The sequence below is a fragment of the Carlito syrichta genome, unplaced genomic scaffold (genome assembly GCF_000164805.1).
Source record: "Carlito syrichta isolate Samal-C Ts95f unplaced genomic scaffold, Tarsius_syrichta-2.0.1 Scaffold314799, whole genome shotgun sequence".
In the NCBI taxonomy this organism is placed as follows: domain Eukaryota; kingdom Metazoa; phylum Chordata; class Mammalia; order Primates; family Tarsiidae; genus Carlito; species Carlito syrichta.
In genome coordinates, this window is record NW_007258895.1 from 896,793 (window position 1) to 968,881 (window position 72,089).

The window sequence follows — 72,089 nt, forward strand, 5'->3', positions numbered from 1 at the left end:
CGGGAGGATTGCTTGAGCCTAGGAGTTTGAGATAAGCCTGGGTAACATAGCGAGATCATGTCTCTACAAAAAAATTAAAAAATTGGCTGGGTGTGGTGGCGCATGCCTGTAGTCTCAGCTATTTGGGAGGCTCGGGTGGAGGAAGAATCACCTGAGCCCAGAAGGTCGAGGCTGTGGTGAGCTGTGATTGTGCCACTGCACTCCAGCCTGGGCAACAGAGTGAGACCGCGACTCAAAAAAATAAAGAAAATTTTTAAAAAGAAAAAACAATCTTGCTAATTTCAGCCTACCTGGAACATGTGAATACCAGTGGAAAAAACTTTGGATCAGGTGTCAGACTTTTGTATCTGTCCTACTTCTGCTAATTACTAATGGTGAGACTTTGGGTAAGTCCCCTAATGGTCTCTATTTTAGTTCTCAAATTGGCATAATGACACCAAAAATGTAAATTATTGTGCAGAATGAGAGTTGGAAGTGTGACATGAGTGAGCATAGGAAGTTAGTCATTTGGGTATTTTGGACAACCTTGCAGTTCTCTTAGGAAAAATATCTAGCTTTCCCTGATCTTCACTTTTCCTGGGTTCTACCTTTCTTCCCTTTCTTGTTTTCTGTCCTTCCTGTGTTCTTCAAAATTAATTGTCATTGCTAAGTCAGTCGAGGTGGAGTCCATGTGACGCCAGCCACCTGCCATTGCGATATGGGACCCTTTCCTTCCTGCTGTCTTTATTGCAACATGCTGTTCAACGCATGTTGTGATGAAGGTGCAACCGTAAGACATCTGCAGTTTACTGCAATTCCTGGCTCCCGTTGTGGATGTTGTGAAGTCAAATTATGAGTATCTTCATGGTTTCTGTTTGACATGTGATAGTTTTAGAATCTGTTAGTCTCCTTTGGGGATGTGAATCTTTGCTGAAGATCAAAGCATGAAGGGAAGTGGAGCCTGAGAAAGAAGGAAAGGGTTTCTGGGGAACCGTTTCCCCCACATAGCTCACATTCTGTGGTTCAAGATTTATTTGTTCTCTACTTGCTTGCATTCATTTATTGCTGGGCATACTTCATGAGAGATCATAAAATTGGTAAACATGAATTTTACCTTTCACCCTAGACTCTTGTTTGTGATGTCTATTCTCTAATATCCTTTACTCTAAGGAAATTGTTGGTGAACGTTTTAGGTCTTGTTATCTAATTCTGCAAGAGGGACATCCATTCTTGACTTCCTTTCTTTTGTAACAGAAATAACCAACATAACCATACTTAGACACTGTCTGTTAGCTTGTTCATTCTTTCATAAGCTCAGTGAATATGTTTGTTGAGCACCTATTATTGCCAGTGTTCTGGGATCTGGGGACAAAGCAGTGTCCAAAATAAATTCTTTTAAAAAGTTGACCTCATAGATTTTATGTGCTTATGGGCACTAGTCATTGAAGTGAAATAAAATGGAGATTCATGCTAAGGAAAGAAAGAAAACTTGGAAGGAGGATAGGAACTGGGGAGGGGCAGTTGCTTTTTTTGAGTCAAGGTCTCACTCTGTCACTCAGACTGGAGAATAGCTCACAATAGCCTGGACCTCCTGGACTCAGGTGATCCCTCCAACTCAGCACCCCAACCACAGGCACATGTCACTACACCCAGTTAATTTTTAAAAATTTTTTTTGTGGAGGCAAGGTTTTGCTATGTTGCCCAGGCTGGCAGTTGCCTTTTAAAAATAGGGTTACCAGAAAGGCCTCACTGAGAAGGTAACATTTAAGATGAGTCTTTACTCCAGTGTCCCCAATTATGTACTCAATGAGTAGTTATTGCTGGGGCAGAGAAAAATCCTAAATCCTATATCTGATGTGCTTGTGCCTATTCATGGAGTGACTTTAAGATTGTGACAGGTATTGGGAGCTAAATCTGTACTGCCCTTAAAGTGCTGGCTGCTTATGGTCTGAAAGACTTTTGTGAGGTCACTATAGAGGTCATGGTGGCTCATGCCCAGCCATGTCTCTCTTGCACAAGATAATATCTTTGCAGTCTGTCCTGGGTCTCTACAGTATCTCTAGTGATGCAATCACTCTGAATTGGGCCACTGACTCTGATGTCAGGATGACTTGGCTGGGGGCATTTCTGGAGTCTCTTCTTTGTCCAGGGCCTTTGCTGCTGCTTATATGTTAACTAGTAATCTGAGTGGTGCTTACCCTTTGATCCCAGTTTGAAAATCTCAGTAGGAATGACGGTAAGCTTTGAAACCTTTCTTTTTTTTTTTTTTTTTTGAGTTGGAGTCTCACTCTGTCACCCAGACTGGAGTGCAGTGGCCGCTCCCGGCCACCGCAGTCTCGACCTGCTGGGCTCCAGCGATCCTTCCGCCTCAGCCTTCCGAGTAGCTGGAATTACAGGCATGCGCTACCACGCCCACCTGATTTTTTGATTTATTGTAGAGATGAGGTCTCAAACATTTTTGGAAGATGGTTTTACCTCTGTTGTTCAAGCATCTTTGAGTCAAACCACCTCATTTATGACAGTGGGAAATATGTTGAGAGGATTCAAAGTGTTGCTTCGACCCATGTTACCTTCTGCCTCTCAGCCCCTGAAGTGTGCGAATGTACATCTATTCACTGTCTCCCCTTCACAAGGACATAAGCTACGGGAGGGCAGGAAGCTTATCTTAGGCACTACATGTTATGTTATATTATGTTATGTTATGTTATATTATGTTATCCCAGTGCGACCAAAACAAACACAATGCCAGCTTGTAGTAAATGCTCAATAAATATTGCTTAATTGAATAACTAACAGACTACAAGCAATATGACAATAAGCAACACACCCAGCAACTTGTGATGGTACCTTGTGACTTACCTGTTGCCTTAAAGGTTAAAAAAAAAAAAAAAGAGAGATACTGACTCCTGTCACTAGGGCCTAGACATTGATAGTTTCCAATCATTGCTCTTTTCTCTGTGTCACTCTGGTCTCAGAGAAACTCATGCTCCCTGATGGTATCCAGCCCAGTTTTTTGTCCTCTCACCGCCACTGCCCAATTCTGACTTTCACTATGGTTTTGAATATATGTGGCCTATTCCAGTTCTAGAAGTTTTGATTTCATAATCTGGCAAAGCCAGTACCTGCTAACTATTTGTATGAAACAAAAATACCTTTCTAAAAGGAAGTAGAACCAAGCACCTACTTCTAACAGACTTCCTTTTATAAGGAAGTCTGTTTTTGCTCAGTGCATTTAGGTCAAGTCCATATATAGAGACTTGTAAATAAAGTCATTCTCTTTGAATAATTGACTTTAATATGTTTATAAAAAACAGATTACTGCTGGGATCACTGCTACCTATCATTTGAGATTGTATATTTTTCATGTGGTTTCACATCTAGACTCATCTCCTCCCACACATATACAATGTGTAGAAATTTGAGAGAAGGCCGGGCTTGGTGGCTCAGCCTATAATCCCAGCACTTTGGGAGGCCGGGGTGAGTGGATTGCCTGAGCCTGCAGGTTCAAAACCAACCCGGGCAACTTGGCGAGGCCTTGTCTTTACAGTAAATCAGAAATTAACTGGGTATGGTAGCACATGCCTGTAGTGTCAGTTACTTGGAAGGCTGAGGTAGAAGGATTACTTGAACCCAGCAGGTTGTTGCTGGGGTGGCCCTGAGCGTGCCACTGCACTCCAGCCTGGGCAACAGAGCGAGACTCCAACTCAAAAAAAAGGAAAGGACATTTGAGAGTAAACTGATTACTTATATAGCTTTATTCTCTCGGAAGTAATGAGGTTATCATGAACTATGGACACAGACTAAGATTGGAAATAGTAAGAGAAAGGCACTAGTAAAAGAAAGTCAACAAAAAATGACATGAACAAAGATGTTCCAAACAAACAAACAAAAAATGGCTGGGCTCCATGGCTCAGCCTGTAATCCCAGCACTTTGGGAGGCCGAGGTGAGAGGATTGCCTGAGCCTGTGGGTTCAAGGCCAGCCTGGGCAACTTGGTGAGACCTTGTCTCTACAATAAATCACAAAAACTATCTGGATGTGGTGGCATGTGTCTATAGTTCCAGCCACTTGGAAGGCTGAGGCGGAAGGATTGCCGAAGTCCAGCAGGTGGTGGCTGCAGTGTCCATGAGCATGCCGCTGCACTCCAGCCTGGGTGACAAGAGTGAGACTCCAACTCAAAAAAACAAAACAAAACCAAAGATGTTCATTGATGTATACTTTATAACAGTGAAAAACTAAAAATCTATCAATGTTCTCTGACTAATTGCAGTATAGTACATTTATAATAGTGAAAAACTAATAATCTATCAATGGTCTCTGACTGATTACAGTATAGTACATTTGTAATATAGAAAGTGTTAAGATGGCTTAAGGAAATTGAATACACCCTCAAGACATACTGTTGAGAGGAAAAGAAGGTAAGTTATGAAGTATGTTTAGTATGATCCCATGTGTGTATAAAAAAAAAGCACATCTTCTGATCTGAAATATGTATATTCATAGATAAAGTTCTGGAAGGAATAAAGTGGTTAAGTGTTATTTCTGAGAATGAAGTATTGGTAGGGTTTAGAGCAATGAGAATGCTTCATTTTTTACTCTGGGCGTCTGTGTTTTGGACAATTTATAAAAACACAGTCATGTTTCCCTTCTGTGATTATAAAATCTAAAATTATTGGAGAAGAAAAGATAAGTGACAGAGAGAAACTGGTGTCCAAGGTGGGGTTTGAGGTCAGGAGAAGGAAGATGAAGCACTTTGAATGAGTGAGTTTTGGCAGTTAACACAGGCTGCTGTGTCCTCTGATGTTTTGTGAATGGTGATTTGGGGCCTTTGCAATGTTTTCAGGATGCATTTATATATATCTAATACATATCTATATATAATGTACAAAAGATACATATATGAGTGTATCCTGAAAACATCTGTTACGTACAAAAAATGTGTGTGTGTGTGTGTGTGTGCACGTATATACACAGTTAACCCTTGAACAACATGGGGATTAGGAGCACTGACCCCCTGCACAATAGAAAATCCATGTATTACTTTTGACTCCTCCAAAAGTTAACACTACTAATAGCCTTCTGTTAACCACAAGCCTCACCAATAACATAAAGTCAGTTAACACACATTTTGTATATGTATTATATACTATATTCTTACAATAACATAAGCTAGATAAAATAAAATGTTATTAAGAGAATCATTAGATAAAATATATTTGCTATTCAGTAAGTGGAATTGGGCCATCACAAAGGTCTTCATTCTTGTCAGTTTCATGTTGAGTAGACTGAGAGGAGGAGGAAGAAGAGGAGGGGTGGTCTTGCTGTCTCAGGTTAGTAGAGGCAGAATAAAATCAGCATGTGAGTGGACCTATGTGTTGTTCAAGATCAACTGTGTGTGTGTGTATGTGTGTGTGTGTGTGTGTATTACTCCAAAAGGTATGACCTAGAATACAGGGTCTCAAAATTAAGCCAACTCAAGGACTTTTAAGAACAATTTTCATATGTATCTTCTCTTGGTCTATTTGAACGTATATTACTGTAAGCACTGGGTGAAAAAAAATATGATAGTTTAAGGAAACATGACCTTACGTCTATCCCTGCATGGATAATTCTGCCCCAGTAATAGATGCCCCAGTTTTATATCTACCATGGAAGTCTTTTCTCTAGCTCTTGGCTTTATTTCCACTCTACCAGATTTGTTCATTCAGTCTGTAAACATTTATTGAGCCCCAGATGCAACTCTAGGTATGGGGATTGCAATCTGGCAGAGAATCCACAAGGCCCCTGCTCTCAGGGAGTGAACAGTCATGTGAGGGTGGGGGCAGAAAGGAGAATGACAGTAAGGAGTTGAAACATACAAGGAAGTGAGCACTACTGTGATGAAAACTACACATTTAGGGTGATGTGATAGGAAGTGATTGGGGAACCACCTTAAGAAAGGTGTTTAGGAAAGATGTCATTGGTTTAATTTATAAACCAAGGCATGAGTGGCAGGAAAGAGCCATATGTGTGACCACTTGGGGGAGGAGCATTTCAGAAAGAGGAAACCCAGAGTAGCACTGCCCCTAGGGTAGAAAAGAGCTGATAGGGCTCAAGAGCTTGCTGTGTGGTTGGGACTGATGCGGGTCTGTACGGGACAGGATCATGACAGGTCTCGAGTCAAGGTAAGAAGTTTGGATTTTATTCCAGATTTGATGGGAAGCCTTTGGGGGATTTTGATGAGGGGAATGATATGATCTGATTTAGGTTTATAAAAGATCTCTCTGAAGACCAGTTGATTTGAAATAGGCAAGAGCAACCATGAGGAAACCCAGTGGGAAGCTATGACTGGACATCCAGGGGGAGAAGATGGTGACTCAGACTCGGGTGGCAGCTATCACTATAAACTTCTGATGAGCTGAAGGTGGCAAGCCAGGAACAGACAGGAGCAGAAATGACTCCTAAGTTAGACTTGAGTAACTGGGAGATGTATTTCCTGAGATGAGGAAAAGCAGGGGAGTAGCAGGTTTGTGGTCAATAAGTGTCTATTTTGGATGTATCAGGCTGCAATGCCTGCTGGGGAAATATCAGATAGATATGCTTGCCAGGTGACCAGGAATAGAGAGATGCATGTGGGAGTTGTCTACATACATAGCGATGGTATTTACAACCAGACCTGTAATTGGCTGCACAGTTCCAAGTTCAAGGTTTGCACATGCTACACCACCCTTCACTAAGGCTAAAGTTGCCTAAACACAGGGCTTCTATATCTTGGCTTTCTCCTTATAGTTTTTACTTTTGCTTTTGAAGGTTGTTTTTAGTTTCACAGTGCAAAGGGCAGTGGGAGAAGAATAAAAAGAAACATCCTGAACCTATAATCATAGGGACTAGTGCTTCTCATTTGCGTAGCTTTTAACATTTTAATCATCAATTCTAATGCTGAAATCTGAGTTTAAAAGTGATTGAATGGATAGTTTTTTTGTTTTTTGTTTTGAATTGGAGTCTCACTCTGTCGCTCAGGTTGGAGTGCAGTGGCACGCTCACAGTTCCCGCAGCCTTGACCTGCTGGGCTCAGGGGATCTTCCCACCTCAGCCTTCCAAGTAGCTGGAACTATAGGTACACGCTACCATTCTCAGGTAATTTTTTGATTTATTGTAGAGATGAAGTCTCACCAAGTTTCCCAGGCTAGTCTCGAATCCGTGGGCTAAGGCAATCCTCTCATCTTCACCTCCCAAAGTGCTAGGATTAGAGGCGTGAGCCATTGTGCCTGACTGAGTGGATAGTTTTAAAGATGGATTCTTGGCCGGGCACAGTGGCTCACGCCTGTAATCCCAACACTTGGGGAGGCCAAGATGAGAGGATTGCTTGAACCCAGGAGTTTGAGACCAGACTGGGCAACATAATGAGACCTTATCTATACAAAAAAATAAAAAAATTAGCCAGGTGCATGCCTGTAGTCCTAGCTACCTGGGAGACTGAGGCAGCAGAATTTCTTTTTCTTTTCTTTCTTTTTTTTTTTTTTCAGTTGGAGTCTTACTCTGTTGCCTTTTCTTTTCTTTCTTTTTTCTTTTTTCAGTTGGAGTCTTACTGGCATGTTCCCAGTCACCACAGCCTCAACCTGCTGGGCTCAGGTGATCCTTCCGCCTCAGTCTTCCAAGTAGCAGGAACTACAGGCTTGCGCTACCACACCCAGCTGATTTTTTGATTTATTGTAGAGACAAGGTCTCACCATGTTGTCCAGGCTGGTCTCAAACCCGCGGGCTCAGGCAATCTTCTTGCCTCGGCCACCCAAAGTACTCGGATTATAGGCTTGAGTCACTGTGCCCAGCCTACAGGAAGGTTTCTTGAGCCCAAGAGGTCAAGGCTGTGGTGATTGTGTTACTGCACTCTAACCTGGGCAACAGAGACCCGACTCAGGAAAAAAAAGAGATTCTAGGTTCACAGTATGTTCCTTAAATATTATAAACTAACAATGCATTTATAATGATATTATGATATAAATATTAGGAGTAATATAAGTTACACAAGATTTTAGTGGTTTGATCTTCCCCATTTTATATACCACTTTTCCTACTTTGTTGAAACATAAGAGCATGCTAATTGAAAATATAAAAATATGTCTTTACTTCCCATTTTGGATTTGACCTTTGATTTTATTGGAATAACATTGATGCGTGGATGTTTTACATTTGTATGTGATTGATCAGTTGATCTTTTGTGGCTTTTTCAATTATTTTCATGCTTTGGGAAATGCCTCCTTTTCCAAGTCAAGTCTGCTAGGTTTTCTGCTAGTTTTTTGGCTGACTTAGTTATTTATTTATTTGGATTTGTAAATCCAAGTGGAATTTGCTGTGTAGGTTAGAGCCAAGTACAAATTTAAAAAAAAAATCTTTTTTTGTTATTTACCTCTTCAAAAAATTTGTATTCAAATTATGACTAAACTCTTAATTTATTTTGAATGATTCTTGCTTATTGCAGGGGAGCCCTCCAGATGCCCAGCTGGCCATGTGGTAAATTCAAGGCCCCCATAGAGTAGTATAACAGCCACCAGAGAACTCCTGTCTGTTTTGAACAAATTCACATCAGCCTCCAGCCGGAAGAGATGGTGTCACAGTCTACAGTCCGGCAGGATTTGCCTGTTGTCCCCTGGAAAGGGATCAGCGACCACTCTGGCAACAATGATGGTTCACCCACCCTCCTGGACACTGATCACCCCCCTTGCCAATTCAGTGTCAGGCTCTCGAGGCACAAAGCTGCCTGGATTAACCCACAGGGTACACAGCAACAGCTGCAGGAATCACCCCCCTGGGTGTCAAAAGAGGGGAGCAGTGGAAACCGCTCTGTGGCGGATGGTGCCTCTCTCTTGGGCCCTTCACTTTTGTCCCCTGGGTGCTCCCTGATAGAGACACCATTGACTAAGGATACCGTAGGCTCCATCGGCAGTGCCTCTGCCCGTGGCTCAGGTGGAAAGAGCAGCAGTTTCTCCTGGACCTCACCAGAAGCACGAGTGGTGCTCCCAGGACACTGTCATCAGGTGTCTCTACTCAATGACTCTAAGACTTTCGCCACTTCATGTCCTGAGGTTGACAGTGCTTTTGTCCCAGCTTCCTACCTGACAGCTTCTGCTCATAAAGGTAACTTTAGTCAGTGACTTCCCTCATTCCTATCTGTTCACACACTTGCTGTGTCTTGTTCTAAAACCTGCCTTAGTGTCTTCCCCATGAGAGAAAATTGCATGGGTTTCCACTTTGAAAGAAGCCAGTGCATTGGCTCATTTAATATTGTCAATCAGCCCAGTGACCTGAGTAGTCACAAAGGTGAAATCAAACATTTGCTTTCTCTTTAGACTGTAGGGAAATGTCATGTTTTAGGGTGAAGGGGAACTTATTTTCCCACTCACCCTAAAATATAGGGCTTATTTCTGAATCTATTGGCAACATTTGCGAAATCAAAGATGATGCCAATTTTTAACTTTTTTTAAATTCATAGCTTAAGAATAGCAGATTTTGGACAATCTTTTAATGACTGATTTTTAAATAAGAATCAAATTTGAGCAAACGGACAAATCTGATTACAAACCTTTTTTTCTGTTTTTTTTTTTGCTCATCTGTTTGGAAAGCTCTCAGGATAGAGAATGGCTTGCAAATTTATGGTGACTCAGTAAGAGACTAATCTCCTATGAGGTCGTCTCCTAGAGGAAAGCCCTCTTCCCCACAGACCACCACCACAGTGGCAAGTTATAAACTGAAGATGCTCTTTGGGACCTACAATACCCCTGCCTGAAATATTTTGTTTTATCACTGCACATGAAGTAGTTCTATAATTTGAAACTGTCCTGTAGCTTTCCTTTTTTCCCCAGGAGGAAAACAGGTACCCCAGCCCCTTTTGTTTAAAAACAAGGATTTCCAACAGTTCTTATCAGTGCCTTAAAAACCACTCAGAGAATGTCTGAGAATATCTCTTAAACTTGGTAAAGGGATTTATTCCTTGGGATCAAGAAAAAGAAGTCCTGAGTGATCTGGTTCTTTCTTTTTTAGGTGGGGTGCAGCACTGAGAACAGGCATTGGCTACGAAGACATGGGTTTTCCTATGACTGTGGCATCTCAAATGGCAACAAAACAGTTTTCCTTTTCTAGAAAATATGCAAGGAAAGATATCTCATTCTGTACACATTTTTTAAGACTATAGGAAACAATTCCATAGTTCTTTACAAAGTACATTTACAAAGTACATTCACATTCCTTATCTCCTTAATGTCCGAATAGATAATTTGCCCAACGGACTGAGAAAATACTGATGCAGAGGATGAGTGGAGAGCCAGAACTGGAATCCACTCTGATTGTTCTCTGTGCTCATTTCTTTGACCTGAGGGCCAGATTCTGCCCGCTTCCTGTTTTCATAAATAAAGTTCTATTTTGTCTATAGCTGCTTTCTTGCTACAATGGCAGAATGGAGTAATTGCAACAGATACTATATGGCCCTCAAATCCTCTAATACTTATTACCTAGTTCTTTACAGAAAAAAAAATTGCCAAACCAGATGGTTTCTGAAGCTAAGAGATACAAAATTTTCCACACAACCACTGCTTTCATGAACATCAAGTAAAGGACTTGAGTGACCCTGCTTGCATATGATGCTGTCACCCTGAGAGCTGTGTAACCACCAGGACATTTGCAACATTTTGTTCTAATTTAGTAGTTTGGGACAACTGAGTGCTTATGGCACTCACAGACATTTTTGCTTTAAATGCTGCAATAAGCAATCACATGGTAGAAATCACGTTTGTTTTGATGGTGGTCATTGCCAGGAATAGAGTGGCTCAGGGTGCAGGAATGGATGAGTCAGCAGAATATTCCTTCTGCAGTTCTTCTTGGTTTTGGCTGCAGGAGGACTATTTTAGAGAAGCAATGTGGACTTTTTTCAGATGTCTTTTGTATCCGTAGACAGGAAGTTTTGGGCCATCTGCAATGAGTTGGAGACTTGATCTCATAATTCTTATGACCCTGCTTCTGGACTGTTCCTTCTCACTCTTGCCTATCTCCTGTGGGTATTTCCCATGACTTCTTCTCTTTCTACCCTCTTTGGCTTACTGTTTCCTACTCCAGTTGTTCTCCCATTCCTTCTCTGAGGCTATTTCCCAGTCACTACAACAGCCTCTCCTAGAAATGGTCATCTTAAGGCAATATCTGCAAGTCCTACTATCAGATAGATAATCTAGTACAATTATTCTACAACTGTGCTAGATTTGGGGTTTTTTGTTTTATTTTGTTTTGTCTTTTGCAGCATTTAAAAGCTGATCCCTAGAATCGTTTTGTTTTCTTTAAATTTCCTTTTCTTCATTTTTAATAATTTGCTATATTGGCAGGTACTGTTCAAGTCAGTAGAAGAACCATTTCTTTGAATTCCTTCTCACCAGAGACATGTGTGCTGCCTGTCGATGTAGAAAAGGTGAATGTTGTTTTTGTTCCTCCTTTCCTTTCCTTTCCTTTCCTTTCCTTTCCTTTCCTCTCCTCTCCTCCCCTTCCCTTCCCTTCCCTTCCCTTCCCACTTTCCCTTCCCCTTCCCCTTCCCCTCCCTCCCCTTCCCTGCCCTCCCCTCCCTCCCTCCTTCCTTCCTTCTTTCTTTCTTCCTCCTCTTACTCCTCCTCCTCTTCCTCTTTCTCCTCTTCCTCCTCCTTCTCCTTCTTCTTTTTAACCAGAGTCTTAATCCTCTAGATAATGCTCTTCTGCTTTAAATTTGGAAACTTCACCCTGATGAGGCATGGCAAATAGATTTCATTTCAGCATTTGATTGATAGAGGCTGCCAGGAGCACTGAGCTGAGAAGGATTCCCAGGCAGTCTCTGTGCTCCACCGAAAAGCTTTCCATGATTGATGAATGATGTCTGCCATTGGGCCACTACCAACAGACAACTCGAGTTGTCTGTTGGTCATAGTGAGCTAAATCTCTATCTCTGGACAGTATGGTTTATAAGTCATACAGTAACCTATAATAACTCCGTTAAATAAACATTTATATTTATATGCATTAACTCCACTTAAATAGAGCGCCTTGATTTTTCAAATCTAATACACCCTCCATGAAAAAAAGTTGATTATGCCTCTGAGTATTTTAATTGATTTTTTTTTTCCTGCAGGAAAATGCTCACTTTTACGTTGCAGATATGATAATATCAGCGATGGAGAAAATGAAGTATAACATCCTGAGTCAACAGCAGACAGAGAGCTGGAGTAAAGATAAAGCCAGTGAGTCACTTGGGAATGGTCAAGCTGACTCTGAAGTGACCTTGGATACCAACATAAAGCAAGAATCTGGGTTTTCCAGTTCTTCAGACAGTGGCTATGAAGGCAAGTTGGGCATGTTGTATATTTTACATACACTTCCTCTCTTCTTTCAAATCCTGAAGCACACCAGTCCCCCTTTATCCACATGGCATATGTTCCAAGATCCCCAGTGGATGCCTGAAACCTCCGATGGTACCAAACCTACATATACTATGTTTTATCATTCTGATAACCCAGAGGGCTACTAACTGACTGATGGGCAAGCAGTATATGCAGTGTGGATATGCTGCACAAGGAATGATTTGTATCCCAGCTGGGATGAGCAGTTTAGTATGGGATTTCATCATGCTACTCAGAATGGTGCACTGTTTCGCTGGCTCAGCCTGTAATCCTGGCACTTTGGGCGAGTGAGGCGAGTGGATTGCCTGAGCCTGTGGGTTCAAGACCAGCCCAGGCAACTTGGCGAAAACTCGCCTCTACAGACAAAACTCCAAGTAGTTCCAGCTACTTGGAAGGCTGAGATGGAAGGATCGCCAGAGCCCAGCAGGTCGATGCTGGGGTGGCCATGAGCATGCCACTGCACTGCGACAGAGTGAGACTCCAACTCAACAAAACAAAACAAAACAAAAAAACCCCAAAACTTACCAATTGTTTATTTCTGTAATTTTCTATTTAATATTTTTGGACCACAAACTACAGGTAAATAAAACCATGGAAAGTAAAGCCATAGATAAAGGGAATATTGTATGTCTTTAAATCCTTTGCCTAAAACTTCTTGATTAAATTACATACTTCTCACCATTTCAGTCCTCTTAGGTTAGATTTGGTTGTCATGCTCCATCTGGTTGTCACATCCTTTGTTTTGTTTTGTTTTCCTTGGACTTTATCCTACTTTCCTTTTTTGCTAAAAAACTTGATGTCTCCCCTCTTCCTTTGTTTTCAGTCATACAACATTCTCCTAGCTCTTTTCACACATTTTTTCCTCAAGTGGTCCTCTTTTATTCATTTCACAAACAATGAGCTTATGATGTGCTAGGTGTTGGGAATCAACAGGGCACAGGGTGGTGCTCCTGCCCTCAGGGAGCTTATGTGCTGGAGCAGAAACCCAGGAAGCCTTGTAGGGTAACTCGTAGAACAGGAACAAGGACCCAGTGCAGTGGATTACTGAGTAAGAGCATCTCACCTCATTCTGGGACCCAGGGTCTTCTTCTCAGAAGGAAGGGTGCCTAAGCAGACAACTGTTGTTAATTTCTTGGTTGCCTTAAGTACTTCATTTTATCGCTGATATGATCAGTCTGGAGCATAACGGTGGACATAGTGAACTTCTAACTTAACATGTCTAAACTAATCATCTCTCTATTATTCTTTCATACTCCCTCATAGTTTTCTTCCTTTTCAAAAATCCCACCAAACTTGCTTTTTCTTTTAACTTCTTTACCTTGCATTTTAATCAGGAGTGTTTAAGAACAAGGGAAGAACTCATTCCATATGGTGCATATGTTGTCCAATGTCTGGTGTAAAATCGATAGGTGATAAAATACTTATTGAATGGACCAACTGGCTCAAATTTAAGGGGTGTGTGTGTGTGTGTGTGTGTGTGTGTGTGTGTTTAAGGATATAGAACATTCTCACTGAACCCAGTGGTAGGAAATACATCTGGGTAACATTAATCACCAGTACAGACTTAGCTCTGGTGTCTTTCTTTTCTGGGATTTGGACCTCTCAGCTCTTCCTCTTGTGCCATTGCTTCATTCCTTTTCTGTAGCCTAACTACTTTTACCTACCCCTAGCCTCTGGTTTCAGTTCTGCAGTCTCCCTGACCACTAAGCCAGGTCTTCTCAGCTCAACAACTCATCTTGCAGGACCCCTGATCCGGATTTCCAGGGAAGAGCACCTGATTTGGCCCTGCTCTCGTTGGGTGTCCATAACTGGTCAATCACCTGTGACCAGAGGAGTGAGGGAATGTCATGTGGATGATCATTCCTTCTGAGGCTACCAGTAAGAAGAAAAGGAATGTGGGTAGAAAAGAAGTGATTTGTATTTTACTATACAGCTTTATCTTTTACTCTGTCTTCTTTGTTCCTGTGCCCTTGGTTCCTGTTTCTAGTTAGTGAACAACTCAGTCCTGACTTCTCAGTCATAATAACCCCTCTTCCATCCATTCTGCATTTCCTTTTACCTGACCCACTGCAGTGGTCTTCTGGCCAATCATTTTGTAAGAACTGCATTTAGTTCCTCAATATCGATTTGCTGCCTTCAATTTTCTCTTTTTGCTTTCAGCCTCCTTCCCCTAAGAAAGGGATTACACATATCTGTCTTCCTAGAACTTCTTGTGTTCTATAATAGCCTGCCAAGCTTGTTCCACATTTTATTCTAGAATTTCTAGCATTGTGGGATTCAGCTTCTCCCTGCCTTTCCAACGGGCATCTCCTGCCATTATCCTTGACTGGACCATGGGCTTCAGTTGACCTAGACTGTGTGTAGTTCCTGGCAGACATTTCTCACAAGCTCCTACCTCCACCCCTCTGCTTTGGGACGGTTCTCCTGGCATGTGGGTTCCCTCCAGTGATTGCACGTTAGGTCCTTCATTCTGCCCATCCTTTGAAAGCAGTCTGCTGCTGTTGGCACTGTGGCACACTCCCTGATTTGTATTCCAGAACAGGAGCACCATCCATGTGGAATGAAACATAAGTTGTGCTCCAGAATGCTCCATGGTTGTCCATGTGTGTGGCTCTCCCTGGAGCTATATGGTGCAGAGTCCTGCCTTAGAACTTCTTAAGGCCCATGGCATGCAACTGTGTTTTCTTGTGGTTCATTGTATTGTTATCTCAGCTCCCTCATGAGACTTTTAAGCCCTTGGGTGGATGAGAAATTGTCTGTGTGTGCATTTAGCAAAGTTCTTTGTCTGGAACAGGTATTTTACAAACATTTATTAAATGGTTGGGTGGAAACTGATGTTTACCTGAATGTTTAAGAAACATGAATATGTTGAATGAAATTTAAGATTATTTCTACCTGCCAAGTAAAAATATTTATCTTTTATTAAGTATCTCCCTTGTGACATTTGTGGTGATAGACACTCATCCATGGGGTAGTCTGGTGTTCTTCAAACTGCAGCTTGGTCCTGAGAGCATTAAAAGAAATAAAAGAAGAAATAGGATGGAAAGTATCAGAGTACACCTTCCTTAGAGTGAGAAATGTTTTCTAAAAGTTTTTTTTAATCAGTTAAATATATTTTGGGCCAGGCACAGTAGCTCACACCTGTAATCCAGCACTTTGAGGGCCAAGGCAGGAAGATTACTTGAGCCCAAGAGTTTGAGACCAACCTAGGCAACATAGCAAGACCTCGTCTCCTCCAAAAATAAAAAAATTAGCCAAATATGGTGGCCCATGCCTATAGTCCCAGGCTGAGGCAGAAGGATTACTTGAGCCAAAGAGGTTGAGTCTACAGTAAGCCATGATTGTGCCACTGTACTCCAGCCTGGATGACAGAGTGAGACCTCAATTCAAAAACAAAGCAAAACAAAGTATTTTTGTATTTGCACTAAGACATAATGTAAATTTTATGTTACTGTGGATCATGGTCAAAGGAGAGTGAGTAACACAAACATACGTAATATTACCCCCACTTTTACCCATGAGAAAGCTGAAGATGTGAGTTGTGATTGTCCATGGTTACCTCCCTAGATTGGGGCAAGGTTGCTTTAAAGTCAGGCCAATCTACTACGAAGTCATTCAAATAGCTTCCATGTCATCTGTGAGCTAGACTATTTCCCCAAACAACTGTATTCATTTTTCTATGTTTCTTTCCTATGTTTATTCAAGTGAATACAGTTTTACAAAATTATATTCATAATTGCATTAATAATAATATTAAATTTCGTGATTAATGGTGTTTCATTTCATGTTGCTACAGTTTTGATGAATCAATGAATTAATTAATATTTTATTAGAGACAAGGTGTTGCTATGTTTCCCAGGAGTTTCAAACTCCTCATCTCAAGTTATTCTTCTGTCTCAGCCTCCTGAGTAGCTGGAATTACAGGTGCACACCACTGTACCTAGCAGTTTTCACATTTTGTAAAGATAGTATTGAATAGCGTGATTTGAAAAATCTTATCTCCTATTATTCAGCATTTAGGTAGCTTTACCTTATTTTAATGTCTTAAGTGGACTGCAGATAGCTTCTTTGTGATCAAAGGCTTCCTCTTTCAATTCCTTATTTCTTTTTTAATGATATGCTTGGGATAATCCCCCAGAATGGAGTTAGGCATTGAAAGCCTAATTGTATATGTTTTCTAGGGCTGCTATAATAAAATCCCAACAATGGGGTGGCTTAAAACAACAGATATTTATCTTTTCACAGTGGTGGAGGCCAGAAGTTAGAAATGAGGTTGTCAGAAGGGTTGGTTTCGTCCGGAGGTTCTGAGGAAGAATCAGCTCCCTGTCTCTTCCCTGCCTTCTAGTGGTTGTGGGCAGTCATTAGCGTTTCTTGACTGGTAGACATCACTCTAAATCTGTCTTCATGTGGCATTCTCTTTGTGTGTTTGTGCATGTGTCTATATTTTCCTCTTATGACACCAGTATTACTGTATTTAGGGCTCACCTTAATCCAGTATGACCTTATCTTAACTTGATATGTATCTGCAAAGACTTCATTTCCTAAGAAGGTCACAATCACAGGTTCTGAGCGGACATGAATTTGTGTGAATGAGGGAGACACACAATTCAACCCAGTACAATGTTGATGTCTCCTCTATTTTTTGCCTCATTGTGAAGCTGAGGTGGTTTTTCCCCTTTCATCTTTCTAAACTTCATATTATGGAAATTTTCAAGCATACCTAAAGTAGACTGATATTATTATAAACCCCCATATACTCATCAATCTGTTCACTTAATCATAGTGAATGCAAGAAGAACACAAAAATAATTCTCTACTTTTTTTTTTTGATTTGGAGTCTCACTCCGTTACCTAGGCTGGAGTACAGTGGCATGCTCACGGCCACCCCAGCATCAACCTGCTGTGCTCAGGCGATCCTTCCCCCTCAGCCTTCCAAGTAGCTTGGACCCACAGCTGTGTGCTATTACACCTGGCTGATTTTTTATTTATTATAGAGATGAGGTCTTCCCAATTTGCCCAGGTTGTTCTCGAACCTGTGGCCTCTGGTGATCCTCCTACCTCAGCCTCCCAAAGTGCTGGGATTACAGGCTTGAGCCACCACGCCTGGCCTTCTTCTGATTTTTTTTAGTTCTTTTGTTTTGAATCAGGAGACCCACTCTGTTGCCCAGTGGCATGATCACAGGTCACTGTAGCCTCAACCTCCTGGGCTCAGGTAGTCCTATAGCTAGAACTATAGTAAGTGCCACCATGCCTGGCTAATTTTTTTTTATTTTTTGTCCAGTCAGAGTCTCACTGTGTTGCCCAGGCTGGTCTTAAACTCCTGGGCTCAAACAGTTCTCCTGTTGTGGCCTCCCAAAGTGCCAGGATTATAGGTGTGAGCCACTGCTCCTGGCCCTTTTTAAATTCATGAAACTGAAATGTTTAATTATCTTACAGCTAATATTTAGCCCTTTTCATTCTCCAATTTCTGCTTAGTTGAGTGTTGCAGATTGTATAGTTTTTCTATATTGTTGGTGAAAACCTCCTTCCCTTCTGTTTTTAGGTTGTGCTGTGCTACCTGTCAGCCCAATGACTGACACACCTGCTGACCATCATGTGGTGAGAGATGCCTGCAAATGTGACCTCGATGAGTTTATTTTAGGTAAGATTTGGAAACGATTTAGATGTGACTGGCTGTCTCCCCTATCTCCCCTGTACACACACACTAACATACATCACACACAATCCCAAATTACAGCAGCATTCAAGGAAATTCTCCCAAGATCAGATTATGTTCCTGATGCTTTTTAAAAAATGTTCTTCTTGTTTCAAATGTCTATTTTTTGTCTTTTAAAGACAGTGTGGGTCTTACTCTGTCACCCAGGCTGGAGTGCAGTGGTGTGAACATAGCTCACTGCAGTCCAGAACTTCTGGATTCACGTAGTCTTCTAACCTAAGCCTCCCAAGTAGCTGGGACTATAGGCGTGTGCCATCATGCCTGGAAAATTTTGTTGTTTTTTTGTAGAGACAGGATCTTGATATTTTGCCCAGGCTGGTCTCAAACTCCTGGCTTCAAGTCATCCTCCCTGCCTCAGCGTCTCCAAATGTCTTGATAGCTAATCTTTCATCTCACTTATAGAATTGAATGAAAAAGCAGATATTCATTATGATCTAATATCTACTTGGCTTCTTAATTATACTTTGGTGAAATTTCAGATGAATTCTAATTTTTTTGGTCATTATTGATATTCTCATAATAGAAGCTCAACCTGAAGCATGAAGATGCTTGGTTATTTCTGAGATGTGGAGAACTGGGTTTGTGTTCTTCTTATAAAATTGACTATGATTAAACAAAACAGACTGAAAGACCTTACTGCTCTTTCTTTTATTTTCCTGCAGAACTTGGAGAGTGTAATGACATCACAGAAACCTGTTCACGTTCCTGTAGTTCCTCTAAAAGGTATCTGTCTTCTGCATACACCTGCGCAGAGACCCCTGGGCTGTGGCCTCTAAGGCGTTGTGAACACTAGTCCTCTGACATTTTGGGACCACAATCATCTGGTTCCAACAATATGTTCCCATGAATCTACGGGATGACCACCTAGAAATGATACATTTATCCCCAAGGTGTCTACAGTGTTTTATAGCATATAAGTAACTTTTATATACATTGTCATGGATAGGCTGGGAAAGTTTTATGTATATATACATGTCCTATCTTTTAACTCCTATCTTATGGACATAGAAACAGACTCTTATAAGATGTGCTTCAGGACACAATGCTGTTAAACAGAAGTGAGGCTTGCACACAGGTCTTCTGATTCTAAATCAGTGCTCTTTGCACCATACCTCCAACTCTTAGTTCCCTCCATTAACAGAAGATGCACTATTTTTTGAGCATGGAGGAACTGTGTGGCATAAGATATCTAGTGAGTGATTAATGCACAGTGTCAAACGAGGGCTTCCTTGGGTAAGAAGAACAGTTGAAAATCCTGAATGTATTCCTCTTGTGTGTAGATTTCCAGTTTTTGCATCTCTTATATTTCAGTGTCACTTATGAGCCAAACTTCAATTCTGCCGAGCTACTAGCCAAAGAGTTGTATCGAGTATTCCGAAAGTGCTGGATTCTGTCAGTAGTTGATTATCAGCTGGCAGGTTCCCTGAATGCAGCTGGCTCAGTAGTAAGTATCAGAATAAATTGACCTTGGATGGAAATTTCCTAAATTTTGTTTGCCCTGTCACTTCAAACATTCATGTTTCCTTGTATGGCTTCAAGGTGTTAAAGAAGACTCAAAATGAGAAAACTGTTACGTGTTGAGTACTTATTATGTACCAGGCACTGTCCACATTTTATTTCACATTAGGTAGATGCTATTGTTATCTTTTTTTGAGTTGGGCTCTCACTCTTTGCCTAGGCTGGAGTGCAGTGGCACCATCACAGCTCACTGCAGCCTCAACCTATGGGGCTCAAGTGATCCTCTCAGCCACTCTGGTAGCTAGGACTGTAGGCATACACCATCATGCTGGGATAATTTTATTTTTATTTTCTGTAGAGACGAGATCTCACTATGTTGTCCAGGCTGGTCTCAAACTCCTGGATTGCTCAAGCAATCCTCTCACCTCGACTTCTCAAAGTGTTGGGATTGCAGGCTTGAGCCATCATGCCCAGACTGCTATTGTTGTTTTGAAAGTGTTGGGCCGTCTATGGCCATACCAGCCTGCAGACAGCTGCTCTGGCCTGATCTCAGAAACTAGACAGGGCCTGACCTGGTTGGTACTTGGATGGGAAAGTGGGCTGGGTCAGTGGTAAAGCAGGAGTCATGCCCAGGTTGCCTAATTTGAAAGTGCAGGCTGCTTCCCTTATGGAACACACTTCCTCTGAGAGTGTCCAGCCCACCCGGGGGTAGAGAAGGCTACCCCCTTGTGACAAAGGTTGAAATAGTGGTAGGGAAAAAACACTCTAAGTGCAGGGGAGGGAGTGTTTAATGTTATCAGGGGAACTAGAGGTTGACCCAAAAGAAAGAGGCCTAGGTACAAAATATAATTGAAAGAGTTTACTTAAGTCAAAGTGAGGACAACTGCCTAGAAGACTGAGACCCCAGTCACCTGGGTTATGAGTTCTGTTTGGCCTTTATTACAGGCAAACAAGCGGGGGCATGGAGTGCACTGATACAGCATTGTCTGTCAGAAATTCTCATCGGTTTACGGAAATACCATTGATTAATGACTAACTATACATTGTTAAGCTGTAGGGTTTGGGTTATAGTGGCCAGTGTGTCATTATTAGGCAAATTTATTGCTACTTATGTCAATAGTGAGCAATTTCAAAAGATGGATACTGAGCTCAAAGCGGGGAAGTAGGATGTGATGGTTGTCTCATTTAATACCTCTCTGGGCCAGATCATTAAAAACATTTCTTAGATAAAAGTTATTTTCTTTTCTCATTGGGAAGGCTGATTGGACATCACAGAACTGGAACTAAATATTAGGCTGACCAGAACCACGGCAGGTTGAAATGTGGGAGAGAGCATCCTTGGCAAAAGTGGAGAGGCATGGTGTGCTGTTGTATAGAGTGACTTGGTGCGGTTGAATGAATAACTCCTGTTTGTGTGTATTTGTGTGCGGGAGATTGATCTTTATGGAAATAAACCTTGAATGATAGTGATGAAATTGTGGAGCCTATAGAACACCAATTTGAGAAGTTTGGAGTTCAAGTGACAATACAAAAATGTAGTGGTTCAATGGGGAGCCACTGAGCACTTACTAGCAGCGCACGTGGTCTTAATGGAACTGTTTTGGGGGAAAACTAAAGGCCCAGGCGCTCTGATTGGAAGCATCTGTTCGTCTGTTGCCCAAGAGGGGTGAGGCTTCTGCTATTTATAAATGTATGCCAGGTCAAAATGACCTACTTACCACAAAGTTGAAGTCTGGGGGGGAGAAAAAGGAACTAAAAAGACTAATATAAGTGATCTCAGCTGGGTGGTGTTTAAAGCAATTTTTCTGCAGATGACTTTAGAGACATGGAGAGCTCTTGTCATGTCCTTTAGTTCACTTGAAAGGAATTTTAATTCCTCATGGTAAATATTAATGTTGGAAACACACCTGAATGTTTTCATTTAAATTCTTGAAATATGCTTGTTTATATTTTTCCTAAGTCTTCTTATGCATTACACAGGTTGTAAATGAAGAGCGTGTCCGAAAAGACTTTGAATCCAGTATGCACGTAGTACAGGAAATTAAATTTAAGTCTAGGATCAGAGGGACTGAAGACTGGGCCCCTCCTAGATTTCAAATAATATTTAATATCCATCCACCACTCAAGTAAGTATGGGCGGCTGCTTGAGCCTCCAATCCACTTAAACCAGGTTGTAACAGACCCCACCTAACTCTTTTTGGAAATAGGTGAAGGGAAAAAATAGTATGTCGAGGGACACAGGAGAATTTGTTTTAGGAAAGCAAATGTGGGTATATAGAACGGCTTAGTTTTCTTGGCACCTTGTTTGTCATAAACTTTTGGGGGCTCTGTAAGTTTTAATAAGATGAGAATGTAGCTATGCAATCCTAATTAAGAATATTACCTAACAACTGAAAAATTTTTTTTTTGAGTCAGGGTCTCACTCTGTTCAATGGTTCACCATAGCCTTGACCTCTTGAACTCAGGCGGTCCTTCTGTTTCAGCCTTCTGAGTAGCTAGTAGCTGGGACTACAGGCACATACCACCGTGCCCAGCTAATTTTAAAAATTTTTTATAGAGACAAGGTCTCACTATCTTGCCCAGGCTGGCCTCAAACTCCTGGGCTCAAGCAATCCTCTTGTCTCAGTCTCCCAAAATGCTGGGATTACAGGCATGAACCACTGCGCCTGGCCACAACTGAAAATTAAACAGGCTTAAAGAGGATTTTTAAAGTGGCTAATAGCGAAACTCAAAAATCATATACAATTTTATTATTTTTAAATTAATTAATTAATTAATTTTTTTGAGTAGGAGTCTCACTCTGTCACCCAGAGTGGATGGAGTGCAGTGGCATGCTCACGGCTGTCGCAGCCTTGACCTGCTGGGCTCTGGTGATTCTTCCACCTCAGCCTTCCAAGTAGCTGGAACTACAGGAATGCGCCACCATGCCCAGCTAATTTTTTGATTTATTGTAGAAATTAGATCTCACCAAGTTGCCCAGGCTGGTCTCGAACCCGTAGGCTCAGGCAATCATCTCACCTTGGCCTTTCAAAGAGCTGGGATTATAGCCATAAGCCACCACGCCTGGCCATATACAATAATTTAAAAAGATTGGACCACTCTGTTTTCTAGTCACACAGCCACAGACAGTGTGAAATAGAAATGAATGAACTCATTTTTTTAATGGAAAATTTAATCTTGAGGTGTGCTCCTAATTTAGAAATTTAACAGAGAATAAATAAAAATGCTTGTTCTGTAAGAAGTAACAAAATCTAAAAGGCAAAGCTAAAATGATGCAAAAAAAAAAAAGGAAATAAGCCCCTACATATATTTCAAGTAATAGTTGAGTTGTAATTTATTCTGAGAGTATATGACAGATTATGGAGAAAAAATTTTAACCAAGCACAATTTTTCCATTCCTCTTGATATGTATGTATGTATGTGTGTGTATATTTATTTTTTGAGTTGGAGTCTCACTTTGTCACTCAGGATGGAGTACAGTGACACCACATGGTCACTGCAGCCTCAACCTCCTGGGTTCAGATGATCCTTCCACCTCAGCCTTCCAAGTAGTTGGGACTACAGGCATACGCCACCAATCAATTTTTTGACTGATTGTAGGGATGAGGTCTTGTCATGTTGCCCAGGCTGGTCTCGAACTCCTGGGCTCAAGCAATCCTCATGCCTCCACCTCCCAAAGTGTTGGGATCATAGGCATGAGCCAACTATGGCCAGCCCTTGGCTTGTCTTTAACTCAACATGCAAACTGCAGAGAGGAATTGTGGAAGGTTGTTTACTATACTTCCTTAGAGACTGTATCTTTCTTTTGTGCTTTTCTCTTGAGGTAATGCCAAGAAAGTCTTGGGGCTGCTTTAGCAGAAGAGTTCCCCCTCTCAGCATTGTGAGGGTCACTTTCCTCAGCATGGGGTATCATCTTTTCTCTAGGGTTTCCCCAGGTCCTCTCTAAGGCATGTGGGTAGAGATTAAGCATATTTTTACCTTGGCCATTTTTGCTGACTCTGAATGCTAATAAAATTAAGCCCCCCCCCTTTTTTTTTTGCATATTTCCAAATCACATGTAAAACTATGGCACAACTGTTCAGTAGAAAATGTTTCAGTGGAACAACCCCTTCAGGTTCCCTCCCACTATGGGAAATTTTCTGTTCTCTCAATAAATCCTACTTTCTCAAAAAAACAAAAAGAAAGAAAATGCTTCAGTGGAATATTCCACACCAGAAATGTGTGATGCTTTGTCTTATATTACCTCTTATTCATCTACATTTTGCTGGATCCATTTGTGAGCCTCTCAAGTGCATCATCTCCTGGTGTCTGGTCTCCCTGAATCGTCTTCCTCGTATAACCTGTCTAGTTTTCTCTGGAGATAAAACCTTATGCATAGGCAGTGAGAAGTCCCCAAAAAACTGTTGGTGTGGCAATTACGTGTGATACTGACTTCTGCTTTGGTTTTAGGAGATGCTTTTTATCTTTTATTTTTTTTATTTTTATTTTTTTTGAGTTGGAGTCTCACTCTGTCGCCCAGACTGGAGTGCAGTGGCCACTCCCGGCCACCGCAGCCTCGACCCACCTCGACCCGCTGGGCTCCGACGATCCTTCTGCCTCAGCCTTCCAAGTAGCCGGAATGACAGGCATGCGCTACCACACCCGGCTGATTTTTTGATTTATTGTACAGAAGAGGTCTCGCTGCCCAGGCGGGTCTTGAACCCGCGGGCTCAGGCAATCCACTCACCTCAGCCTCCCAAAGGCGCGGGATTACAGACTGAGCCACCGAGCCTGTCTAGGAGATGCTTTTTAAAGAGTTCTTGCTTAGAAAGGGAGATTTCAAGTAGAAAACCATGTTAAATAAATCTATTTCTCTCCCAGATGAAAAGTGACAAAATGAAGGCCCCTAGCCAGGAAAGGTATCATGATGTTAATTTCTTTTCCAATTAGTGAAAAATGTTCCATTGGCCTTCTCTGACATGTAACCATTACCGTTCTCTGTGCTCAGGAGGGACCTCGTGGTGGCAGCCCAGAATTTTTTCTGTGCCGGCTGTGGAACTCCAGTAGAGCCAAGTAAGTATGGATAATGGTTACTTTATACCCTCACAGCCTGCTTATTATGCAGTGACAGGGTGAAGAATAACAAAGTAGGGCGGTGCATTGTTTTTTGTGAGAGATACCCCTATGGAGCAGTTGTCATAAGTGCTTCAGGAAAGTTGCCTTTTCTCATGCAGAGGCTGCCATGAGGGACAAGACTCCTGATTCTTTCCCCCTTGGGCACTCAGCCCTAACCACACGGCCTTCCTGCTGACCCATGCAGGCACCAGGATCACTCCTGACACAGGGATTTTCCCTTTTGCTTTTCTCTCCCCAGAGCGCCCTCCTTGCAGACACCCCTGTGGCTGATTTTTTTTTGCTTCCTTCACATTTTCTCTCATAAGTCATGAGGTCTTCCCTGGCTGCCCTATTGAAAATGCCCACCTCATCACACTTCTGGCCACAGATAATCACATGGACACTTTATATCAACCACCCTTCTATTTTTCTTTCTTTATTTTCTTGTACGATATTTATCTTAAAAGAGCCTTCTTATTTTTTATACTTGTTCTTCCTGAAATACTCTTTTGTATTTTACTGGTATGTCTTCTCATTGTTTGTCTTCATCACTAGATCATAGGTCTGTTTTTATTTGTTAGTTTATTCCCAGCTTCTAAAAGAGCACCTGGCATGCAGTTGACTCTAAAAATAAATATTTGTTGAGTGAATGAATATCTTAGGAAGGAGCTAACCAAACTTCTATGAGAGATTGTGAGCAGGAAGCCTGAAAGGATCATTCCTGGGCCAACTAAAGTTTAAAAAATTAGGCTTCAAAATCCAGTCAAAAATGCAAATTTCCCACTTAAGAGTGTAAATCACTTGTTCTGCTATAAGGGTGTCCATAGTTCTGATCAACAGAGGGCTGGGAAGAAGAACTTTGGTGGAAAGAGTTCCTTTGGCCTATTAATTTGATAGTCAGTTTTGAAGAAAAAAAAAAAAGACTTCGAGGAGCTTTGCTTCAAGAGTTAAAGATAGAAAGCAGAACTTCTGTCTGGGCTTCCTCTAGCACATTGGATGGTAATACCTGACAGACTTCACGGTTGACACAGATTTTCTTTAAATGATACATTTTCTCAGTCTAGCAGGGTACATGTCTGTTTGGTAACCACTGTATCCTAGTACCTCAGTAAATATTGAACTCATGAGTCAGAAACTATAGACACCTGACTAGGAGTCTACCAACTTTTTAAGTATTTCCCTAAATTTGTGCAAGTGTGGAGGTGGGTCTGCCCTGTTGTTACAGTAGTGACAGTACAAACCTGGTCCTGCCCTCAGGGAGATTGTTCAATTACCATCTTATAGGGAAGATGTAGTCATCAGCCAAGTGAGTAAATAACAAGGTGGCAAAAGATAGTCAGTCAGTGCTCTGGGATTTACAACAAGGGGACTTAATCTGATTTCAAGGGGCTGGAAGTAAGAAATTTCATAAGGAAGTAATTGCCTCCAGAAGGGGAGTGCGTGTTCATTATGTACAAAGGGCCTGGGGCAAGTGAAAGAAGCCTTGTGTGACTGCCGAGTAAGCATGGGAGGACAAAAATATGCTAGGCAGAGCATAGATGATTGTAGATGGCCTGGAGGTAAATTTGAACTTATCCTGTGTACTTCCTCTGGCTCTTAGGACATATTTTTTAAAACACTTCTATTTTGAGATAATTTTAGACTTACAGAAGAGTTGCAAAAGTAGTACAGAGTTCCTATGTACCCTTCTCCCAGTTTCCCCTAATGTTAGCCTCTTATATAATCACAATATAATTATTAAATCTGAGCTAGCATTGGTATAATCCTATCAACTAAACCCCAGGCTTTATTCAGGTTTCACCAGGTCTTTCACTAATGACCTTTACCTGTTCCAGGGTCCAGTCCAGAATTCTACATTAAATTTAGTGGTCATGTTTCCTTGGTCTCTTTCAGTCTCACACACATTGAACATGATATTTTACCCTTCACTACTTCAGTATACCTAAAAATAAGGATAATAGACAAGTTATCACACCAAAAAAATTACCAACAATTCCTTAATATTGTCTGCTACGAGTCCATTTTCATTTGTTCTCAGGTGTCATTTATGGCTAATTTTTCCACCCAGGTTGCAATCAGGTTTCATATACTGCATTTGGTTATTGTTTCTCTTGGTTAGGCTTATTTTAGTACCGCATTGTCCAATATACTAGCTACTAGCCCATGTGGCTATTTAAGATTACATTAAAATTAATGAAAATAAAATGTTCAGTTCCTCAGTCACACTAGCTACATTTCAAGCACTCAATAGCCACATGTAACTTGTGGTTACAGTATCAGCACAGATACAGAACATTTTCATCATCACAGTAGGGTATATGGGCTGTCCTGTTCTAGAATACTTCTCTTTTTTTCTCCATGACATTGACTTTTTATAAAACAAAAACAGTTGTATTTCAGAGCAGGATTTCTCAACTTTAGTACCATTGGCTTTGCTGTGGGGGTGTACTGTGCTTTGTAGATGTTTAGCAGCATTACTCGATGTCAATAGCAGCCTCCCAGTGGTGACAACCGAAAATGTCTCTGGAGATTTCCAAATGTCCCTTGGGGAGCAAAATCATCCCTGATTGAGAACCACTGATTTAGGTTGCTTTGTTTTGTTCTGTTTTAACTAAAGGACTTAAGAAATCAAAAGAAATGGATATAGTTTATTCCGTATTGATAGTATAATACACAGTATATATCCAATAAAGTTTCATGAATGAGTGAATGAATATTGAGATATTAGACTTTTAGATGTTAGCAAAAGATGGATTATATTAGGAAAATGTATTGGCCCCTTCTGTCCTCTTTTCTCTTCCCATCTTACTAAGTTTGAGCAGGAGTTATAGAGTGTTGGAGGGGCTAGGGTATGCCTTTTCGTGGTTTATTTAGTGCCATGTTCTTTGCATTTTTCTGCTTTTTGTTGGTGATTTCACAATTTAAAATGGTTCCTGGGCCAGGCGTGATGGCTCACGACTGTAATTCCAGCATTTTGGGAAGCTGAGGTGGGAGGATTGCTAGAGTCCAGAAGTTTAAGACCAGCCTTGGTAACGCAGCAAGACTTCATCTCTTCAAAATAGAAAAGAAAATGAACTGAGTTTGGTGACGTATACCTCCAGTCCCAGCTACTCAGGAGGCTGAGGTGAAAGGATTGCTCAGCCCAGAAGGTCAAGGGCTGTGATGAGCTGTGATCGTGCCATTGCCCTCTAGCCTAGATGACGAAGTGAGACCCTAACTCCAAAAATAAATAAATAAATAAAATAAATAGTCCCAAGCATAGCACAAAAATGCTGTCTAGTATTCTTAGGTGCAAGAAAGCTATGTTCTACCTTGCAGAGAAAATGTGTGCATTAGATAAACTTCATTCAGACATGTTATAGTGCTATTGACCTTGAATTCAATGTTACAGATCAACAAAACATAGTAATTGAGAAGTCAATAAACAGACGTACACATAAAACAACCTGTATTGATCAGGTTATAACAGGGTCATGTATTACTGAAAATGTAACCAGAAACTCACAGGTACCTGACCCTGTTTTTCTGCCAGCAGCAATGGTTCAATATTGACTAACTCAGAGTTTGTAGCAATGTTATAGACCATAACTACAATGATCAAGAACCAACCAAATTTATGTATGTACTTTTAAACATCTACCCTGAGTATGACTGGGTCTGAAGGATAATTCCGGCAAGCAAAAAGGCACTGGTTCCTCTTGCTTTCCTGTGATCAAATACAACAGAGGAGAAGCGGGATGTGATGACTCAGGCTGGAACTTCAGCAGCCCAGGCTTGGGTTGGAATCCCGTGTGCCTGCCTACTGTTTGTACCTCTTTGCCTGTTGTCAAACTTCACTGTCTGGTGTTTTCATCAGCGAGCTAGAGGAAATCACAGTCCCTGTCTCATAGAGTTTAGAGCACAGAATGATGTCATACGTGTAAAATACTGAACTCGTCTGTGGCAGAGAATAAGTGTTTAGTAAAGGTTTGTTTCTGTAGGTCACTCAGGCCTTTATCTTTAAAGCCATTATTTAGAAACTATACTCAGAACTTACCATGTGCTGAGTACCATAGTAGCTGCTTTCCCATCTGTTATTTCATTAATTCTCATAGCATATGTCAACTAAGATTTGCATTATGCCTTATGGTGTTTCAATTACAGAGCAACACACAAATCAAACCATGAACGATAAATATCAAACTTGGTTCAGGCTAGTTTGTCAATATATGTTATTAGAGACATTTCCGAAAGCAATGCCTGTTTGCTTTAGGATATTGAAAAGTACAAAGAGCAAAAATTCCTTCTTTCCCCCACCCTCCAGAAATATTTATTGTTGGCTTTTTGGTGGGGAGCTAGACTGTATATACGTGTGTGTGTGTGTGTGTGTGTGTGTGTGTGTGTGTGTGTGTGTGTGTGTGTATTTTTAAACAAAATAGAAGTCACGTTATATCTACCTATAACTGAATGTCCGTGCCGCTGCACATATTTTATAGGCTATATGACATTTCTCATTGAGTGCATCATACTTGTTTAACAAGTCGCCTTTTGATAGACATTTTGGTTACCCTCCATAAATGTGCTATAATGAATACTCTTCTTTATCTTTATGTGTACCTGTTAGGATGTCTTTCTGATGGGATCACAGAATTAGAACTACCATTTCTCATGTAAGAATTGAAGTGTATCATATAAATGTCCTCCTAAAACATAGTTCTATCAGCACTAAAAAAGAGTGCCTACCTCTAAATACCTCACCAGTTCTGAGTGTTCTAAATTTGTGACATGCTGAGGCGAAACAGGGTAAGTCACTAAGTATGCACTTCTTGAACTCCTGGACTCAAGCAATGCTCCTGCCCCAACCTCCCAAAGTGCTGGGATTACAGACATGAGTCACCATACCCGGCCACTTTTTGAATATGCATTTATTTGACTATTCCTGCGATTGAGTATTTTTCATTTCTTCTAACCATGTATTACCTGTTCCCAACTCTTGCACATTTTTTTTCTCACACATTTATCAAGAAATTCTTTTGGATGCTACTTCCTAACATTGTCTCTATATTGCTTTATAACTTACAAAATACTTTTTTATGTCACTTAATCCTGTTCTAAGTGGCATCTTGTGGTCTCAGGACAATTAGCCTAGAGAGATTCTGACTTGACCTCAGTCTTCCTCTAGTAAGAAGAGTCTGGACTCCCAGCCAGACTTCAAATGTTCATTTTACTACACTGCAGTTTGCAATGCCCATCTTCCAAATGCAGGAGTATTTTGGGAGGGTTCTAATTTTCTAGCACCTGTTTCACCAAAGCAAAGCTCGTGAATGGCCATGATTTAAGTCCCCAGGTACCTGCCAGAGCTTTTGCAACTGTCATAGGGTCAAGTATGGCTTTACCATCATGAGATGAGTCATTTGAGTCTGCATCTTACCTGGAAATTGAAGGTGGGGAGTGACCAGGGTGGATTTTCATTACCCTCTGATGTGCTCGGCAGAGTTTGTGAAGCGACTCCGGTACTGCGAATACCTGGGGAAGTATTTCTGTGACTGCTGCCACTTGTACGCCGAGTCCTGCATCCCTGCCCGGATCCTGATGATGTGGGACTTCAGAAAGTACTATGTCAGCAATTTCTCCAAACAACTGCTTGACAACATATGGCACCAGCCCATTTTCAATTTGCTGAGCATCAGCCAGAACCTCTATGCAAAAGCCAAGGAGCTGGACAGAGTGAAGGTGAGCAGCCACCTTGCAGAAGAAGTGTCCTGTGGCAGGAAATGCCATCACACTAGCTTTAGGGTATCCTAAGATAGACCCTCCTAGGGGCAACCTTTGGGCCCTCTTGCCTGCATTGGCTGTTTCAAAGCCCCCGTATAGAATTTTATATTCCTACATAGCTTTGTGTTTTCCTTGAAGAAGTTGTATAAGCTTCAGGCTCCACAAACCCTGGATCCCTCCAGGACCCTCTGTGAATCAGCTGACTCAGCCGTTTGCTTTATTTTATTTTTTTAAAGACAGGGTTTCACTCTGTCACCTAGGCTGGAGTGCAATGGTGTAATCACACCTCACCGCAGCTTCAAACCCCTGGGCTTAAGTGATCCTCCTGCCTCAGCCTCCCAAGTAGCTGAGACTATAAGCACATGCCTCCATGCCCAGCTAATTTTTCTATTTTTTGTATATAGAGGGTCTTGCTTTGTTGCTCAGGCTGGTCTTGAATTCCTGGACTCAAGCAATCCTCCTGTCTCAGTCTCCCAAATTGTTGAAGTTACAGGTATGAGCCACTACACCTGGCCCTAGGCTATTTGCTTTAAAGGTTTGTTTTGTACAGTTGTAGCATCTAAGGTTGAATGGAACATTTGAATTTTATGTACACATTGCTGATGTCATTGAGCAAATTTAACTTCCCCCCCATTTGGTTTCTCCCAGAAAATTCAGGAGCAGCTCTTTCATGTCAAGAAGCTGTTGAAGACATGCAGGTTTGCTGACAGGTACTATTCTCAAGCCGGGCAGACCGTCTTCCCTCCACACATCTGCTAATCCTCTGAGTGTCCCCTGCTCTCGGCTCCACATGACATAGGCTTCTTAGCACTATGATGACCTCATGGCTGTCCTTGGGAATGCACACATCTCTTTAAATCACTAATCTCTCTAAATCACTAGTGGAGGATTTAACTCTTTAGGAAGAATGAGGCAGTACAAGGATGAAGCAACTCTAAGTGGCTTTATTATTATTATTAAATTGTGGTAAGTGCACATAACATAAAATTTACTATCTTAGTCACTTACAGTGTACGGTTTGATAGCATTAAGTACATTTATATTGTTGTGCAGCCATCACCACCATCCAGCTTGTAAGCTCTTTTCATCTTGCAAAACTGAAATTCTGTGATGTTAAACAACTTCCAAAACAGGTGCAGTGGCTCATGCCTGTCATCTCAACACTTTGGGAGGCTGAGGCAGGATGATTGCTTGAGCCCAGGAGTTTGAGACCAGCTTGAGCCATATAGTGAGGTCTTGTCTCTTCAAAACAATTAAAAATTTAGCTGAACATGGTGGCACATGCCCCCTCAGCTACTCGGGAGGCTAACGCAAAAGGATTATCTGAGCCCAGAAGGTCAAGGCTATGGTGAGCCATGATCATGATACTGCCTTCCAGACTGGGTGACAAAGTAAGACCCTGACTCAACAGCAAGAATCACTCCCCCCCAAATTGTTTTATTTTAAAACGTTTTTCAGTCTCTAATCTTTAATGACAGTGTATTTAATTAAATGTCTTGGGAAGGGGACTGCATTCTGTAGTCATTTGACCTTGAACCTCCACCTCGTGGCTTTAGTGTGGCATTGGTCTTAGGGCCTCAGTTCTCTCATGAACAACTTGCATCAATACCCACACCTCCTCCCTTCTACAAAACTTTCTTGACTATCCGTTATGTGTTCAGATTAAAAAAAAAATCAGTGCATTAGACACATTGCGAGATGCTGTGAGGATGCAGAAAAGGCACCATTTAGCTCAGATTAGGGCAGGAAGACTTAGGTGTAGAGAGCTGGCAGGGCTTCTAGAAAAATAAGACTGAGCTTAAAGGGTAAGTTGGAGCCAAGAAAGAGGGAGTTGGGATTCTCAGACAGAGCTTGCAGCAAGAGTGAGCACCTCAGGCTGGTAGAGAATGAAAAGAGAATTTGACATTAGTGTGTCAAGTCCAGAGTAGGCTTAGGAATGCAGCAAATGAATGGTGCTGCCCCTGGTGACTGATTAAGGGAGTTTAGGAGGAGACCAGGTAGGTTGGGAGATTAAGTTAAGTTTTGAGTGCCCTTGGGACATCTAAGTGACCATGATGCATGGTTTTTTTGTTTGTTTGCTTGTTTTTTTTTTTGAGTAGGAGTCTCAATTTGTCACCTAGACTGGAGTGCAGTGGCATGCCCATGGCCACTGCAGCCTTGGCCCGCTGGGCTTAGGCAGTCTTTCTGCCTCAACCTTCCAAGTATCTGGAACTACACATGCACGCCATCACGCCCAGCTAATTTTTTAATTTTTTGTAGAGAAAAGGTCGTACTAAGTTGCCCAGGCTGGTGTCGAATCCCAAGACTCAGGCAATCCTCTCACCTCAGCCTCCCCAAGTGCTAGAATTACCGTGCTCGGCTTGCATGGGGTCTTAATGCTGGACTCACAGACTCGGGAGCCTGTAAGCAGTAATTCTACCAGCTGAGGCAACAGTCAGTGATCCTGATAGACTTGAAATTTAGCTGAAATGAGACTAGACGCAGTGGCTCATGCTTATAATCCCAGCACTTTGGGAGGCCAAGGCAGGAGGACTGTTTGAACCTTGAAGTTCAAGACCAGCCTGGGCAATGGTGAAACCTTGTCTCTAGAAAAAATTAAAAAAATTAGCCAAGCATGGTGGCACATGCCTGTAGTCCCAGCTATTTGGGAGGCTGGCTGAGGCAGGAGGATCACCTGAGCCCAGGAGGTCAAGTCTGCCGTGAGCCATGGTTGTTGTGATCATGCTACTGCATTCCAGCTTGGGCAACAGAGTGAGACCCCCAACTTGAAGGAAGGAGGGAAGGAAGGAAGATAGGAAGGAAATTAATTTAGCTGGAATGAATAAGGTAGTAATTTTTGTTATTTGATAATCAGTACACATTGTTAAGACTTTTTCTTTTTCCTTTTTCCATTTTCCTTTGCTCAGTGTGTACCTGGGCAGGCAGCAAGAGATGCATTTCTCTGCTCATTCAGCTTTTTGAAATCAGCTTTCATGAAATTTTAACTTCCTGGCTTCCAAGCAAAACTGCAAAATGTAGAATGGTGGTGAGCAAGGTTCACTGTTGTTATTGGGGCTATTGTTTTTTAAATCGAGTTCAATAAATGAAGTGTGAGCTCCGGGGGAGAAAACAGCTAGTCCATTCTTCAGGTCTCTGTGTGGGTGGGTTTCTGAATTCCTCTCTGTTTCCCTTCTGGCAGCGCATTAAAGGAGTTTGAGCAGGAGCCGAGACACTTGACTGATGAGCTCCACCTGTTCTCCCTGGAGGACCTGGTCAGGATCAAGAAAGGGCTGCTGGTGCCCTCGCTCAAGGACATTCTGAAGGCTTCTCTGACACACGTGGCCAGCTGTGAGGTGAGGGTTCTGGAGCAGGCATGTCCCTGAGCTGTCCCTTAGGCACCAGGGCCCAGGCTGGGTATCTTGCAGTTAATCTCAGTAAACTTTCACAACCCTGAGGGAAGTGCCGTGACACCATGTATAGATGAGAAAACTGAGGTCAGAGCTGGGAAGTATCAGGCTGAGACCATCCTGCTGGTAAGTGGCAGTGCTGAGATGCAACCCCGGGCTAAGTGACTTCTTAAGCTGGGGGCCCACCACTGCTTGGGACCCACTCTGCTCTGAAATGTCAAATATAGCCTGGAACCTGGATCCAATGGAACAGGAATTTTCTGTCTACGGGGAATGAAGAATTCTAGTGCAGCAATCCGAACTGAGATCATTTAAGAATGCATGTTTAAATGAGGATCTTCCTTTTTTTTTTTTTTTTTTGAGTCAAGATTTCATTCTGTCGTCCAGGCTGGAGTGCAGTGGCATGATCCCAGCCTTCAATTTCTGGGTTCAAGCAATCCTCCTGCTTCAGCCTCCTGAGCAGCTGGGACTACAGATGCACACCACCATTCCTGGCTAATTTTTGACTTTTTGTAGAGGCTAGGTATCACCATGTTTTCTAGGCTGGTCTTGAACTACTGGACTCAAGCAATCTTCCTGCCTATGCCTCCTAAAGTGCTAAAATTACAGGCATGAGCCACCTTGCCCAGCCTTAAAATTATTTTCCTCTGGTCCTTTAAGCTGCCTTCATGTGGAATGCATGGATGTGCACCTTTTTGTTTACATCTGTTCATTGCTACCAAAAGCAGCATTCTTTGCCTTCTAGAAGTTGGAATCACAGACTTGCAAAAATTGATGTTTATAAAATTCTGTAAAAGTTCAAACTCAGCTTTTTCATCAAGAGAAGCATTACCAGTGAGGACTGTAACATTTTCATGCCTTCTTTTACAGCTGTGTCAAGGAAAGGGCTTTATTTGTGAATTTTGCCGGAATACAACTGCCATTTTCCCATTTCAGACCACAACATGTAGAAGATGTTCAGGTAACTTCATAACTTAATAGCATAAGCTTAGTAGTAGCTTAGCAACTTAAGACAAAGTTAGTTTGAGTTTAATAACTTAAGCACAAAATTAACTTAAGCTGGATAACAGCTTAATAACTTAAGTACTATTATTTCTTTAAAGTACAGAAGATGTTCTTGTGTGCATATATGCTGAATTAGGGATAATAAAGTTTTGGGCACAAGAGGAGGTGTATTTGGGCAGGGCAGGAATTAGGATGAGGTCTCCTGGTACAGGGTTTGGATAGACGAGATGGTCCATTTGATGCCTGTGCCTGCCCCGTCTTGTAACTGGATCACAGTCAGGCCCAGTGTTAAAGTGTCATCTCTGGCTGCTTTTAAACCAGAGTGACAGAGCTGAGTAGCTACTGTAGAGACCATATGAACCCCGAGGTCTAAAGTATTTATTACATGGCTCTTTACAGAAAAGGTTGCCTACCCTTTTTCTGTGGTATTAGTGCCTGTGAGAATCTCTTGCTCTCTAAACTCTGTTTCATGGGAGAAATTCAGGTAATGAACTCTACCTTCAGATAGACAATTTGAAATAGACACCCTTGATATGGGCATGTCCTCCTCTTAGGCCCCTCCAGTGTGTCTCTCCTAACCCTTTGGGCAGTGTTGCAGGACAGATTCTCCAGCAAAGAGAATCTAAGGCAGGGATTTGCGTGCAAAAGGATGCATCTTCTCCAGCTCAATGTCTGTGGGGACGTGAAAGCAGCAGGATTGGGCAGAGGGAGAGGTTGAACTATGGTGCAAAAAAGCCCTCAGCCCATCTTACAATGCTGAGAGCTGGATGGCCTCTCAGCATTGTCCCATATTGGGGACAGAAGACCAGCCAGGCCAGCCCAGTTACTTCCTAGTGACCAGTCACTGGATGCAGGCTGGTGCCAGGAAGGGGGACCTTGGATGAGGTAGCTTTCTCTATTTAAGGCCCTTTCTAGAGAAGCACTGCTGCTTCTCAAGAGCCATCAGCCACCAACTGTCTTAGCTGCTGGGGGAACTCAAGGCTCAGGCTTGGGCTGATCTGGCATCAGGCTTTCTGATCATCCTCTATGAGTTTCAACCTGTCTGATTTCTTTTTAGAAGACTCTGGGTTATGGATTCAGATTCCCTCCTTAGGACAGGGTTGACCATTTGCGCATATGTGAGAAAACAAGGTAGGCTGTTTGCTGATAGCTGTCTTCCTTGCTTGCAGCGTGTAGGGCTTGCTTTCACAAACAGTGCTTCCAGTCCTCTGAGTGCCCCCGGTGTGCAAGGATCATGGCTAGGAGAAGACTTCTGGGAAATCTGCCCTCTGCAGCAACATGATGCTCCTGACTATTGTGAAATGGACTGTGAAATAGACTGAAATAGACAATTTGTGTCTATTATTAGCAGCATTGTTTTAGGTTCAGGTATTGTATATTAAGAAAAAAAGATAGCCATTATCTTTATTGTATATACTTAATGTCTTAAGAGAATGTAGATTCTTTGTTATTAAGCATAGGATTGTTACTAACGATTTTGTTTACAAATGTTTTGTTTTTGCTGCTGCTGGTTTTTTTTTAAAGAGTTTTTTTGTACTTTTGTATTTGAATTGTTGTGTTTAACCAATATCAAGTCAGTTTTTTGTGGGTGCGAATTGTAACTGACAAGGTGAATTCCTCAATTCCTCGTCCTCTAAAGCTTGTTTGTTGAAACTGATGGGTACTTTGAATGAACAACAATAAAACCCAGTCTGTTTGATCAGACTTTTATTTCTTCAAGGAACAGACTTATACTTAAATGTCACTTTATAATTTTGTCAGTCTCACACATTTTATTTATCCCAGGGTTTGAATAGAGAGTACACATTTCTTCTGCTGTTACATTTCAAGGTGAGTTTGTTGCTTAGCAAGGCTTGCGTGTAGTTCCAGTTGAGGTGCAGTTTGAAGCAGTTGCCGCTAGACGGCACTCTCACAGATACTACAAATTGACTTGTATTTGTCATCTTTATTCCACACACTGTGATGTCAAGGGAGGCAGAGGTGAGTAGAATTTCATCCCCACCCTTGAAGATCTTGTCTCATAGATATGAAGCTGAATATAAGGTATTTGTGGATTTAAATAAGCTGGGGGAATACTCTTAATGAACAATGTGATTCTAGTAATAACATTAAAATCACAGACATCTATTAATAAGGTTAAATGAATCACAAGACCTTTATGATTTTTCCCTAGGAGTTCTTCTATTTATATGCTTTCCTAAAATATATGAAACTATTGTTCTTCTTCTACTTCCTATGTACTTTTTCCCACTTGAGAAAGGTCCCCTGGGCTTCCTGGTACATCTTGAGGTTTGGTGTTGTATTCCCTGGAATTCACATGCCCTAACTAAACTTACTTTGAATTAATTTATCTATTGCACAGACAATTAAGTGCCCCTAACCCTGTCCTGTTGGATAATGTGTGTGTTTTATTCCATGGGATAATATTGAGCAAATGAAGTAAATGAATGCCTTTTATCAATCTGGTTATTTTCATTCTGTCAATTATTTTCTTATCCCCAATGTCTCTGTCAGAGCTATAGTAATATTCATTATTTATGCCAGATCTCTCTCTCTCTCTCTCTCTCTCTCTCTTTTTGAGTTGAAGTCTCATTCTGTGGCCCAGGCTGGAGTACAGTGTCACAATCATGGCTCACCACAGCCTCAACTTCCTTGGCTCAGGCAATCTTTGTGCCTCAGTCTCCTGAGTAGCTGGAACTACAAATGCGTGCCACCATGCCCAGTTCACTTCTTTTAAAAATTTTATTGAGAAGACAAAGTCTTATTATGTTGCCTAAGCTGGTCTCAAACTCTTGGGCTCAAGCAATTCTCTTACCTTGGCCTCCCAAAGTGCTGAGATTACAGGTATGAGCCAACACATCTGGCCCAGATCTCTTTTAAATAGAAATTTAGGCACATAAGATCAGATTCCACACAAAGTTTTATTCTTACCCATTGCTCATATTCTCTGTTAGGAACCGAGAATTGGAGTGGTACTTTCTGAGGTAAATGTCAGTCTCTACTTTACAGGTGAGGAAACTGAGGCCTAGGGAAAGGAAATAACTTTCCTTGGTTCCCACAGGAAGTGCATGGTGGAGCTGAGTGAGGCTGGTGTTGAGTATGCCTGCCTCCAAATCCCATGCCTAGCTGCTACTTCTTTTGTGGGTGTTTTTGCGATAATACGAGTAAACTTAACCTTGACTGGTAAGTGCTAATCAAACCTACAATAGTGGCATTGGGCAGAGTTTTTTCTCACATCATTCCCTGGTGTTGACTTAAGACAGTTGTTGTGGCTCAAGCATTGCTTGAAGGGCTCTGTGCTCAGAGTTGCTCTGTTTGCAACACACTGTTGAATATGTATAAGTTGTGTATGTCCCATTTCTTTGGTATTAAGGAAGGGTGCACAGGAGTTGCCAGGAAGTGGTGCTGCTGAGTTTTGATTTTGAGGAAGAATGAGATATTTTAAGTAATTGTGCTGTGGAATTTGTCTGAGACTTGGTTCCTTTCCACTGTAGTTATAGAGACTCCTTCCCAGTAAGGCGCCTGTTAGAACAGTACAGTGATCCACAGCCTACACATACTACTCTATAGGGAAGGAATTCGTTGTGGCACATATTGTTCTTTAATAGGATTTACTGATGGTGTTGGCTGCTGGAAGGAAGGTGAATACTTGGTCAGACTACCACCCACTGTGAGGCATCAAATTGCAGTGCCGTGACCCTCAGTGATTAATCTTCTCCCTCTACATTCTTCACACAGACAATCATAGTAACATGCCCCTTGCAGTCACCTGCGGGTGGAAGTTATACCATCTTGAGGCAGGGAATAATAGGTGAGGAGGGGTGAGTCATCCCAAAGATATTCTGATGTGTTGACCTAGGTGACAATTATTGGCCAGGATTTCAGATCGAATCCCAGATCTGCCACTACCTGCCTAGGTGATTCTGGGTACTATCATTTGGTTTGTTTGAGCCTCCAAAATGCCTGTTGAAATTTGGTCCCTAATGTTAAAGGTGGGGCCTACTAGGAGGTGTTTGTGTCATGGAGAAGGACCCCTCATAAATGGTTTAGTGCCATACCTGTGGTAAGGAGTGAGTTGTCAATTCATTTTCATTACAGCCAGTTGTTAAAAAAAGCCAGATCGCTCCCTCTTCTCTCTGTTGCCTCCTCTCTCACTATGCAATCTCTGCACATGCAGCCTCCTCTTCTCTACTATGAGTGGAAGCAGCCTAGAGCCCTCAACAGAAGCAGGTGTCAGTGCCATGCTTCTTGTCTAGCCTGCAGAACTATAAGCCAAGTCAACCTCTTTCTTGTATAAATCAACCCTCAGGTCATTTATAGCAACACAAAGGGACTAAGACACTGAGAAAACCACTCGAATGATCTGAGCCTCTGTTTGTAAGAGAAGGGATACTAACTATATGCAGCTAATGTGAGGATTAGATGTGGAAATAAAGCACCCACCAGAAGGCTTGGGACAAGCAAGAACCCAATGAGTGGTAATAGTGAGGTCTAGCCAGATTAAAAACTGAGTCACCTGTTTTTTGCATCTCTGGGTAAGTCACTGTGAATCTCAGTATGTAATCTGTAATGCAAGGATTAGAACAGTACCTACTTATGTGGGTTAACTTGTGTCCCCAAAAACTAAGTTGAAGTTCTTACTCCAAGTATCTGTGACTGTGACCTATTGAGAACTAGGGTCTTTACAGATATAATTAAGTTAAGATGAGGACATACTACACTAGGATGAGCCTCACTCCAATGACTGGCTTCCTTATAGGAAGACGGAAACTTAGAGTAGGACACAGGGAAGGGCAGAAGCAGAGATTGGGCAGATGCATTGACAAGCCAAGGAACCCCAAGAATTGCTGGCAGCTAAGAGAGGTATGGAGCAGATTCTTCTTCAGAGCCTGCGGAAGAAACCAACCCTGCTGGTACATTGATTTGAGAATTATGAGAGAATACATTTCTGTTGTTGTAAACCACCCAGCATGTGGTAATTTGGCTGAGATTGTGAGCTTCAAAGGGACACGGTAGACATATCAGGGAGGGATAAGGAATTCCATTTTCTGTTCCCAGGTCTGAGCCTGTGTGCTAGCTTAATGTCAGCCAGACACCACATGCAGGATGCCTCTCAGCTTCCAGTCTTCTTGAGGTCATTGTCAAAGGAACAAAGGACACAATTGCAGTGTGTCATTTGTCAACCTCCCTTATATGTGTGCATCTTTAAAACACTAAAGAATCTATGGCTTAAAATAATAATCCCTCCACTGATTTGAAAAGGGAAAATCATAGTTCCCTTCTCTCACTTCACTAAAAACTAAAATAGAGCTTTTGTAAGCAGGTTCTGTGGTAGGCAGACTGCAAACACATTTGGGAAACCTCAGTGTAAAAGTGAGAAAACGAGACCATTTGCATCCCACATGAATGGGCAGATCTTCTAGGCAAGAGGACTAGCAATGGAAGAGATTGGCCATATCAGTGGAGCAAATTATATCTTTTTCTCTGCACTTTTTCAGGCCTCTACCTGTACCTGCAGCCTTTTCTATTCCCAGGGCTGCCTCCTCTTACTTCATACCTCCATGGGCTGGTCCTTGCCTGGAATCAGGGCTGCATTTTGATCCTGGAAAGAGGCCCCCCTGACCACGTCACTTCCCACAAGTGAGGAGACAAGGTCAAGGGGCCATGCCTACCTAAAGCCCCCACCTCTTCTGTTAGATGGTGTTCTGTGTATCCTGAGCCCCAGATAGCATCCCCTGCTCTAGTGTTTCAAAATCACTTACGGAGCTGCTTAAGACCTTTCTCTTGGTCCACTCTCCTGAAGATAAATGGTGCTGCCCCTACTAGAACCAAGGAGCAACCAAAGGGTAGCCATTTGTAAGATGGAGTCAAAGTGGGAAGAGAAAGGGGGTAGATGTCATCCTAAGGTTAGCTATGCCTGGGCCATCATGTTCCAGAGCAGAGCACTGAGGAGTCTGAGATTTTTTTTTTTTTTAGAGATAGAGTCTCACTTTGTCACCCAAGTTGGAGTGCAGTGGCACCATCATAGCTCACTGCAGCCTTGAGCTCCTGACCTCAAGCTATCCTCCCACCCAAGTAGTTAGAACTATAGGTCCATTCCAGCACACCTGGATAGTTTGTTGTTTTTTTTTACTTTTTGTAGAGACAAGGTCTCACTATGTTGCCCAGGCTGAATCTGAGATTTTGAAATTCAAACCTGCTCTCTCAGGCCTTGATGAATGCATCAAGTGAACACTTCATCAGAGTGAGAGGATAAAACATCTAAATTATAAAAATTTTAAAAATTAAAAAAAGTGGGAGGGGGCTATATTTGTACTCTTGCATAGGCTCTACAGATGTTACCGGTTGGCCTTTCTTCTTCCTGCCTTCCTCCTGATCTCACTCATTCTTCAAAATATTGCATATGTGCATATACACTTCAACTCTGATCTTCTTCCTGCCTTCCTCCTGATCTCACTCATTCTTCAAAATATTGCATATGTGCATATACACTTCAACTCTGATACTTGCTTTTACCCCTTTATTTCACTGGGAACAGCTCTCAGAACTTTTAGCAGCCTTCTATTCTTTCTATCCACCCTCAAAACTCTCTTACAGTGTATGAGACAGACTTTCTTCTCCCCTCACTGCCTCAGCCCCTGGAGTAAACATTCGTGAGGTCACTGTCCAGCTCCCTGAGGGATTGTTTGAAAGAGAACTACTCAGGACTGTGGTACCTATGCCAGAATTTGCACAAGCAAGAATAAACCTTTATCTTTTTCAGCTACTGAGATTTTGTGGTAGTTTTTCCTGCAGTGTAACCTAGCCTACCCTGATTAATACTAGAGGTCCTGGTGCCTGTTGTCCAGTGAATAAGGAGGAAGGGGACAGGTTTGTCACTGTCTACATCCATTTGGGCTGCAATATTAGAATATTTTATTCTGGGTGGCTTATAAACAACAGAAATTCATTGCTCACAGTTCTGGAGGCTGGGAAGTCCAAGATCAAGACACCAGCAGATTGGCAAAATTTTGGCTGAGCTTCACTGAGCCTCATCTTTGGATGAGAAGATTTGTGTGGGAAGTGGTACAGTCCAAGTGAGGTTGCCAGATTTAGAAAATAAAAATACAAGGCACCCAGTTAAGTTGAATTTTAGATATAGGGGTAAGTTTTGACTGTATGTATTTCATGTGTAAATTTGTTTCTGGCAACCTTGAATGCTATAGCTGGGTGGACAACTTTCCCGCATTATGATTATTTATTGTGGCCCATGAGCTAATGTTACATTGTGACCACATCCTGACCAGTCTTCCAGGACACATATCATCTTGACCAGGCATTGTACCTAGGGATCTGCTCTTGGTAGCCATGGCCAGCTAGGGTGCTGATGGCATGTGTCTCTGCACAGACAGGGAAGACTGACCTTAATTTTCAGGCCTCCATCACCCACTTCCTGATTCTTTGCTTCTCATGTGATTATCATGGACTCAGCAACACAGTGTTGACTCCTGAGTTGATGTCAATTTGAAAATAAGTCATTGAGGCTGGGTGCAGTGGTTCATGCCTATAATCCCAACAATTTTGGAGGCCAAGGAAAAGGATTTTGTGAACCCAGGAGTTCAAGACCAGCCTGGGCAACATAGTGAGACTGTGCCTCTACAAAAAGTCAAAAAATCAGCCAGGCATAATGCCATGCACGTATAGTCCCAGTACTCAGGAGACTGAGGCAGAAGGATCATCTGAGCCTAGGGGATCAAGGCTGTGGTAAGACCTGACTATACCACTGATGTCCAGCCTGGGTGACAGAGTGAGACTCTGATTCAAAAGCAAAAAAAATAAAATAAAATAAAAATCATTGAGCATAGATTTGCTTCAGACTTTGGAGCACAGATATGAATCAAACTCCTTGCCTACCCTAGAAGAGTTTGCAACCTCAAAAGTTGACAGTTTCTTAAACAACCAGAGTTGCCTTCTGATTCCAGTTCCTCCTCAGTCTCTCATTCAGTTCTAAATGATGTCCTATAAAAATGCTCTGGTAAGTAGCTCTTCCTCAGAACACAGAGTCAGAGGAGTGGGTCAGGCTACACACCACAAACACTGCCAACCTTCTCATTCCTTGAGTAGTTCTAGAACCCTGGAGGAACTTCCCCAAGGTGTGTCCCAGGGGAACAGTCTCTATATACATTATGAGCGCAAACACATGCACACCTGATTCCAGTTATCTAACATACATAGGGTCAGTCTGTTGAGAAGGACCCTGTTAGCAGTGTCTGTGATAATGATCACAAGTACCCACAGACTACCATGGACAGAGCAGTCACCTCTACTGACCTTAGCTAACAAAAGCCAGTCCTTCCAGCTTTCCCAGACCCTTTGCTAACTGCTTTTTTAGGGGAGGCTATGTGATCCTCTGTTGGCTGGAGAAGAGAGAATTCTTCCTTCATGTTTGGAATATGTTTATTATATACATGGTCTATGCTTTACATATTAAAATTTTTATTATGGTAAAGTGCACATAACATGCAATTTATCATCTTAATGATGCTTCAGTGTACAGTTCAGTAGTGTTAAGTATATTCACATTGTTGTGCAACCATCACCACTACCCATCTCCAAAACTTTTTTATCATCTCATACAGAAGCTCTATACCCATAAAACACTAACTCTCTATTCTTCCCTCACCCTCAGCCCCTTGAAACCACCATGCTACTTTCTGTCTCCATGAATTTGCCTATTCTAGGTACATTATATAAGTGCAGTCATACAATATTTGTCATTTTGTGACTGGCTTATTTCACTTAGTTTAATATCCTGAAGTCCCAACCATGTTGTAGCATGTATCAGAGTTTCATTTCTTTTTAAGGCCTATGACACAGTGGCTCATGCCTCTAATCCTAGCACTTTGGGAGGCTGAGTTGGGAGAATTGCTTGTGCCCAGGAGTTCAAGACCAGCCTGGGCAATATAGTGAGACCTCAACTCTATAAAAAAATTTAAAAATTATCAGACTGTGATGGCACATGACTATAGTCCCAGCTACTCAGGAAGCTGAAGATAGAAGATTGCCTGAGCCCAGAAGTCCTAGGCTATAGTAAGCCATGGTGATGCTACTACCCTCCAGTCTGGGTGACAGAGTGAGACCTTGACTCATAGATAAATATATTAATAAACAAATACCATACCAAGTGCAGACAAGGAGTGACCAGATTTCTCACATGTTGCTGGTGGAAATGCAAAACAGTATAGCTACGTTAGAAAATAATTTGGTGGGGGAGGGGAGCATACCCCATCAACAAGGGTACCTGCATAATGGACACATTGAATTGTACCCTACTTCTTTAAAATAAAAAATTTAAAAAAAGATTGTTCATGGCAGTGCTATTTGTAATAACCCCAACTTTGATACAACCTAATAGCCATAAGAAGTAGAATAGATGAGTTACTTTGTAGTGTGTTCACACAATAAAATAAAATAAAATAAAAGTGCTTCAACTCTATAGTACATGCAAGACACAAACACTACATCCAGTGAAAGAAAGGAGACTCTGAATAGTACAGACAGAATGATTCCATTTATATAAACTACAAAAACAGGAGAAAAAACTTTAGAGTTGCACAATGAGTGGTAAAATTATAAGAGAAAGCAAAGGAATGATGAAGTAACAAGTCAGCATTTCAATGACCTCTAGGAGGAAAGGGCAAAGCACTAATCAGAAAGGGAATTTTCTACAGTGAACATCCTTTCCTTGGCCTGGCTGGGGGACATGTGGGTGTCCTGTTTACTTATTTGATAAACTGCATATATGTGTTTAATGTACTGTTTGTATGTGTGCCTATACATCACAACTTTAAAAACATTGAAAACTTAAAAAAAAAAAGAGAAAATTATTTGGGAATTTCTTATAAAGTAAAACATACAGTTATATGACCTATCTTTCTCACTCCTAAGCACAGAACAGTGAAATGAAAATGTATGTTCACATAGAAACCTGTATGCAAATATTTATAGTAACTTTATTTGTAGTTGCCCCAAACATGAAACAACACAAATTTCTCTCATCTAGAGAAGGAATAAACATCCATTCATCCAGATATGAACATTTGGATCGCTTCCAGCTTTTGAGTTGTGGAACTTTATTTTACATTCTGCAGAAATTTGCATCTTTCAAATCTATCAAGTTTCCTCATACTAATATACTGAATCTTAGAAAGAAAGTCATGAAACACTTTTTATTTTACTTTTGGGCCATTTACTCTGTTTTTCTTTTTTCATTTGACAGCCACAAAATCTGAGATTTCTAATTTTATGCTAGGATGAGTAGACAACCTAAACCTTTTATCTTTTTTTATTTCCTTTTCCAAAAGCAAAAGTTGTATTTTTCTAAAATATAATCATGCCAGTTTGGTCTATTTTTTATATGTGATAAGGACAGGAGACAAAAGAGGAACCTAATATAAAGATTAGGTATTTAGTTTTTTAAAAGTATAGGTTTGGGTGATAAATAGCATACCTCTTCCCCAACCAAGTTCTGAACTGTTTAAGAGTATGGAATTTGGAGACCAGAACATTACCTTATCAGGAACAAATCTGATTTGGGAGAATGTTTGCAGGTAGATGACTGTCCTAATTCTGTACCAAAGAATTAAGCAGGTCTACCTAGTCATGCACAGATAGTTCTGGCCTGAGACAGGTCTCCTGCAAGGAAGGAGAGATTGTTTACTGGTAGTCTGGTGAAATCCTTGTCTTTTATACTGGTTATGGTTTGAATATGTCCCCTCTAAAATGTAGGCATTGCTAATGTGATAGTATTAAGAGGTGTGGCCTTTAAGCAATGATTAGACTATGAGGGTTCCTCACTCATGAATGGGATTAGGTGCACTTATAAAAGAGCTTGATGGAGGGAGTTTATTGCTTGTTGTCCTTGTCCTTGTGTCTCCCTCCCAAGGGTCTAGTATTCAAGGCACCATCCTGGAAGCAGAGACCAGACCTTTAACAGACAAATGAACCTATTGATATCTTGGTTTGGGATTTCTCAGCCTACACAATTGTGAGAAAATGCATTTCTGTTCTTTACAAATTACCCAGTCTGCAGTGTTGTGTTATAGCAGCACAGACTAAGACAATACCCTCAACTCATGTCTCTGCCTTGGCACCCATCACACTGGGTAGCAAAGGAATCTTGACCTGTATCTTTCCCATGAGTTTGCTTCCTTCTTCCATTCTTACCTCACCCAACTGGCTTTATTGAGTGCCCATTTTGGACCTAATGATATGCTAGGTATTGTGTACAAAACATAACAAAGCTGTCAGAAGTTGACACAGCTCTTACCCATAATATTAGGATATAAAATACTGTAAAGGAGACAGAGTGCTGTATTAGACAATAAGAAGCGAGGAAAGACTTTACACAGTGAGGAAAGAAGGCTTTTCTTGGGAGGCTACATTTATGAGGACCCCTCAAGGTCAGAAATGTCTCACCTGTGTATTTATACTCTGGTGTCTAGTGGAAGCCTAGCACATAGCAGAGTCATTAAATGCATAACAAATTAATGAATGCATGGTATATGGAGAACGCTTTATATGCAATCAAAGTACGATACAGATGTTAATCATTATTCTGTTGTTGATATGGGTGATCTACTATTATTCTGCTTCTATGTAACACTCAAAAAGATATTAAGACAGAGAAACAGAAAAACACTTATTAAGGGCATCTACTCATTTAGACATAACCGGGGTCCTGTCTTTCTAGGAGCGAAATTCTTAGTTGTGGAATTGACTACAGAGAGATTAGAGGATTCATCATCCTACTGCAATATCTGACCATTCTCATTTCCTCCGTACAAAAGCAAGAATTTGCAAAATTGGTGTTTAAAATAGTGATTTAATGACTTTGTGGATATTGGCAAATGAGGGAAATAGGTCATAAAAATTAACAATTCTATTTCATCGATGGGAAGTGATGGTAACTAGATCTGACAGTGTAAAAGCAGCAAGCTGCCATTCCCAAATGGATATTGGATATTGAGAAAAATGACTTACTGTGTCCATCTTGGCATTGGAGTTTTGAGGACGAGCATGTGGAAAGAGAACTGATATATTTGAAGCCCATCATTTAGGGCCAACTACTGTACATGCATTGCCTCATTCAATTCTAACACCTACAAATCCTGTGGGATGGAAATTATATCCATTTACAAAGGAGGAAACAGATGCTGAAAGATTGTTGTGCCCTCATAATCACAGCTTATAGTGACATGGCGGGGATCTGAACCAAAGTTGCTGACTCCAAGGTAGAGAAGATAACAGAAGAAAGGAGGGGAAAATACAAGAAGGCTGCTGTAGAACTGTTAACAGTGCAGGAGCTGGTGAGCAAAGACACAATTGGAGTGTTTCTTTTGCTTCCTCATCCTCTGACTGCTTAATAAATAGTGGAGGAGGCAAAGCTAATGACAGTATTTATTTCAGACCTGCTGTTGCTCTCCAATTTAAAAAGGAGACAGCAACACTCAAGTTGTCACAATTTAATTGACAAAGGTAAACCCCTATCATATACAGATGATTCTTGACTTATGATGGGCTTATTGGGAGGTGAAGATATCGTGAGTTGAAAATGTGTTTAAGACACCCAACCCACCGAACTCCATGTCTTAGCCTAGCCCACCTTAAATGTCATCAGAACACCCAATTAGCCTAAAGCTGGGCAAAATCATTTAACACAAAGGCCATATTATTATAAAATGTTGACTATCTCATGTCATCTATTGAACAATGTCCTGAAAGGGAAAACCAGGACAGTTGTGGGGTACTCCAAGTATGGTTTTTACTGAATGCATATGGCTTTGGCACCATCAATGAAGTCAAATCATGAGTGGAACCATCAAGACAGGGACTGTCTGTATGGGAAATGCCCCCTTAGGGGTACCATTCCAGATATCGTGCTTGCTGACTTTCCGTACCACATTCAAAAGGAGCTCTTCATAAAGATGCTGCTGAAATCTTGAACATCAGCCTTTCATTTCTTTTGTAAGTTTGTAAAAGAGGTTTGTAAAAGAAGCTCTACATCATAAGCGTATTCCAGCAGATGTTGTTTTTCCTATTATGAACTTCTTCCTCCCTGCCATCATCACTCATATTGTAGTTTGAGGCCTTAGTAAGAGGCACAGAAAATCATTCTGTTTTCAGAAATTGCTTAGTCTGAATTAATATATATATTAGAAAGCAGATTTTCTTTAGCCCCTTTAGATTTGCTAACTTAGAATAAAATCTTCCTAATGTAATTGCCAATATGCATACACATATAAACAAATAATATTTAAAGCATTCTTAGGGTCGAACTTATATTTGCATAATTTAAAACTAATTGCTTAAGCAACTTTTAAAGCAATTTTAAGAATAGTAATAAGAAAATAATCTAAAGATAACAAACGTTTTAGAACCAAGTGTGTAATTGACCAAATGGAGGATGACTGAACCTCAGCAGTGGACATATCACCATCTTTCAGAAGCTGCCTGCACAAAAGACAGTAGTATCCTCACTGACTAGTGAAAAATATAAAAATGTAAGGCCTTCTCAGCAAATTTCTTTCCTTTAAAAATATTTCTGATCATCCTGATCATTCCCAAAGAAGGGTAAATGTACCTGTCTTTTCTTAAAAAATTAAAAAAAAAAACAACTCCCAACTGCACAGAGATATTACAGAATCAAAGATTAAACATAGGATGATGCATATGCAAGTGATTGAGTTTGTCAGCAGTATTATCTCTGGAATTTTTAATTTCTTGGCAGGAATATTAGTGACTTTAAAAACAAGCTTTTACTTTTATAAGGTGAGTAATAGACTTATTCAAAATCAGTCTCTGCTTCAAAACATTTCCAAGCATATAACAAATGCCATCCTTAAAGAGGAAGTCCCTATTTGATTAAGTTCATTAGAATACAGATGGTCTTTTCATCCTTATACCATGTTAGTCTGCTTGTTTTGTATGGGAACTGTCTTGGAATCTGATAATTCTGGGACTCTTCTGATGACATGCTCTGCACATCTTCCAGTTATGTACACATTTCTGTTCATTTCTTAAAATATTATGAATGTTGTTACATATGAAAGAATATGTATAATTTCTAAAGTGTGATGAGATGACCACCTGTGAACCTACTGTCCAAACTGAGAAAGAGGATAGTACTCTTGAAGTCCCTTGTGTCCCTCTGCAGACAGCCCATCTTTCTGCCTTCCTGAAATACCATGGTGATCATTCCTATGCTGTTCTTCAAAGTTTTACCATCTTTATAACTAAGGAAGTATATTCAAAATTTAATTTTTGACTTTACAGAATAGTGTCTTATTGCACACATTCTTCTGCAACTTACTTTTTCACTAAGCATGGCTTATGAATGTCATCTATGTTGGTGTATACTAGTCACTTGGTGATTACATGTCAAAACTGTATACTAGTCACTTGGTGATTACATGTCAAAATTTATCTTCTATTTCAATCATTTTCACTTCCATATAATGTACCATTACATGGATAAACCACAATTTCTTTATCAGTTCTCTAGATCCTGGGCACATGCTCCCCTGAATAATACTCTTTTAAACACTTTTGTACTTGATTCTAGCACTTATTTGCAAGGATTTCTTTGGGTATGTTCTCCAGGAGCAGAACCGATGGTTTATAAGTTTATGTAATTAAATTGTGTGCATTTTGTATGAGTATATTTATAAATATAAAATATGAAATATTTTAATATAAATAAAATACAAAATATAAAACAAAATAAATGAATATAAAATAAATATAATAAAAATAAATATATTAAAATATAAATATAATTAAAGTATAAAAGAAAATAAAATGCTTAATATAATTTATACATATAGTTGTTACATATTTATATATTATATATACTCTATATTACAAATATAATTATGCAAGTTCAAAAAGTGGTTGCCAGTTTACACTTGCACCAACAGTGTACCAGTGATGTTACCTCACTTTTAATTTTTCCACCATCCAATTGGTACACAAATGTTATCTTAATGTGGTTTTAATTTTCATTTCCCTGAGCATCCTTCTGCATTTTTGCTAGCCATGTATGTTTTTTCCTTTATGAAATGCTGACTGTCTCAAACCCATTATTCTTATGAGTTGTCTTCTTTTACTTGATATTTAAGAGCTCTTTATTCTGTATACTAGTCACTTGGTGATTACATGTCAAAATTTATCTTCTCCAAGTTTAATACTTCTCTCTTCATTCTTGGTTTTGTCTTTTTGATTAAAAGAAGTTCCAAATTTTAGCATATTTATGAATTTTTCCTTAGAGATTCTTGTCTACACCAGAGCCACAAGATATATTCCTATATTTTGTTTTAAATTTTTTAAAATTTCTCTTTCTCATTTAAGTCTTAAATGTATATACAGCCTCAACCTTCCAAGTAGCTGGAACTACAGGCATTTACCACACACACACACAAAAATGTATATACAGTGTGAAGTATAAAGTCCATTTGTTCCCTCCCTATGAATAACCAATTGTCTCAGCACCATTTATTGAATATTGAATATTCACTCTTTTCTCATTAATCTACAATGCTGACCATAGAAGTTTGTTATCTGTTGCTTATACCTAACGGAATACCTAAAACTGGGTACTTTAAAAAAGAAAGGGAATGTATTTCTCAGAGTTATGGAGACTGAGAAGCCTAAGTTCAAGGGGCCACGTGTGGTGAGAGACTTCATGCTGGGAGGGGACTCTGCAGAGCTCTGGGGCGATAGAGTATTCTCATGTACTATGCCCAAGTTTTTTCCTCTTCTTATAAAGCCACCAGTTCTGCTGCCATTACAATCCATTCATCCATTGACCTTTTAATCCATTAATCCATGAATGGGTTAATCTATTCATAAGGACAGCGCCCTCATGATCCAGTCACCTCTCTTAATGAGTTTTGGAGGAGAGATTGAAACCATTGCACTGCTTTTATCATGTGTCACATTTCCATATACTATTGTTCCATTTCTAAGTTCTCTATTCTTTTCATCAGTCTATTTCACCATCCACGCATGGTCTAATATTGTCTAATTATTATAGCTTTTGAGTAAATCTTAATAGCTTATAATTTATGGCAACTCCCTTATCATGTCTCTTTTTCAGGAGTATTTTAGCTCTTCTTGGTTCATTGCTTTCCTCTATAGTTTTATAATACATTTGTGAAGTTTCATGGAAAACTCTATTGGGATTTTGCACAAAATTGCATTAAGTCAATAAATCTACAAATAAGTTGAGTATCCTTGTTCTAGAACTTATCTATCCACTTACTTAAACCTTTATTGCTTTTTTAAAAAACTATGTTTCACTAAAGTTTTAAAATATTTCCTTCATCAAGTTCTTGCACAGCTTTAGGATTTTATTCCTTTGTATTTTAGGTGCTTTTGTTAATGTTAACTTTACATAAATTATATTTTACCTGTTTGTTGGTGGTATGTAGAAATGCACCTGCAAACCTGCCAAATAAATTCTATTGATTCTTCTAATATGTCCACATTTTCTTTTGTTTTCTTCATAATCTAGACTCTCTGAGAAACCATTTTTTTCTTTCTTCTTTTATTAGTTATCTTTTGGTACATAACTAATTACCTCAAATTTGGTGACTTAAAACAACATGCACTTACCATCTCATAGTTTCTGTGGGTCTCCTGCTCAGGGTCTCTCACAAGGCTGCAATCAAAGTGACAGCCAGGCTGTGATCCTTTTTTGAAACTTGCTGTCCTCTTTCAAACTCAGGTGCTTGTTGGCAGGATGTAGTTATCTGAGGCTGTAGAATTGAGGTCCCCGCTTTGTGACTGGCCATCAGCTGGGGGTTGCTCTCAGCTCCTAGTGGCCCCTGAGATCTCTTGCCACAGGGTTCATTCACAGGTCTTATGACAGCATGATAGCACTCTCCAGTCAGCTAACAAGGAGTCTTACAGAGCACATTGTAGGAGATCTGACAATTGAGTTCATGAACTCATCCTAGAATAAGTGTTATATACCTCATTCATGAATATAACTCCAGCCACCTTTGAAGTACTTCCCTTGGGAAGCTATGCACTGACATCAATGCTTAATCCACACATCAAAGCAGTTTTGGAGCTCTTTTTCTGGAATGGCCATCAGAAATGTCATCTTATTACCCTTGATGTCCTGAATGTCATCAAAATGTCTTCCTTTCAATATTTCCTGTATCTTTGGGCAAAGAAAAAAGTCACTGGGGGCTAGATCAGGTGAGTAGGGAGGGTGTTCCAATACAGTTATTTGTTTACTGGCTAAAAACTTCCTTATAGACCATGCTGTGTGAGTTGGTACATCATCGTGACACAAGAGCTCGTTCAGGACCAATTTTGTACACACTTTTCTCATGCCAAGGTTTTCAGTTAAGATTTTCCTGTTTCTCTATGATGTTATTGATGTTGTTGGTCTGCTATCCTTCTCACAGCCAGTCAACAATTTTGATACACAATTCGACAAATTTTTACAATGTTTTTTGTCAGTTCTGCTTGTTACTGGTTGTCCTGACCTCTCTTCAGCAGTGGCACTTTATCTCCCCTCAGAAAAAAATGTCTAATCCATTTGTACACTGATATTTTCTTTATGGCATTATTCTCATAAACTTGAAGTAACATTTCCCTGATCTCACTTCTACTTTTGCCAAGTTTATGAGAAGTGCAATGTCTGTTCTTTGCCCTAATTCAAGCTCCAACACTCTTGCAACAACAAAGCTCTGTGTGGCCATTCCAGAAAATGAGTTCCAAAATTGCTTTGATGGGTAGACCACATGCTGGCATCAGTACATATCTTCCCAAGGGGAGTACTTTGAAGCGAACCATAGTGATGTTCAGCAATGAGGTATGCAGCACTTTTTCTAGGATGGTTGAGGACCCTAATTGTTGGACCTTGTATGGTAAAGGTGAAGGGGTAACCACTTCCTTGACTGGATCATGATATATAGTAAATGTGATGGAATGGTCACTCTTGTGATTACGAGGACTGACAATTAAGTTCACAAACTCATCCTAGAAAAAGTACCACTTCACTGTTGAATACACTATGCTTAGTGACCATATGCATCACTTAGTGTCATTGATGCCAGTGCCTAGTCCACCCATCAAAGCAATTTTGGAACTCTTTCTGGGATGGCCATCAGAACTGTTATTTGTTGAAGCCCGACAATTGTGTTCACGAATTTGCCACTGTATGCTTATGTTGGTGGCACTGTACAAATGACTATATTGGACACCCTCCCTGCTCATCTGATCTGTTCTCCAGTGACTTTTATTTTTTTTTACCTGAAGATGAGGGAAATATTGAAAGAAAGATATTTGATAGTCAGGATATCAAGGGTAATATGATGACAGCTCTGATGGCTGTTCCAGAAAAAGAGTTCCAGAATTGCTTTGACAGGTGGATTAAGCACTGGTGTCGGGACACAGCTTCCCAAGGGGAGTGCTTTGAAGGTGACTGCAGTGATTTCTGCAATGAGGTATGCAGCACTTTTTCTAGGATAAGTTCACAAACTTATTTGTCAGACCTCATATTCTTATTTGTTAGAAAGCAAGTGTCAGGTTCCACCCACACTCAGAGAGGGTGTGATGCACTGGGAGTTGTTAATAACATAGGGTAGATTTTCAATTCTAATGCCTTTTTTTGTTTGTTTTTCTTGCTATACAGCACAGGCTACTCCTATGCAGTACACTGTTGAAATCAAGACAGTGATTGTCCCACTTTTATTTGTGATCTTAAAGAAAATGACTTAATGATTCACCATAAAGTAAAATATTTGCTTCAAGCTTCTGGTAAATGCCATTTGTGAGGTTAATGATGTTCTCTTCTTTTCCAAGTTTTCTAAGATGTCTTTTATTCAAATAAAAGATGATTGTTATGGTTTATCAAACATTTTTTCCTTCATCATTTGAGCTGATATGATCTTGATCTTTTTCCCCTCTATTGTTAAATCACCTTGATTCTGAAGTAAATTCAACTTGATAATGATTTCTATTTATTGCTGAATTTGATTTACTATTTTGTTTTGGATTTTTCAAATATGTCTTTATGATCAAGAGTAACTTTTTTAACGTTCTAGTTCCTTGAATTTTTTTTTCTTTTTTGAATTTGTTTTCCTTTGCATTTCATATATTATTCGGTTTTAATATTGACATGGGATCAGCAATGACAATAACCACCTAGTGTCCCAATTCTGAAACAGCAAGAGGATCACAGCTGCAGCTCAGGGTAAAGCACTGATATGGTCACAAAACAAAATAACACTGGACACCGTTTCTGTCATTTCATTTTTCTTAACCAAATGCCTGACACAAAGTTCACTGCTGAAGAATGGCCTTTTCTTTTTCATGCCTCAAACTAAACATTAAACTTATCTCAAAGGGTGAACAAGGTCTCTACTAATTAATGGTACACAGAACCAGAAGGAGGAACAGTGTGGGCCAGGCCTGTTGCTATGGTGACAGTGTGAGAACAAGCTGTAGACTCAGGTAGACACCAGAGTGAGTGTCTTTATTCATGCCAGAAAACATGCAAAAGCGAACGCCTCCTTTCCTGGACGTGGAACTATAGAAGCCAGTTTTGGCCGGAGGTCAGCCCTCATTGGGTCCCATGGGCCTTTGAGATGGAGCTGGCTGCCACAGCTAGAAGGTCCCAAATCCTCCTGGGAGGCCTTGGGGGGAAAGGTTTTGGGCACAGAACAGGGCAAGGAGGAGGGAGAAAGGGAAAGAGGAGGCCATCCACTGAGTCAGGCCTCAGATTCACAGTCTGGAGAGCGGCAGCAGCTATGTACAGGCCACCAGAGACAGTAGTAGCTAAGGGCACCTATTCCAGCACCATCAACAAATTCTCAGAAGCAGCTTCCTGGTGACAAGGAGGAAGAGAATTGACCACACTTCTGTTCTGGCTGCCGGTATCCACAACATGGGCTGAGGTGGCAGTAGCAACTGGGGAGGTTGAAGGGAGCATGGGAGATGCCCAGGGTCAGCTCTGGGGTGTACAGGGAAAGGTGCCCATGCCTCTAGGGACATGGGGATCAGAGCACTTCCCCAGAGTCCCATGCGATGAAGTGTGCTCCTCAGATGGGTTGTACATGAGTGGGATTCGGTGTGCCTGAGAGCTTGCTCTTGGCCATCTTGGTCTTGGCCTTGGCAAACTGCAGCCCCAGGTTCTCTGGTTTTCAGGAACAAAGGCAATGCCATTCAACGCATTCTTGGCTGCTTCCTGCCTGGCTGTCAAAGAACACAAAACGACCAGGCCACCATGACAGGGGGTGGCAGGGGAGGAGGAGCTTGATCAGTGACCCTTCACAGCCCTTGAATGGCTAGAAGAGCCTGTGAGTTCTCTGTGCTTCGTGTTTACCCGGAGGCCGCCAACAACAGCCTTTGGACCGCTGGAGCCCCATGACAAGCTGGGCCCACGCAACTGCTGTGCTGGCCTTCACGCTGTGGGCTGCTCATGTTTGGGTTGTGGGCATAGCAGGGGATGGAGCGTCGAAGGGAGCAGGGTGGGTCCAGGTAGGAGGCATGAAGGGGTGCGGGGAGGGGTGTGCTTGGAGTGCAGGCCATAGTTGGCCCGCGGGGTGGTGAGAGGGATGGCCATCCCCATCGGGCTGGGGTCAAGTCAAGGTTGGCGGGCAATATAAGACATTTTAACAATTCTATTTATTAAGACAATACAAACTACTTTGATATGAATATAGCTACCCCAACTTTCTTTTAACATTTATCTGTTATATTTTTCCTTTTGACATTTCTGTATTCTTGCTTTAGATGTACCTCTGGTAAAACAGCATATCACCTAGCATTTAAAAAATCCATCCGACTGTGCTACTGTTATTATATATTTTAATTAATCCCACAAGATAGTATGGCTTTATTATCATTTAAAATTAACTCATATATTCCCTACTTTCTGTACCCACCACTTCTTGTATATCAAACCTTAAATTTGGGAACACTTCTCTCTGCTTGAAATACATCTTGGGATGTCTTTTAATGAGGCCCTACTGGTAGCCAACTGCCCTTGCTTTTCTGACAAATGTATTTACCCTCATTTTTGAAGGATATTCCAAATATATCACTAACTGTGATGAATATAAATGAACCAAATACCCAAATTAAAATTAAAAAAAATTTAAGTGTCCCATGTGTACTGGGAAAAAAAATGTATTCTGTTGTTGGGAGCAGTTTCTAGATATGAGCCATGGTAACGGAGGGTCAGAGAGTCTGCAGGGGTATGACCGCAGCCCTCCTTGACACCCCCTCACCGGTTGGGGTTTGGTCCCAACTCCTCCCCTGCCCACCTCCCTTTCCTGGCTGGAGTGACAGGTGGGCCCATCAAATTCGGCCTTTTCTCCAATACCCCTGCCCCCAGAACTCTACCAAGCCCTGCAGTCTCTCCCTGTGGTGTTGTCTCCCAGCCTAAACGTGTCCATTATCCAACCAGGAGAAGTTGTAAGTGTCCAGCACAGACTGCCTTCAGGAAGGCAGAACGGGGTGCACCAGGCTGCCTTTATTTGTAGGAGGTGGGAAAGTGAGTGATCCCGGTTTTCAACTGTGTGTGTGGGGGGGGCGCGGTGAGGTGGGTGGGAAGGAGGGACCGCTGTAACCTACCAGAAGAGCTGAAGCACCTCATGAGGTAGCAAGATCTCTTTTAGTTTTTTCTCTCCCTGGGAATCAGAAGGGATGTGCAGAGTTGGGCTGGTGCCACGACCTGCCAGGTAGCTCCAGTAAGTTTAGGGGCCTCTGTAGTGACTCCTTCAGAAATCCAAGGATCTAAAGGCTCCGGGATCCCGCCCAATTTTACACCGGCACACTGGGCTGTCAGTTTTCATACAGGGAGGAGCTAAGAGAGTTGCTGGAGACCCGCCTCCAGACTCCTGCCTTTCCCAGTGCAGAGGGTGCTGTTTGGAGCCTGTGGGCTGTGGTGGTCCAGAACCCCACCTCCACATTTGCTCAGAAAGTGCTGGGGAGGGGTTGTGTGCGAAAGTTCAGCCTTGCCTTCTTGGGAGCTACCACAGGGCAGCCAGAAAACCGAGTTTTATTTAAATTTTGGGCTGGGATGCCAGCCCAGTCACCGATGATTGTTTGGAGCATGATTTGAACATCTGGCACCACCTCTGCTGCCTCGCCCTCCAGAGGGGGGTTGTCCTTCCTTTGCCACCGGAGCATTTAAATTCGGTGGGTTGGAGCCCTACTGGCCTAAGCTTGACCTGATCCCCTCCGAAACATACCTTTAACCTGGGTTCCAACCTCCACTGGAAACCCAGGAATAGGACAAAGCTCCCACCATTACCCTTTTGAGAGCTGTGTCAGGAGACTCAGGCAAGTGGGCCATCTAGCCTTTAGTGGTTAGTGTTGATTGAGCCGTTTCCCTGGATGAGAGTCAAGCTGGAGCTTGGGAGGACCAGGTGGGGGTGAGGAGTGGCCTGCTCTTCAGCCATCATCCACTCCTCCCAGAAGGAGAGGAGGGAGAAGAGTGACAGTTTGATTTTTGCCCTGGAAAGAGATGAGGTTAGCTGAGGGAGGTTGGCCTCTGAGTCTCAGTCAGCCCTGGGGAGCTTGGTAGAATCCCTTCCCCTTCCCCAATCTTGGCAGGAGCTGGATCTGTCCCAGGACCAAGGGCGCTTGAGAACCCGAGGCCCATCCCAGGGTATGCTGGGGTGGGGGGTAGAATATCCCTTCCACAAAGAACAAAATGGCCATTGATATTTTACCTATATACAAAGTCTAACAACCTTAAGTTTGTGAACTTGCCACTGTGCATTTATGTTGGAAGAGCTGTACAAACAACTCGATAACCTTGATATATCAGTGTCACACCACTGTGTTTGTGTCGACATGTGGCAGTGTCTTTCTGAGTGGTGTTCATTATTGTTGTGGCATGTTTTTGGGTGCCATCATGATAATGTTAGACTTTGGATTAGAACAACAGACACACACTAAATTTCTTATTATATTTGGCAAGAGTCGAAGTAAAATCAGGGACACGTTAGTCCAAGTAAATGGGGGTAATGCCATGAAGAAAATGGCAATGGACAAAAGGATTAAATGTTTTCCTGAGGGGAGAGAAAGTATCACTGATGAAGAGAGATCAGGATGACCAGTGATAAGCAGAACTGACAAAACATTGCAAAACTTTGTCAAATTGTGCATCAAAATTGTTGGCTGACTGTGAGAGGCATAGCATTTCAAATAAACATCAATAGAGAAACAGGAAAATCCTAACTGAAAATCTTGGCATGAGAAAGGTGTGTGCAAAAATGTCTCGAAGGAACTCTTACACCACGACAATGCACCAGTTTGCACAGCACTGTCTGTGAGGGAGTATTCAGCTACTAAACAAATAACTTTATTGAAACACCTTCCCTACTCACCTGATCTTGCCCCCAATGACTTTTTTCTTACCTGAAGAGAAAGGAAATAATACAAGGAAGACATTTTGATGACATTCGACATATCAAGGGTAATACAACAACAGCGCTGATGGCCAATCCAGAAAAAGAGTTCCAAAATTGCTTTGATGGGTGGACTAGACACTGGCATCGGTGAATAGCTTCCCAAGGAGAGTATTTCACTGGTATCTGAGTGATATTCAGCAATGAGGTATGTAGCTCTTTTTCCAGGATGAGTTTGTGAACTTAATTATGAGATGCCCTATATTATGTTCTGTGAGACTCCTCGATAGTAGACTGGAGTGTGCTATCATACTGTCATAAGGCCTGTGAATGGGCCCAGTGGCAAGAAATCTCAGGGGCCAGTAAGAGCTGAGAACAACCCCCAGCTGATGGCCAGCAACAATGTGGGGACCCCAATGCTACAGCTTCAGATAACTACATCCTTTCAACAAGCACCTGAGCTTGAAAGAGGACAGTAAGTTTTGAAAAGGATCACTCAAGGGTCTCTCACAAGGCTGTTACCTTGATTGCAGCCTTGTGAGAGACCCTGAGCAGGAGACCCACAGCACTGTGAGATAGTAAATGCATGTTGTTTTAAGCAACCAAGTTTGAAGAATTTGTTAGGTACCAATAGATAATATAGGAAGAAAAAAATGGTTTCTCAGAGTCTAGATTATGCAGAAAACAAAAGAATCTGTGGATATATTGCAAGAATTGACAGAATTCTGATGACCATTCCAGAAAAACAGTTTCAAAATTGCTTTGACTGGTGGGCTAGGTGCTGGCATTGGTGCATAGTTTCCGAAGTGGAATACTTCAAAGGTGACTGTAGTGATATGCAGCAATGAGGTATGTAGCATTTTTTCTAAGATGAGTTAGCAAACTTGTCAGACCTCATACTTAAATGTTCAGTAGCTACTGACTGGTGCTTCAGCTGAAAAGTCCTGGATTGATGCAAAACAGACTGGCTTTCAGCAGGAAGAGAACTGCTTCAAAGTCCACAGTCTCCAGTCCAGTGCTAGTTGGTGGCAGATCTTCTCACAGGTCTCTCATTAAAAGATTTAACTACATATTTTCCATAGACATAGTTTGAGACAAGTGGGAATGAGGGGGGAAAAGAATTTTTAAAAATTCCATTTGCTTAATTTATGGCTCAATATTTGGATGCAATTTGTAACACTTCATATCTGTACTCTATACAAAAATATAGTAAATTGAAATATTGTGTTTAAGGAAATTTGAGTGTTCTATCATTAAATTATTTACTCATATTTAAGTCTATGATGAGTTTTGTTTAAGTGCTTTACACCCATGGTAAGAACCAACTGTCAGGAGTGTTAAAGATTTACGTGTTAAAGATTATATTTCAAGATGGTGTTTTTTATTGAAACAAGCATTGTTTTTTGACAGCAACATTCCTGATACAAAATAATTTCACTGTAGGTAAGTTGGCATGACATCTGTATACACTGCAGTCATGAAACTTGGACCATTAGATTTACCTTCTCCCTCCATCTCTCTCTCTTCTCCTATTTTAAAACAAATAACAAATAGTTAAAATGCTTGCTACTCAATTTTGAGTAATTCTGTTTCAAGTTAGTAAATTCTATTTTAGAAAATAAGTATCTTTCTGACATATTATGATGTAAGTTCCATAAGTTTTTAAAATAAATAACACTTTGAGTTCCAAGAAAGCAATGTCCCAAGAGGCCCCTAAATAGGTTTTATTTATATAAGCAAAAGTAGAATAGTGTAACTCATAATTGCTAGAAATTTTGATGAGAATTGGAGGGTTAGGGAAGAAAAGCCTTAACTGTAACCTCCTTTTTTGAAGAAGCAAGATTCTTTCCTTCCTCCTTTATTGCCAGTATTGAAAAAGACACATCTTACTCTTCACCAAACTAGGTAAGTATTATCCTCCCATTTACTTAACCCCACCACGTAATCTCCTCTCTGTGGATTATTGCTTTGTGAGTTTTAAATAAAATAGGACAAGCTATATTGTGCCCACACATTTCAGTAACCTGAATGACAGGGAATAATATTCATAATAACCTGGAAGAAACTGGAAGCATATTCTATGATCTTATTCTCCAGGAGAAGCCAGATTAGGGGACTAAGAGTCAAAGGCTACAGCTGGGCCGCTGCACTGATAGTTGGAACTGTTCTGGGGACACTTAGGGAAAAAAGCACCCATGGCCCGGCTTCCCACCAGCCTTGTGAGTTTTTTGGTTCCTGGCAGGTTGCTACCTTCTGTGCTGACCATGCTCGCATGTGTGCCATTTTGGCACCCATAACCCTTCTCTAAAGTATTATTCTATTTCCAGTTTTTAAAGATGGGGTGTGGGAGGAGGGAGGGAGGGAAAGTGAAAGAGGTTGATTACAAGGTTGCTTAGCTGGAGTGGTCAACTCCAAATCTCCAAGCCCTTTTTTTACTTTTGCTGCTGGTTTTTGTTCTGCTGTTTAGTGTGTGCTTTCTGTAAACGTCAAGATTTTTTTCAAGAATGGGTATATTGTGTTTAAGAAGAGATACCTGTTTTATTAGTTGCTACCTTTCATTTCCTGACAAACTCACCTTGGTCTAGATTGTTGAAAGTCTTGCTCAGACTTCACTTTGGTCTCTGCGGAAGAACCAGCAGTCTGAATCCATCTTTTTCGGTCCCCACCTCTCTCGTTTCACCCCCACGCTGCTGAACCGTTTTCATTTCAATCACAGAGGAAAAATAAAGTGGGGTAGGGGGAAATACTAGGAGTCTATTATCACAAACATTAATGTTAATACTTTCTTTCTTAAGAAGAACTCTCGATGTTATTATTTTGCAGACTGCTTTATAGTACCTGTGTGACGGGCCTAGAACACTGGATACAAACAGATCTATGTTGGTTTATCCTAATATGTACGCAGAAACCTTCCTTTTGTTATATTATCCTTGTAATGTAGGAAGATTGTTAATAAAAGCATTTAAATTTACTCACCAAAAAAAAAAGAAAAAAAGAAATGAAAATCATTCAAACGAGAATAATTTCATTACAGCCAAAATAGACTTTGTTTCAAGGATAATCATGGCCTGAAGATGCAGTGGCAATGAAAGTACTTCAAATACATTAGTCCCCTGCATCAGAGAGAAAATGGTTCCCTGTGGATATAGGACTCACTAGTGTTTATAATGAAAAGGTGACTTTCCTTCACAGAGTTCCTTGAGCTGAGGTGAAATTGACTGTGAGCAGGGGTGGTGGATTTCAAAATAATGAATCCAGATTACTCCAAGAACAAATATTTCTGGCTTCATTTATGATGTTACACATAAGCAGAAGTTAACAAAGATTCTTTATCCTTACGTCACCCACTCCCATGTCTGTGCATAATTAAAGAAAGCTTGTCAAGCTACCTGTGTAGTTCTTGGAACCAGAGAAAAGCTTGTGATGTGTGGTGGGGGGCTGGTTGTGTGAAACATGTCTCTCCTCTGAGCTTAAAACTTAGTCTTTGCTGTTGATCTGTTAATAGTTTGTAAATCAAGTAGAGGAAGAACATAGAAATTAACTTTCTAGTCTGAAGTGGCAAATGGAAAACAAAGCAGGTAATAGAAACTTGTCCAAAAAAAGGTAAATGTGTATGGAGGAATCCTGATTATTAAATATCTCAGCTATATTAATCTGAAAGCTCTATTATTTAAAAGTTCTTCAAAATGACACCTAATGTTGCAGTGTACTGTGTTCCAAATTTATCTAAATACAAGATGGAAACTTTCTAAGAAGTATATTCCTTCAAAGAAAAAAACTAGCCATTGAATTTTAGGATTGTTTCAATAGCTTGAGGGATATGAATAGTTTTCAATCTGGGCTTTAACAGTACTCACCACCCCTACCTATGCACAAAGTAACCAATAGATGATTTATTTTTTGTCCCTCCACCTTTCCCTCTTTCCCCTCTAAGTCTCCAGTGTCTATCATACTACTCTCCATGTCTTTGCATATTATTAGTTTAGCTTTCACTTATAAGTAACAACATGTGGTGTTTGGTTTTCTATTCTTGAGTTAGTTCACTTGGGATTATGTTCTCTGATTCTATCCCAGTTCTACAAAAGACATTATTTCATTCTTTTTGACAACTGAGTAGTATTCCACAGTGTATATGTACCACATCTTCATTACTACTTAACGGTTGATGGACATTAAGGTTGATTGCACATCTCTGCAATTGTGAATTATGCTGTAGTGAACATGCAGGTGCGTGTGTTTTTCTTTATAAAAGGACCTCTGTTCCTTAGAGTAAATACCCAGTAGTGGGACTGCTAGATCAAATGGGAGATCTACTTTTGGTTCTTTGAGAAATCTTCATATCATTTTCCATAGAGGTTGTACTAATTTACACTCTCACCAAGAATGTATACGTGTTTCCTTTCTCTGCATCTCTGACAGCATCTATTGTTTTTGATTTTTAAAAATAATGGCCCTTCTGACTGGTGTGAGGCAATATGTCATTGTGGCTTTGATTTGCATCTGTCTAGTGATTAGTGATGTTGAGCATTTTTTTCATGTTTATTGGCCATGTGCATATCTTCTTTTGAGAAATGCCTGCTCGTGTTATTTGCCCACTTTTTAATGTGCTATTTGTTTTTCTTTCTGATTTGAGTTCTTTGCAGATTCTGGATATTAGTCCTTTGTCACATGTATAGTTTGCAAATATGTTCTCACATTCTATAGATTGCCTACTTGCTCAGTTGATTATTTTCTGTTGTTGTTCTGCAGAAATTCTTTGATTTAAGTCCCACTTGTTTATGTTTGTTTTTGTGCACTTGCTTTTGGGGTTTTAACCATAAATTCTTTGCCTAGGTCAACGTCCATAAGAGTTTTTCCAAGAATTTCTTCTAGGAGTTTTATGGTTGCAGGTCTGACATTTAAGTCTTTGCTCCATCTCGAGTTAATTTTTGTATGTGGGGAGAGATAGGATCAAGTTTCATTTTTCTGTGTGTGGCTATCCAATTTTTCCAGCACCATTTGTTGAATAAGGTGCCCTTTTCCCAGTGTAGGTTTTTGTCTGCTTTGTCAAAAATGAGTTGGTTGTATGTATTTGGGTTTATTTCTGGGTTCTCTATTCTGTTCCACTTGTCCTCATGTCTGCTCTTATACCAGTACCATGCTGTAGAATAATTTGAAGTCAGGTAATGTGATACCTCCAGCTTTGTTCTTTTGCTTGGGATTGTTTTGACTATTTTGGCTCTTTTTTGATTCCACATGAATTTTAGGATTGTTTTATCTAATTCTCATAAGCACAATATTGGTAGTTTGATAGGCATTATATTGGTTCTGTAGATTACTTTGGGTAATATGGTCATTTTAGCAATCTTGATTTTTACAATTCATGAAAATGGGATTTTTCTCCATAAGTTTGTGCCCTCTACTATTTGTTTCCTCAGAGTTTGGTCGGTTTCCTTGTAGAGATCTTTCAGCTCCTTGGTTAAATATATTCCTAGGTATTTTAGCCTTTTGACAGCTACTGTAAATGGAATTGAATTCTTGGTTTCTCAGCTTGGGTCGCTATCGGTATATAGCAGTGCTACTGATTTGTGTGTGTTAACTTTTGTTTCCTGAAACTTTACAAAATGCAGTGATCAAGTCCAGGAGTCTTTTGGAGGAGCCTTTAGGAGTCTTTAGGTATAAGACCTTATCATCAGCATAGAGAGATTGTTTGATTTCTTCTTTTCCAATATGGATGCCCTTTATTGCTCTGGCTAGGACTTCCAGGACTATGTTGAATAGTAGTGGCAAAAGTTTACATCCTTGCCTCATTCCAGTTCTGAGGGGGAAAGTGCATTCAACTTTTCTTTGTTCGGGATGGCCTTGTCTGTGGGTTTGTTGTATGTGGCTTTTATTGTTTTTGAGGAATGTTCTCTCTATGCCTATTTGCTGAGGGCTTTTATCACAAAGGGATGCTGGATTTTATCAAATGCATTTACTGCATCTATTGAAATGATCATATAATTTTTGTTTTTAATTCTGTTTATGGAGTTTATCTCATTTATTGACTTGTGTATGTTGTCCCAGGCTTGCAATTCTGGGATAAAATCTACTTGGTTGTGGAGTATTTTTTAAAAATGTGCTGTTGGATTCAGCTGGTTAATATTTTTTGGGGATCTTTGCATCTGTGTTCATAAGGGATATTGGTCTATAGTTTTCTTTTCTTGTTATTCTTTTTTCTGGCTTGGTATCGTAGTGATACTGGTCCTGGAGAATGAGTTAGGAAGAATTTTCTACTCTTCAATCTTTTGGAATAGCTTTAGTAAAATTGGTGCCAGTTTCTCTGAAGTTCATTAGGTCCTGGACGTTTGTTGGTAGACTTCTAATTACGTTTCAATCTTGCTACTCATTGTTGGTCTGTTCAAGATTTCTATGCTTCCTGATTCAAGGCTGGAGAGTTGTATGTTTTGAAGAATATATCCGTTTTTACTGTTTCAATCTTGTCACTGGTTATTGGTCTGTTCAAGGTTTCTATGCTTCCTGATTTAAAGTTTGGGAATTGTATGTTTCAAAGAATGTATCCATTTCCCCTAGATTGTTTAGTTTGTTTGCAGAGGTGTTCTTAATAGTCTCACATAATCTTTTGAATTTCCATCATATCAGTTATAATGTTTCCATTTTCATTTCTGATTGAGCTAATTTGAGTCTTCTCTCTTCATTTTAAAAATATAATCTAGCTAGTGAGCTCTCAATTTTATTTATCTTTTCAAAGAACCAACTTTTTGGTTATTGATCCTTTGTATTTTTTAAAATTTCAATTCCATTTATTCTGCTTGGATTTTCATTATTCTTTTTCTTCTGCTGGCTTTCAGTTTGGTTGGTTCATGTTTTTCTGGTTCCTTGAGGTATGTCGATATGTGATCCTTCCGTCATTAATGTAGACCCTTAGGACTATAAATTTTTCTCTCAGCATAGCTTTGGCTATGTTCCAGAGATTTTGATAACTTGTTTCATTGTTGTCATTTGTTTCAAAGAATTTTTTAATTTCCATTTTGATTTTATTGTTGACCCAAGAATCATTTAGGAGCAGATTGTTTAATTTCCATATTTTTGTTTTGTTTTGGGTTCTTCTAGGAGTTAATTTCTAGTTTTATTCCACTGTGATCTGAGAAGGTGCTTGATATAATTTCAATTTTTGAATTTATTAAGACTTGATTTGTGGCCAATCATATGGTCTATCTTGGAGAACCTTTCATGTGCTGATGAGAAAAATGTATATCCTGTAGTTTTGGGATGGAAAATTCTGTAGATGTCTGTTAGTTCCATTTGCTCTAGAGTCTGGTTTAATTCCAATGTTTCAAATTGACTTTCCGCCTTCATGGTCTTTCTATTACTGTCAGTGGAGTGTTGACGTCTCCTACTATTTTTGTTTTGTTGTCCATCTCTTTTCCTAGGTCTTATAGAATTTGTTTTATGATGCTGGAGGCTCTGGCATTAGGCACATATATATTTAAAATTGTTACGTTTCTTCATTGAATTGATCTCTTTATCATTATATGCCATCTTTGTCTTTTTTTGCAATTAATTTAAAGTTTGTTTTATCTGATATGAAAATGACTACGCTTGTTCATTTTGGGTTGCGAATTGTACTGAATGATGTTTTCCACTTGTTCCTTGAGTCTATAGGAGTCTTTGCAAGTTAAGTGGTTCTCCTGAAGACAGCAGATATTTGGTTGCATTTGTTAATTCATTTTGCCAGTTGATATCTTTTTAGTGAGGGCATTGAGACCATCTAGCATCACAGTTTAATGATATGTGTGGTACTATTCCATTCATCATACTGGTTGCTATCTGATTGCTTTATTTATTTATTTGTTTATTTATTTATTATTTTTTTCCTATTGTTGGTGTTCCACAAGGTCTGTAAACTTGTTGATTTCCAGCTTTTTTGACTGATGTATTTTGACCTTTTGTTTCAGTGTTTAAAACTCCTTTGATAGTTTCTTTTGGGGCTGATCAAGTGGTGGCAAACTCCCTCAGTATTTGCTTGTCTGCTAAATATTTTATTTCTCCTTCATTTAATGAAAATTAGTTTTGTGGGATACAAAATCCTTGCTGACAGTTATTCTGTTTGAGTAGACTGAGAATAGTATCCCATTCTCTTCTGGTTTGTAAGGTTTCTTCTGAGAAGTCTGGTATTTGATGAGTTTACCTTTTCAAGTTATTTGATGCTTTTATTTCACTGCTCTTAACATTTTTTTCTTAACATTAACTTTGCATAACTGGATGATTATATACCTCGGGATGACTTTTTTGCAATGAATCCAAGGGTTTTTTGGGCTTCTTGTTTCTAGATAGTTAGATCTCTAGCAAAGTTAGGCAAGTTTTCCTCCATTATTCACTCAAATAGATTTTCCAAACCTGTTGCTTACTCTTCTTCCCAGGCATACCTATGATTCTCATGCGTGGATGTTTTAAATAGTCCCACGTGTCTTGGAGATTTTGTTCCATTCTCTTGACTCTTTTTCCTTTTTTTTTTTCTCACTTGGTTAATTCAAAAGCTTTGTCTTCAAGTTCTAAGATTCTTTCTTCTGCTTGTTCTAGTCTACTGGTAAAACTTTTCAATGTACTTTGTACTTTCCTGAATAATTCTTTTACTTCCAGAATTTTGGATTTTTTTTAAAGCTATCTCTTTGGATAATTTTTTATTCAGGCCCCGAGAAGTTTTTAAAATTTCTGTATGTTGTTTTTCAATTTTCTCATGAATTCCCTTAATCAATTTTATAATCATTTTTGAATTCTATGTCTGGAATTTCAAACATTTTATTTTGATTAGAGTTCTTCGCTAAAGAGGTGGTGTGGTCTTTTTGGCTATTGGAGAATTATGTTTTTTCATATCGTCAGAATTATTTTTCTGCTTCCTTCTTATTTGGATAGACCATTTCTTCTTATGTGAGTTTAGCAGGGAGCTGACATAGGCACTGCAGGGTTTTCTGGGTTACATATAGCCTTGGCATAGTGAGTTTCTCAATTGCCAGCTGTGGCAGTCCTGTGTTGGGTACCTGCACTGGCTCATGGCATCCCAAGTGGCTGAGTTGTTTGGAAAGTGGTGTTAGCTGTGGTTTTGGATCAGGTCTTTCCTGAAGCTGAGGTATTATATCTGATGTAGTGGGCTAAACTGTTGACCTCTGGCCAGAATTGGCACTTGTGGGAGAAAGCCAACTGCAATGGTAGCTGTGGCTTTCTTCTTGGCGAATCTTGCTCCAAGGAAATGCTCAAGGTCTCTGTCTCTTTTGAGTCACTGAGAGTCAATGGGAGAGAGGGGAAGGAGCTGAAGCATCCCGCAAGTGTGTACTCTTAACTACCCCAGTGGGGGTTAGGAGGAAGTCCTAAGCCACTGGAGTGAGGCTATTGTGTCAGTATATTTCTTTCTTAAAAATATTAGTCCATATATATGAAAATATACATATCACAAATCATATGGACTTGGAAGATAGAGGTAGTAGAGATAGGTGGAACAGGATTTTATTTTATTTTATTTTTTTAACAAGGTTAACTGCAGCTGCTGCATAGCTTCAAGTTATGTTTCATCAAAGAGAATATCCACTGCAAATTCAAAATTGTAAATGTTCCATGTCTTTTCCATGTGGGGATTATCCAGTTGGTCTCACGATAGATAAAGCCTTGTAAATAGAGAAAATATAAATTTTATTATAAATTTTATTATAGGGCTAGGTAAAAAGCCACACAATAGGGTGCTCTTGTTAGAGCTTTCAAAAAAGACTTGCTCACAACAATGAGAGTCTCAGTACATGTTTGTGCCTTTCATTTGATTCCTTCCATCTTTCTGGTCAGATACAAAATAGCTTAATCTTAAGTAACACATCAGTAACACGTGCTACTGATTTTTTAAACACTTTTTAATGGAATGAATTTAGGTTAAATGGCATCCCAGTTTAATAAATTATCTAAATTTCTATATGTGACAGAAACCAGAGACTACATGTGTATCAAAAATCAGGAATAAAATACTGTGCCTCTTTTAAATGACAGAAGTTGGTATTTTTGGCTGAAGAACAATCTCATAGCTAATAAAAACAGTTTTACCAAGTGGTATGTCAATGTAAATGTTATAGAAATCTTTAGAAACTTACATAAATGTAAAAATAAAGTGATCTGACTTGTTGCTTCTTGGTGTCTTACAAGAAAAATGCATCCCTCAGAAAAAGCCACTTTTGAGGAGTAGCACTAAATGAAACTACACCCAATCTTACTATTGAGGGACTTTGCTCATGTTTTGAGTCAAGGGTCGTTGTTTGCATATACCCAGAAAAAAAAAGGTAAAATTTTTCCCTCAAATCCAACGTCCATGCTTTCAAAATTCATTACAAGTGTGCATTACAAGTGTGTAGATCACATGCTTAGTTTATAGTTACTTTACAGAACTTGAGATGTTATTAGATCCAGTTTAAATTTGAAGGAAAGACAAGGTTTGGATGTAACAATAACAATCAATTCATGCCACATGCAATACAACCACTTCCCGAATGATTGTTACAATATTTTTTCCTTTTGTATTGGATAGTAAGGTGATACCAAAAGTCTCAATTTTTACCACCATAGAACAAATACTTCTTCAAGTACAGAACTTTTAGACTCAGGAATGAGTTTCCAGATATGGTAGAAGATTATTTTCAATAGTAATCTTCAAAGCCAACGCATGATTTTTAAATAGATTCCCAATTCAGTTATTAGAAAATCATGCTTAAATGGGAGACTATCAATTAATGATTTTTAAGCCAATTTTCTTAATGATTATTGTGTCTTGTAACTTCTATCCTGGATACAAGTGTGTCATTCAGCTTTTAGGCTAGTGAAGCCTCCCTAGATCTGTTCTGGGAGTGTGAACTCCTTTCCATCCTCATCTCCCTTTCTCTTTAAGTCTATATATTTGCCTTTATAAATACTTCACTTTGGTCACAAAATCAAATGAAGAAACAAAACCAAAATAAAACAAACACTCCTCTGGGAGGCATTTGTTATCACACGCAAAATCTGATGATAGTACTCTGTAACTTATAACACAGTCTTGTGGCATGCTCCCTGAGGATAATGTAAGAGTGTGTCTCAGGGATAAATGTGTTTTTAAAATAACCAGAGTAAGAGGAGTAAGGAATTGAAGAATGGCATTTTGAGGATTTTATGGTTTAAATTGAGCTGCAGTAAGTCTTACACACAGACACTAAAGATTAGGCTGTTGTAATTGGATTAGACTATATCCATACCTCTTTCTCTGTATAAAAAAAATGTGTGGAACCAGAAATAAAAAGTACATTCATCATAATACTTAGGAAGCATCTAAAAAAGATATGGTTAAAAGAAAAAGGTTATATTCATTGTACAGTTAATATCAAGAATTAATAATTCCATAGGGATGAAAATTCCTTCCTTTATTCTTTTAGATATTTGTCAATTATAGCCACTAAATATGCAACACTCCAAGTCTAGAACAATACACTGAAGACACAAAGACAGAAGCTTTAAGAGAATGATGCTGCTTTCTCTTGCTATACATTTTTTAAGGGATTATATTTTTTTCAAGATAGGTATTTAATTCAGACAATGATTTTTGAATCTAGTTTAGATAGTGCTACACAGAATCTACTAAGGGCCTATGCCCATATATACCCAAACATATTATAGTGAAATTTTATAATTTTTTGTTGCATTGGCATCTATTTTCAATATACATTGAACTTGATTATACAGAAGCAGGGCTCAGTCATGCTTAACATGGTTTCCTGTTGTTCACTTCCTCACAGTTCCTCAGAGTGAATGATTCAGATATCTGCCTCAAACGGCCACTTCCTAGTGACTACCTCCTTATGGAGTAGCTAGATACAACCTACTTAACTCACCCCACAGACCCGCACACTCATCATGGACTGTGAGCTTATTTCACAGTGACCACCTTTCAGTTACAACATTCCTTCCTAGACCTTGTGCCTGCTTGCTTTATACCCATCAATTAGACCTCCCTGCAGCAAACCTGCTTGGGTAACACCTTGAACCCCAACGAAGTATCCCACTTTCAGGACCCCCCCATCTATTGCTTCCCACCCACTGGTCAAGCACAGATATCCTGGATGACTGCTCCTTCCAGTTGATCCTGCCAAGTCGCTGCCCTCTTCTCCCTGGGATCTATAAATAATCGAAAACTGCTTCTGCTACTTCCTATGTTTTGTTGTGCTGCCTTCTCTGGGTTTCACCTGACTGACACGCTCAAACCTAATTTTCTCCCCAGATAGGGCCCTCCTAAAGAGTGGCGACCTTGGTAGGAATAAATTGGGCAAAGGTCAGAAAAGAGCCCAAGAATGTCTACCAGTGTAAACAAGTTTTCTGTTTATACAGACACATGGTCATGGGTCACACACATAAACCTCAAGCCAACTGTCAAGATAAAGAGATATCCTGTGAAAGACACACCAAAACATCCACAGCCACCTCATCAGGAATCCTATCAGAGTAAGGCTAGAGTTTATAGCCTCTCTCCTGAGAGAGATGACAATATCAGCATGGAGAAAAATACAACACATGTTATCTTTACTGCATGGAGCACGTTGGACAGTGCTTTAATCCCTTGATACTCACAAAACTAGAGTGGCCTTTAAGTTACTGTGTCTCCTTGGAGAACACTGTCCAAGTGAGAATTCAGTGACTTTGTTCTTCAAGGGGAAACATACAGTGTGGGAGCTATCAGGTCACTTGTTTCACCATATTTACTGCTTCTACTCAATAGATTCTCCTCCAATTGGAGCAAGCAGGGAATGAAAGGAAGCATAGGAAAAAGATTTGCTTTTTTTAAAATTAGGAGTCTCACTCTGTTGCCTAGGCTGGAGTACAATGGCATGCTCACGGCCAGTACAACCTCAACCTGCTGAGTTCAGGTGATTCTTCTGCTTCAGCCTTCCTAGTAGCTGGAACCACAGGTATGCACCACCATCCTAGGTTATTTTTTTAAAAAAATTATTGTGGAGATGAGGTCTTGCCAAGTTGCCCAGGCTGGTCTTGGAACCCTGGGCCAGGCAATCTTCTCTCCTCCACTTCCCAAAGTGCTGGGATTACAGATGTGAGCCACCGAGATCAGTGGAAATCAATTTTAAATTGACCAACATAATTACCTGTTGGCAGTTCTGATGGATGATTTAATAGCAAAATGAGATGAAACACTTGAGGCTTAGAAATGAGTTATATACAAAATCATATTCAGACACACATTTTATGAATGACTAATATAAATAATACACATTTGCTATTCATAATAATGACAATGAAATATATTCTCAATTTGAATAAAGACAATATTGGATTAAAACCACTATTTATAACATTATCATATCAATTCCAAAGGGAGTCAAATTTCCCTCTTTTTAAGATATTTTGTAAATTATTGGGAGCAATGTGTTTTAAAGATGCAAAACAAAAATGTGATCACTGCTATGCAATAAAGCATACCTTTGCTTTTTTAGCACCTGGCTTTCATATTTTTCTTACTTGAAAATTCATACATGTACATTTAGAAAAAAGTGGAAAGTTTAGCATTTAGAAACAACAAATGGGCAATAATTTTCCAATTACATGTATTCTTTTCAAAAAATTTGTTATGGATCTGATTTGTTGTTCCTTATTTTAGCAAGGGCATTACATCTATCATCTTCCTAGCTGAGAATTATAGTAAAGGAAACCTAAACCCAAATCGGTAAAAAATCAGACAAAGCTAGTGATAAAGCTGTTTTTGTTTACTCACCGGAAAGAAAAACTTCACTTTTACATCAGCATATAGTGGTGGACCATTGTATACCTCAATTATTAATCTGTTTTCTTCAGTGTCATGGACTAGCTATGAATGAACATACAGAATTCAGAGCTATACGCCTAGC

The 72,089-nt window shown here is 40.3% G+C and overlaps 1 protein-coding gene across 1 annotated transcript; it reads left to right on the forward strand.

The window, feature by feature from the left end:
• Positions 1-8,524: 8,524 nt before the first annotated feature.
• On the forward strand, positions 8,525-36,497 carry RUBCNL (RUN and cysteine rich domain containing beclin 1 interacting protein like). The gene is made up of 13 exons (XM_008071989.1): positions 8,525-9,092; positions 11,324-11,406; positions 12,094-12,304; positions 17,904-18,002; positions 18,740-18,800; positions 19,389-19,521; positions 21,516-21,661; positions 24,523-24,587; positions 30,103-30,341; positions 31,032-31,093; positions 33,562-33,715; positions 34,640-34,730; positions 35,944-36,497. Exons 1-13 carry the CDS (start codon positions 8,561-8,563, stop codon positions 36,054-36,056), a joined length of 1,989 nt encoding a protein of 662 aa, XP_008070180.1. The 5' UTR covers positions 8,525-8,560; the 3' UTR covers positions 36,057-36,497.
• Positions 36,498-72,089: the final 35,592 nt, after the last annotated feature.

Excerpts from the sequence above, each read along its gene's own strand:
- RUBCNL (XM_008071989.1), top strand. The coding sequence starts at position 8,561 with ATGGTGTCACAGTCTACAGTCCGGCAGGATTTGCCTGTTGTCCCCTGG. Across the intron at positions 12,305-17,903 it reads TTCAGACAGTGGCTATGAAG|GTTGTGCTGTGCTACCTGTC; the intron begins GCAAGTTGGGCA and ends TTCTGTTTTTAG. Across the intron at positions 19,522-21,515 it reads TGAATGCAGCTGGCTCAGTA|GTTGTAAATGAAGAGCGTGT; the intron begins GTAAGTATCAGA and ends TGCATTACACAG.